The 72089-nt window shown below is 41.5% G+C and overlaps 1 protein-coding gene across 1 annotated transcript; it reads left to right on the forward strand.

The window, feature by feature from the left end:
* The first annotated feature begins 13609 nt into the window (after window positions 1-13609).
* On the forward strand, window positions 13610-53355 carry ERCC4 (ERCC excision repair 4, endonuclease catalytic subunit). Its single transcript, XM_065924352.1, has 11 exons — window positions 13610-13823; window positions 15422-15602; window positions 23894-24089; window positions 25174-25381; window positions 27824-28004; window positions 28991-29119; window positions 31580-31690; window positions 33743-34340; window positions 36127-36219; window positions 45037-45149; window positions 47207-53355. Exons 1-11 carry the CDS (start codon window positions 13617-13619, stop codon window positions 47938-47940), a joined length of 2751 nt encoding a protein of 916 aa, XP_065780424.1. The 5' UTR covers window positions 13610-13616; the 3' UTR covers window positions 47941-53355.
* Window positions 53356-72089: the final 18734 nt, after the last annotated feature.

The following is a 72089-nucleotide window of genomic DNA, read 5'->3' on the forward strand; positions in this document are numbered from 1 at the left end:
TTCATTGGAAGGACTGATGTTGAGCTGAAACTCCAAGACTTTGGCCACCTGATGCGAAGAGTTGACTCATTTGAAAAGACCCTGATGCTGGGAAAGATTGAAGGCGGGAGGAGAAGGGGACAACAGAGAATGAGATGGTTGGATGGCATCACCAACTCAATGGACATGAGTTTGAGTAAGCTCCGGGAGTTGGTGATGGACAGGGAGGCCTGGCGTGCTACTGTCCATGGGGTCACAAAGAGTTGGACACAACTGAGCGAATGAACTGAACTGAACTCACAAAAAAATATTATGGCTAATTTTTCTCTTCTTTCTTTTACTCCTTTGTATGTTCCCATTTTTAATTCTCTAAACACATATAATAATGTTAAAATGTGCTTCATAATTGATAAATGCATTTTCTGTCTGTCACAAGTCAGATTCTCCAGGAAGCAGACTTTGAAAAAGAGATTTTCATACAGGAAATTTATTGGGGAATTCTCAACACCTATAAGAAAGTAAAAAAAAGCAGGACTAGTCAAAAAGAAAAGTTGAATGTAGTCACAAGAAAGTGTTGTGATGTAGTCACAAGAAAGTAGTTGTGATGTAGTCACAAGAAAGTCCTGAGCTAATCCCATAAGAAGTTCTGGAGCTGGGTTGGCCGCGGGCAAGAGAACTTCAATCAAACCCCTGCATCAACCAGTCCTTAGGTGTAGCCACCACTGTAAAGAGTTGTGGAGTAATCTTGAGCAAAGCACCTCTTTTTAGCTGAAGGCAAGTCTTAGGAACCAGCCAAGAAACTGCAGCTGCCATTACCTCAGCAGATGAGAGCATGAATTTTCAGTCCTGGAAGGGCGTGATCTGGTCAGCACATTACAGTACCCACTACAGTCTACCCCTTGTCAGATTCATATGCTGCACACAATTTAATCTGTGAACAGCTCTTCCAGGATTCTACTGGGGCTCTTCCTGGGGCAAATCTCCAAATAATGAATGCGATTAACCATGGCCCCCATCACTAAAGCAAGTCCCAGTTCCAAAACTCCTTCTCTTTATGCCCCCTCTACAACTAGCCATTCTAGAATCCCCTCACTTATGGCTAGCACCTCTGAAGGTCAAGGTGGCTTATCTGGTGCAGCAATCTAGACCCTCTTCTCTGTGGAATCTGAGCACCTGGTCACCAGTGTTTCTCAGGCCAATCAAAAATACCATCAAAATTGGGCCAATGAGTCTCAAAAGACAGCCAAGGATTTCCTCCATGAGAAATAAATGTCTGTTGTTTACAAGCCATCCAATCTGAGGTGTCTTTTTACTTTTTTTCAGTGGCTGTGCTGGGTCTTCATTGCTACATGCTGGCTTTCTCTTGTTGCAGTGAGTGGGAGCTACTCGTCATCGGGGTGTGTGGGCTTCTCATTGTAGTGGCTTCGCTTATGAAGCACAGGCTCTAGGGTACCAGGGCCAAGTAGTTATGGTGCATGGGCTTAGTTGCCTCACAGCACGTGGGATCTTCCATGACCAGGGATTGGACCCGTGACCCCTGCACTGGTAGGTGGATTCTTAACCACTGGACCATCAGGGAAGTTTCATGTGTTATCTTTTTACAGCAGCCCAAACAGACCAATACCTCCAAAGTACTTGCCATTTCTTGCCCATTTGGTATGTCAATGATGCCATCAGTATAGTGGGCCAATAGGGATGTCCAGATGACTCAGGACCTTTGGGATTATATTTTGACAAAAGGAAAGGAAGTTAAGATAGGACTGGGGCAAAACAATAAATGTATACTGTTGTCCATCCTAAGTAAACACAAAGTCTTTCTGGTCAGGGTGAAAATCAGCACATTTCTTGGATCAAAGGTCACATGCCATGTACCTGAGGACATATTGATCTCCTCCATCAAAAGATACCATATCTGGCACAGCAACTATGTTCCAGTTACCTACTAGTGACAAACCACACAGTGCTGTAAACCAATAACAAGTGTTTCAGTTCAGTTCAGTTCAGTTGCTCAGTCGTGTCCAACTCCTTGCGACCGCATGGACTGCAGCACGCCAGGCCTCCCTGTCCATCACCAACTCCCGAAGTTTACTCAAACACATGTCCATGGAGTCAGTGATGCCATCCAACCATCTCATCCTCTGTCGTCCCCTTCTCCTCCCGCCTTCAATCTTTCCCAGCATCAGGGTCTTTTCAAATGAGTCAGCTCTTCACATGAGGTGGCCAAAATACTGGAGTTTCAGCTTCAGCATCAGTCCTTCCAATGAATATTCAGGACTGGGTTTGTTCTAATTCTGGAGGTCAGCTGGGCTCAGCTGGGTAATTCTCAATCAGGGTCTGTCCTGTGGTTGCAGTCAATTGGTGCCTGGGGTCAGGGTCATCACAAAGGCTTTCTCACTCATGTATCTGCTCTCTGGGCTAGGATGACTCAGGTAGCCAGGGGCTGAAACATCAAGGGCTGCTCAGGCAAATCTCAATCTCAATCTCTCTCTCCTTTTACATTTTTAATATTTATTAATTTATTTGGCTGGGCCAAGTCTTAGTTGCTACACACGGGAACATCATTGCAGCATGCGGGACCTTTACTTGAGGCATGCAAACTCTTAGCTGCAGCATGTGGGATCCCATTCTCTGACCAGGGATTGAACCCAGGTCCCCTGCATTGGAAGCACAGAATCTTAGCCACTGGACCATCCAGGAAGTACCCCCCCACTCACTTTTTATCTGTATTTCTCTCCCTCTTCTTCTCCCTCTCTCTCACCCATCTCTCCAAACAGTCTTTCAACATGGTGGCCTTGGAATAGCTAGACTGGTTACATGGCAACTGAAGGCTCCCAGAGAGAGTGCCCCAAAAGAAACCAACAAGGCCTTTACTATACTAACTTTGGAAGTCACGCACCAGCATCATTTCTGCCACATTTTAATCATTAATATAGGCACAGGGTCTTCCTTGGTGGCTCAGTGGTAAAGAGTCTGTCTGCCAATGCAAGAGACATAAGAGACCCAAATTTGATTTATGGGTCCGGAAGACCCCCTGGAAGACAGTGTGGCAACCCACTCCAGTATTCTTGCCTGGAGAATCCCATGGACAGAGGAATTGGTGGGGTCCATCGGGTCACAAAGAAATGCACATGACTGAAAACTTAGCATGCACACATGAGGGGGATGGCTACCCCTGTCATACTGTTTTTTATATACTATTCTGGCTGATGTGAGAGAGAAAGGCCATTTTAGACACTTCCTGTTGGCCTGCTCCCATTGTGACAGTTTTTACTCGACAAGCCAGGGATGTGGAGTTCTCCCAAACAGCTAGTATGTGCATTCCAATCATACTTGGTTATCCCTGGAACAGAGAAGTGACCTGGGGCGAGACAGCCCTCTTCAGCTGAGAGCAAGTCTTAGAGACTCAGATGAGAACTGTTGGCCTCCAGCATTTCCAACAGATGAGGAAATGAATATTTTTTTCAAATAGAGTGTGGCATACCACAGTATCTACTACATTGACTGTTCCTTATAGAGTGATGAAATTTGATAAGGTTAAAAAAAAACAAGGATTTATCTGGAAGTGGCACAGGAGAGAAAAAAGGAAAAAGGCCATTTACTCATTTTTCAAGAATGGGTAAAGAACTAACCTTTTGATTTATTAGTCTTAAAGAGGACTCTTCATGAATAAGCTATTCGCAATCTCATTTTTCCCAACAGAATGATACAAAAGCTATCATACTATTCCCTCCTTTCTCTTAAAGTCAAGACAAGCACCTTGTCTTGACTTCTAAACATCATTCTCACTCTAAATGTCAATGTTGTATATCATGACTCCCTGTGGAGGCAAAACTAGGCATGATTAGATCTATGTTAAATAACAATCAATTCTATTTTTGAAATGAGCCAGCTCTGAATTTCCTAAACCTATTTTATTGAGAAGGTACCCTGACCCAATGGCATTTCTCAGAAAAAACATAAGAAGCAAACTCCAAAGCAAGCATCTAAGAGGTCAAGAAAGGACCAGATCATGAAGAAATGACAAAATGGGATATTTCAAATGGCTATCACTTATTTACATTCATTTATTTAATAAATGAATGCTTTAAACCCCAAAATCTAGTGCCATGAATAATTGATTTCTTATTTTCTACTGAATTACATTTGCTTGTTAATGTTATTTAATTTTTAATACATTTAAACTATATGACTTAAAACAGTAAAAAGAATTAAAAGATAAACATTGAAAAAAAAAATCCCCTTCTCATCCTGAATTCCATCTGTTCAATTTCCTTTAACAGTTTCTTAGTTCCTTATATCTTGCCAGATTTTCTTTATGTATATTCGAGCATAAATCTACATTCACAAAAATGATCTTACACAAAAGGCAGCATATTTTATACACTGTTCTGCACCTTACTTTTTTCACTCAACAAAATCAATAATTTCTGATTAATAAGAACCCCAGGGTTTGCAGGGGGGGGTTTTACAGTAAAATGTTACTGGGGATTTTTGGATAATCATAGTATTGTTGCAGATATGCTAAAATGATAACTATGCATTACTTATAAATTACAGAATTAAGTCTGTCTACATGTTCCACCCCAATGACAAGGTACTACAATAAAATTACATGGCTTATTTCCATTTCATATTAAGCCAAAGGTCACTACAAGCAATATGGTCCAAAACTCAGACCCAAATGTAATGTTTTCTTCTACCACCCCTTCCCTCTTCTATGAGACTGCAGGTAGAACCACTTGGAGAAAATGCCGAAAGTCTTTTTAAATGACTTGGTCTCTTCTCATCTGAAACTATCACAACGCTGTTAATCAGCTATGTGGAGTGGAGTCACTCAGCCGTGCCCGACTCTTGGCGACCCCATGGACTGTAGCCTACTAGGCTCCTCCATCCATGGGATTTTCCAGGCAATAATACTGGAGTGGGCTACCATTTCCTTCTCCAGGGGATCTACCCGACCCAGGGATTGAACCGGGTCTCCCGCATTGTAGACAGACACTTTACCATCTGAGCCACCAGGGACCCAACATAAAATAAAAAAAATTTTTTTTAATTCTACATTTAAGACCTTTATGAATAAGGTCCCCGGGCATCACTACCCCAGAATTCCCTTCTACACAAGACTAACTCCAAATCAGGCAAAACAGATTACAACTGCAAGGTCATAAGTGCCTACTAACAAAGACAGGTAACTTAGAACTTGTCATTTGCAAGGTCAAAGCTCTTTGCCAGCATCAGCTCCAAGGCATGTACAGTCACACGGGCTCAGGAAGGCCTCATGTTTGGTTAAGTGCCCTGCCGTCAACACCTTGAAATTCTCAATTTTTTACAAAATGCCCTGAATTTTTATTTTGCACTGCCTGCTGCCTCCTCTCAGAAAGCATTCTAAGAGAGAAGGTGCAGTAAGGGGAAAAGAATGTCTCCAAAAATAAGTAAAAAACACATTCCATAAAGCTTACTGGATTTAAGTATTATTTTCCCCAGGGGAGAGCCTCCATGGGGTTCCCCATAAATCCTTACAAAAGGTTAATTGCTAATCCATAGGAACCACTATCATTTTCACAAAAGGCTACTTGTAGTTGCAAAGAGGGACAGGTAATTGGTTTTTGTGTTCAGCTTCATTCTTGCTTTTTTCCTTTTTTGTTAAAGATGAATGGCTTGTCAAAACAGCAAGAATATATTTATTTTAATTACAAGCCATCAAAAGTCCTTATTTCCAAGAGAAAAGATTAGTTTAATAATTAAATTCCCTTTGCTTCTGTGAGTAATAGTTAACCAAATGCTAAGTCTTCTTTTGGTGGACTTAACTATAGAGTATTAGCATATAGGTGACTTCATTTTCAGACAATTAATACTGGGCTTCCCAGGTGGCTCAGTTGGTAAAGAATCTGCCTGCCAATGGAGGATACACAAGAGACCTGGGTTCAAGCCCTGGGTCAGAAAGATCCCCTGGAGAAGGGAATGGCAACCCACTCCAGTATTCTTGACGGGGAAATCCCATGGACAGAGGAGCCTGATGGGCTACAGTCCATGGGATTGCAAAAGAGTGGGACATGACTTAGCAACTAAATAACAACAACAACAAATATACATGATACACACCAATGAATCTCCCATGGACCTCAGGTCATGGGCAGAACTCTACAGGTATTACAACTGTTTCCCCAGTTCTGTGTATACACTATTGCCCACGGACAGAATCAGTAATAGACTGCTCAAGGTTATACACTAAAGTTTTTCAAATGTTTCTATTAATAGATGCTGCTGGAATTAATAAGTCAACAATTGATATGAAAGCATTGCTGAAATCATGTGTGTGTGTGTGTGTGTGTGTGCTCACTCATGTCTGACTCTTTGCGGCCCCAAGGACTTTAGTGCACCAGGTTCCTCTGTCCATGGAATTTTCCAGGAAAGAACACTGGAATGGGTTGCCACTTCCTACACCTGGGGATCTTCCCAACCAAGGGATTGAATCCAAGTCTCCTATGTCTACTCCACTGGCAGGTAGATTCTTTACCACTAACACCATCTGGGAAGGTTCGCTAAATTCACAGCAGCTTTTTAAATGTATTGTCCCAACCAACAAACACAAAAAATCCTACAGCCTTTATGAAGGATAGGTCCAAGAGTATTCTGAATTCGTTAAAAGGATATTTGAGAGTGGAAACGAAGGGGACCATCTGAATCACATGTTCAAATCTGAATGACTCAGGATGGCATTCAAGGCCTTCAGCATCAGGCATTTAAGGAGGCAATAGTTTAATTTAAGGCGGCAATAAGAAAGAATTCAGGTTTAGAAGCAGATGGACTGTGCTCCATGTTCCACTCTTACCTGGGTAGCTGTGGACGAGTTAGTTATGTCTTCTCACCTGTAGGGCCTTACTCAGTAAAACTAATCCAATTGTCAGCTGATGGGTGGGGCTGTGCTCCCTCCTTTAGCTGTTTGGCCTGTGGTGACCCAGTCCTGAAGTCTATGGGCTTCTATTGCTGTTTTCAGCTGCTGAGTTGGTTGATTCTCCAAGCCCATGGACTGCAGCACGCCAGGGTTCCCTATTCTTCACCATCTCCTGGAGTTTGCTCAAACTCCTGTCAGTAATGCCATCCAACCATCTCATTCTCTGTCACCCCCTTTTCCTCCTGCCTTCAGCAACAGGGTCTTTTCCAATGAGTTGACTCTTCGCATCAGGTGGCCAAAATATTGGAGCTTCAGCATCAGTCCTTCCAATGAATATTCACGGTTGACTTCCTTTAGGACTAACTGGTTTGATCGCCTTGCTGACCAAGGGACTCTCAAGAGTCCTCTCCAAAGAGGGCTTACACGAGCCGCATCTCCCAGGACTGGTGCTGTCAGCGCTCCTGTCCCCATGGCAGGCCCCTACCGACCCATGCCGCGCAGGAGACCCTCACACACTCACAGGTAGGTCTGTCTCAGCCTCCTGGGGGGTCACTGCTCCTTTCCCCTGGGTCCTGATGCACACAAGATATTGTTTTGCTTGTGCCCTCTAAGAGTCTCTGCTTCCCCCAGTCCTGTGGAAGCTCTGTAATCAAATCCCACTGGCCTTCAGAGTCAGATTCCCTGGGGATTCCTAGTCCCCTGGCCAGATCCCCAGGCTGGGAAGCCTGATGTGGGGCCTAGAACCTTCAAAACAGTGCAAGAACTTCTTTGGTATTATTGTTCTCCAGTTTGTTAAATCACCCACCCAGCAGGTATAGGATATGATTTTATCATAACTGTTCCCCTCCTATCATTTCGTTGTGGCTTCTCCTTTTCCTTGGATGTGGGGCATCTTTTTTTGGTGGGTTCCAGTGTCTTCCTGTCAATGCTTGTTCAACAGGTAGTTGTAATTTTCATGCTCTGGCAGGAGAAAATGAGCGCATGTCCTTCTACTCAGCCATCTTAATCTCATCTCTTCTCACTTGGAAAATAAGGAGAATAACAGTTCCTACTTTGTTATCTCACCAGATATCACCCCAGACTCTTTGCAACCCTCTGGACTGTAGCCTGCCAGGCTCCTCTATCCATTAGATTTTGCCTTTTCCTCCTCTAGGAGATCTTCCCGACCCAGGGATTGAAACTACATCTCCCGCGTTTCCTGCATTAGCAGGCAGATTCATTACCAATGAGCCACCTGGGAAGCCCCTATGGGTTATTACAGGATACTGAAAATAGTTCCCTGTGCTATACAGCAGGTCCTTGTTGATTATCTGTTTTAGCTATAATAGTGTGTATCAGATAATCCCAAACTCCTTATTCCTCCCTCACCCCCTTTCCCCTTTGGTAACCATAGATTTGCTTTCCGTCTGTGAGTCTGTTCCTGTTTTGTAAATAAGTTCATCTATATCATATTTTAGATTCCACAAATAAGTGATATCATATGGTATTTGTCTTTCTCTGGCTTACTTAGTATGATAATCTCTAGGTACATCCATGTTGCTGCAAATGGCATTATTTCATTCTTTTTTATGTCAGCTCCATTTTAAAGATTAGGCCATTTAGGCGTAGAGAGGTTAAATAACCTGCACAGGTCACATAGCTGAGCTGGGTTTCAAGCCCAAGTCTTTATAAGTTACATCCAGAACCCTTAAACCTTACAAGCAAACTCTAAGGGGCCCAAAGGTGACCTGGTCCTAGGAAAGGAGTTAAAGTCAGAAAGCATTCTCTCTTTATCTTTTCTTCAGCCTCTAGATTTAAGGCAGTCTCCATACGGATGTGAAAAACTGAGGTTGTTGAGAGAAATTATGGTGGCCTACCTATGGCAAATCAGGGTTATCTAAGATGTACTGAGTTCTACCTGAAGTCAGGAGGAAAATGATGCTTAATCTCACTGCAGCCCAGCATCAAAAACCACAGGGCTGCTGCCTGACCTGTGTCTTCGTGGGCAAAACTGAAACTTGCAAAGTGATCTAGAGTGATCAGAACAATCTAAACATAAGGAAAGGTTTGGAGAATTATTGTGACAGTGACATGGTGAGAGGAAGAATCCTTTAAGTGAAAAACTTTTGCCCAGGGATGTGAGAGTTGGACTATAAAGAAAGCTGAGCCCTGAAGAATTGATGCTTTTGAACTGTGGTGTTGGAGAAGACTCTTGAGAGTCCCTTGGACTTCAAGGAGATCAAACCAGTCAATCCTAAAGGAAATCAGTCCTGAATATTCATTGGAAGGACTGATGCTGAAGCTGAAATTCCAATACTTTGGCCACTAATGGAAAGAACTGACTCACTAGAAAAGACCCTGATGTTGGGAAAGATTGAAGGCAGGAGAAGAAGGGGATGACAGAGGATTAAATGGTTGGATGGCATCACTGACTCGATGGACATGAGTTTAAGTAAGCTTTGGGAGTTGGTGATAGACAGAGAAGACTGGTGTGCTGCAGTCCATGGGGTCGCAAAGAGTCAGACACGAGCGAATGAACTGACTGAGGGACAAAACTACAATGTCTAGACACATCTGCTAGAATATATTAATACAAAAGTCTGCTTCCCTAGAAACCAACTTTTGACACTGTTGCCCAGAACACACATTAAATATAGAATTCACGATGCAATACTGTGCAGTACTGATAAAGTATTTATTTAGTACCTGGGAAGTGTTTTCTTTTGCTTTCATTATAAAAGCAATATAAGTTCATGGTAAGAAAGTCAAACAGAGTAGAAGGGAATAAACTGAAATGTAAAGGTCTCACCCTACACCAACCACCCGTTTCAACTCCCCAGAAGCTATTACTTTTGTTAAGGGCTTTTCTATGTAGTCATAAGGAAATAATGTCTGTTTACTGGTTCTTTAAACAAACGGGACCATTCTATACATTACTGTTTTGAAGTTACTTTTTGTATTATATAATAGCATGGATTTGGTATCTTGTCACATACAGCTTGGCAAATAGATGGGGAAACAGTGGAGACAGCGGCTGACTTTATTTTTCTGGGCTCCAAAATCACTGCAGATGGTGACTGCAGCCATGAAATTAAAAGACGCTTACTCCTTGGAAGGAAAGTTATGACCAACCTAGATAGCATATTAAAAAGCAGAGACATGACTTTGTCAACAAAGGTCCATCTAGTCAAGGCTATGGTTTTTCCAGTAGTCATGTATGGATGTGAGAGCTGGACTAAAATGAAAGCTGAGCGCCAAAGAATTGATGCTTTTGAACTGTGGTGTTGGAGAAGACTCTTGAGAGTCCCTTGGACTGCAAGGAGATCCAACCAGTCCATCCTAAAGGAGACCAGTCCTGGGTGTTCATTGGAAGGACTGATGTTGAAGCTGAAATTTCAAGACTTTGGCCACCTGATGCAAAGAGCTGACTCACTTGAAAAGACTCTGATGCTGGGAAAGATTGAGGGCAGGAGGAGAAGGGGACGACAGAGGATGAGATGGTTGGGTGGTATCACCGACTCAACGGACATATGTTTGGGTGGACTCTGGGAGTTGGTGATGGACAGGGAGGCCTGGCGTGCTGCGGTTCATGGGGTCGCAGAGTCAGACATGACTGAGCGACTTAACTGAACAGCTTATAAGTATGGTATGATATTTCACTTATTAGGGATTCAGGAAGAAGTTTTGACTAGTCTCCTAGCATTAGAAATTCAGGAGAAATGTCTGAGAAATAACGACAGTTCACAAAATTATATGATGAATAAACATCTTCATACATAAGTTCCCCCACAGAATATAAGTTTTATGGTAGCCAAGTTTTTAATCTGTTTTTTGTTCACTGACAAGTCATGGGTGCCCAATAAATATTTGTGGAGTAAATATATTTTCACATATATGGATCTATATAGATATTTTAAATTTCTCTATATATTGACCAATCATCCTCCAAAATTACTGCTTCATTATATACTCTTATTGGACTTCATCTGTAGAGCTCAGTTTAGTGGAAATACTGAATGCTTGTGTATTAGTTCCCAGTTGCTATAACAAATTACCACAAATATAGGGGCTTAGAACAACCCAAGTTCATTATATTCCAGTTCTGGGGATCAAAAGTGCAAAATCAGTTGGCAAGAATGTGTTCCTTCTGAAGGCCTCAGAGGAGAATTCATTCCCTTGCCTTTTTCAGCTACAAAAGGCAGCATTCTTTGGCTCGTGGCCCCTTCCACATCATTTCAACCTCTGTTTCCATTTTCATATCTCCTTCTCAGACTCTCACCCTCTGGTCTCTCTCCTTCCTTTATATAGACTCTCATAATTACAGTGGGCCCCCCATGACAATCCAAAATACACTCCCCATCTTGAAATCTCTAAATGAATAAAGTCTGCAAAGTCTCATTTGCCACATAAGGTAACATATTCACAGGTACCAAGGGATTAAAACATGGACATCTTTGTGGAGCCATTACTTTGCATATCACAGTTGGGAATCAGGTTTGAATATCAGAGTTGTTACTTCAACATGCATATCCTTCACACGTGTTGAGTCCCTACTTACCATGTCCAGAACTAAACACCCTGACTAGTTGACTGGTCTTGGCCAAGTTACAAAAGCTCCTTGAGACTCCTTTTTCTCACTTGCAAAAGTGGAGGGATTCACATGTGTCTCATAGAACAGGTGTATGGAGAATGTCAGCAGACATTGTTTTCCATTTAATCAACATTTAGGAAATACCATATACTGTTTAAATCTTGACAAAATGTACATAAAATACTAGACTAAGCAGTAAAAGGTAGAGAAACAGATCCTCTTGCTGTGTGATCAGTTGCACCCAACTCTTTTGCCACCCCACAGACTGTAGCCCACCAGGCTCCTCTGTCCACAGGATTCTTTCTCCAGGCAAGAATACTGGAGTGGGTTGCCATGCCCTCCTTCAGGGGATCTTCTGGACCCAGAGATTAAAACGCATCTCCTGCATTGGCAGGCAGATTGTTTACCACTGAGCCATCAGGGAAGCCCTGTAAACTGCTAATGCTGATATAAACTGGTACAGGCTTTCTAGAAGGTGATGTGGCACCATGGATGTAATGTAAAACCTTATATATGTTTGTTCTCTTTATCCTAGTAAGTACCCACTTCTAAGGTGCATCTTAGGGGCATGGTTGAATTTATGTCTGAAGATGCTCAATAAAATATTATTTACAATATCTCAGGGGGGAGTGGAAACAGACTCAATGTCCACTAACAAGGAATTAGGCAAATGAGTATGGTACATTTGCATTGCAGAAATTTCATCAGCCACATATATATAAGAGAATTTGGGGGGCTTCCCTGGTGCCTCAGTGGTGAAGAATCCGGCTGCCAACATAGGAGACACAGGTTCAATCCCTGGGCTGGGAAGATTCCCTGGAGGAGGGAATAGCAACCTACTGCAGTATTCTTGCCTGGGAAATCCAACGAACAGAGGAGCCTGGCAGGCTATAGTCCACGGGGTCACAAAAAAGGTGAACACAACTTAACAACTACAGAGCAACAGTATTTCTTACAACTGAATGTGACTGTACAACTACCTCAATAAAACTGTCAAGAAAAAGAATTTTGTAGAAGAATATTAAATACCACGTTCACAGATTTATCAAATGAGAGCAACAAACTCTCCATTTAAATCAGGGTTACTCATGATATCAGTAAAATAATTCTGTGTGGTGAGAATTTATATACCAAAAAAAAAAAAAAAAAAAAAAGACAAAAACTAAAAGCGTAGATTATGTTACAGTAGTAATTTCTGGTAACAGAATTACAAATGATTTTTATTTTTGCTTACTTATACAGTAATTTTCTAATAATGAAGGTTGGGGGAAAGGGGGCGTACACACAAAAGAATTCCTCTGACTAGATTACAGGCATTTCTACCTACAGAACAAATACCTAGATGTCCCCCTAGTGGAAGACTAGACCAGGCTGCCCCGGGTACACCTGGTTGCGACTTTTTACAGAGCTAAGAACCCACCTGCCAAAACAGGAGAGGTAAGAGAGGCGGGTTCGATCCCTGGGTGGGGAAGATCACCTGGAGGAGGGCACAGCAACCCACTCCAGTATTCTTACCTGGAGAATCCCATGGACAGAGGAGGCTGGCAAGCTATAGTCCATAGGGTCGCACAGAGTCGGACACGACTGAAGCGACTTAGCAGCAGCGGCAATTATAGTCAAGACCTTTCGAGAGAAACAAGAGCCTGAGATTAACAAACTATTCTGCTTATTCAAAAAAAACTTTTAAGAGGGGCCCGTTGCAAAAGAAAGGAGCAAACCTCACCCTGGGTAGCAGGTGCTACCAATTCTAAGCGCAATCCTTAGGCCGACAGTTAACTTTTTCAATGGACAGTGTCAAGGAGCTCAATTCCTTGGGTTTACATCTCCTCTCTCGCTTTGTGGTAGCTTGTGCTCTAGTGGGTCTAGGCCGGCTGACTCTCAGATCTAAATTACAGACAAGGTGAAACCTGAAGCCCGCAGCAGACACCTGTTGAGAGCGATAGCACCGCCCCGCGACTCCACGAATCTTCGATTCCTCTAGGTTCCTCTTCGGCTGCGTTCGGCCGGCTCTCGTCCTGTCGGGCTCGGCTCTCTTCGGCTACGGTCGGCGACTTTCGTCCCAGACTCGGCTCCCTTCGGCTACGCTCGGCTCTCTTCGGCCTGGTTCGCCCACTCTCGTCTCAGACTCGGCTCCCTTCGGCTACGTTCGGCCGCGGCCCCGGAAGGGCGCCCATGGAGCCGGGCTCGCCGGCTCGAGCGACGGCTATGGCGCCGCTCTTGGAATACGAGCGGCAGCTGGTGCTGGAACTGTTGGACGCCGACGGACTGGTAGTGTGCGCCCGCGGGCTCGGCGCGGACCGGCTCCTCTATCACTTCCTCCGGCTGCACTGCCACCCGGCGTGCCTTGTGCTGGTGCTCAACACGCAGCCGGCCGAAGAGGTGCGGCCGGCAGCAGGCGCGGGGGACGAGGGCACCCCGATAGGGCTTGGGGCGGGGGTCTCCTGAGCGGACGCAGGCCTCGCGCGGAGGCCAAGGGCGATGCGGGGCCCTGACGCGGGCGGGGGGGCGTGGAGTAAGGGTCCGTGAGGTAGATGCAGGCCCCTGGCGCGGGTGCGGAAACGCTGAGAAGGTGGGAGAGGTCCCGAGGTGGTCGCAGGATGCTGACGTAGGTGCCAGGACCCTGAGAGGGCGGCGGGGTCCCGAGGGAAGATGCGGGACCTCGACACAGGTGCGAGGATGCTGGGTGTTGGAGGGTCTCTGAGAGCAGTTAGGGGAGTTCATTTGAGGAGGATGGAGGTGGGGAGAAGGATCGGAGGTCTCTGGAGAGGGTGGGGAGATACTTGGAGGAGCATATGGGTGGGAATAACGAGGCAGTCCTCTAGTTGGATATTAAGGGACTTGCTGGAGCAAGAGCAGTGAGGTCCCTAAAAGGGAACAGTGAGGGGGATGGAGGAGTCACTGAGGGGAATGAGGACTTAGGAGACGCTGAGGCTGGGGAGAACTCAGCAGGGACGGGACGTACTGGGGGTTCACCCAGGCTCTAGGGACGCGGGGTACAGGGTCCGAAGGGAAGGGAGCTGGAAGCTGAGGTTATTGGGAAATGGTACCTGGGTTGGGGAGAGTGGAGGACACTGAGGAAAATAGGATACACCTGTGTTGTGGGATAGTGACAGGTGTCACAGCCTGGTTGACAAGTCTGATGAGTCCCTAGATATCTAGAGCAGGTGGCCTCAAGGAAAATGCCAGCTGAGAAGAGTGACCATAAACTCCTAAGAGCTGGGGACCAGACTGATTCATCTGGGTATCCCTAGTGCTCGACTGGGACTTAGCATGACAGGCACCCCCCTGGCACGCCCCTCTGGCACGAAACTGAAGATGTGAAGGACCAAGGGTCCCAGTGACATGATGAAATCCCCCCTAGGGGGGACCGGGACAGAACTAATAGTCTAAAACACCACCTGGGGAAAGGGTTCCCTTGTTATCCTCTCACACGGTGACTGCAAAGCCACCTCTGGCAGGCAGTATTTTCTAGGTAGCAGTCTTTAGCCTAGGGTTTTAAAGTCTTTTTGTTGTTAAACTGCTAATAACATCTCAAGTGCAATGAGTCTTTAGTGCAAACCCCAAAACAAAAACAAAACCCTAAGTAAATGTCGATTGATTGGTATTAAGTAGTAATTTAATTTGTATGTTCATGATAAAGTTCATAATCTCTGAGAAAGGCAGCATGTCATTTTAAGTACAAATGCTGCTGCTGTGCCATGCCGCGCCCAGTCGTGTCTGACTCTTTGCGACCCCATGGACTGTAGCCGCCAGGCTCCTCTGTCCCTGGGATTCTCCAGGCAAGAACGCTGGAGTGGGTTGCCATTTCCTTCTCCAGGGGACATTCCCTACCCAGGGATGGAACCCAGGTCTCCTGAGTTGCCGCAGGATTCTTTACCTCTGAGCCTTCAGGGAAGCTCTTTAAATACAAGCACTTGTAACCTGTTAAAAACTGCCCTGTATTAAATAGTCTGCTAATCCAGTTTAATTTGATTTAGGAGTATTTTATCAATCAGCTGAAGATAGAAGGAGTTGAACATCTCCCTCGGCGAGTAACAAATGAAATCACAAGTAGCAATCGCTATGAAGTATACACACAAGGCGGTGTGATATTTGCAACAAGCCGAATACTTGTGGTTGATTTCCTGACTGATAGAATACCTTCAGATTTAATTACCGGTGAGAATTTGAAGCCTTGTTGTTTATTTGCATATGTTTGTTTTTTTCCCATGTATGTCTGTTCCCTCTGCTAAACTCTAAACTAGAACCTTGTTAAAAGCAGCATTGGATTTTTTTTGCTCAGCATTTTGCTTCCAGGTGTTAACACAATACCTGACACATTTTGGATGCTCAGTAAATATTTATGGCCTGAATAAGAAACTAAATGTAAGATTGACATTTCTGTGTTTTTTAAGCTCATATTCAGTCAGTGCTTAGTAATTGACTGGCGGTTGCTTTTAGAAGCTAATCAGATTTGAATGTTTATAAATATTCTTTGTATATCCCCGAGAGTAGTTTGGTTTTCCTCTTTAAAGAGTATTTTTTTTTTTAAACTATGATTTGAAATTTTCATTAGCTTACAGTGTTACATTGGTTTTGGGTGTATAACACAGTTAATTCAGTATTTTATAGTTTATGCTCCATACAAATTTATTATGAAGATTGACTGTATTCCCTGAGCTGTACATTACATCTTTAACTTGTTTCTTTTATACTTAGTAGTTTGTACCTCTTGATCCGCTTTTTGTATTTTGCTTCTCCCCCACCCCTCTCCTTACTGCTACCACTAGTTTGTTGTCTCTTCCTGTTTTTTTACATTTGTTCATTTGTTTTATTTTTTAGACCCCACATAAAAGTAAAAACACAGTGTTTGTCTTTTTCTGTCTGACTTATTTCCCTTAGCATAATACCCTCCAGGTCCATACATGTTGTGGAAAATGGCAAAATTTCATCTTTTATTATGACTAAGCAATGTTCCATTGGATATATAGAGAGAGAGAGCTCATCTTCTTTATATCCATTCCTCTACCTGTGGACACTTCAGTTGAATCTTTTAGATAATGCTGCTGTGGACATTGCAGGGCATATATCTTCTTCAATTAATGTTTTTATTTTCTCCAAATACCCAGGAGTGGACTTGCTGGATCATGTCGTACTTTTCTTTTTAATTCTTTGAGGAACCTCCATAGATTTTCCATTGTGGCTGTACCAGTTTATGTTCCCAGCAAGAGTGCACAAGGGTTCCTTTTTTCTCACAACCTCAACAACACTTATAATTTATTGTCTTTTTCACAATAGACATTCTGAGAAGTGTGAAGTGATATCTCATTGTTTGTCTGTTGGCCATTGTTGAAAAAATGCCTATTCAGGTCCTCTGCCCATGTTTTAATAAAGTTTTTTTCTTTTTTTTTTATATTGAGTTGTATTTTTTATACATTTTGGATATTAATCTTTTATTGGAAATATTGTTTGCAAATATCTTCTCCCATTCAGTAGGTTGCCTTTTCATTTTGTTGGTTGGCTGCTTTCACTGTGCAAAAGCTTTTTAGTTTGGTGTAGGCTAATTTGATTATTTTTGCTTTTGTTTCCCTTTCCTAAAGAGACAGATTCAAAAATTATCGCTAAGACAGATGTCAGAGAGCATACTGCCTATGTCTTCTAGGAGTTTTATGGTTTCAGATCTTAAATTTAGGTCTCTAGTCCATTTTGAGTTTGTTTAATACAGTGTGAGAAAAATGTTCTAATTTCATTCTTTTACATGTAACTGCCTAGATTTCCCAGCACCACTTATTGAAGAGAGTCTTTTCCCTATTTTGTTATGGTTGTTCAGTCACTAAGTCATGTCCAACTCTGCAACACCATGAACTGCAACACACCAAGTTTTCCTGTCCTTCATTATCTCCCAGAGTTTATTCAAATTCATGTCCTTTGAGTTGGTGATGCCATCCAACCATCTGGTCCTCTGCCACCCTCTTCTCCTTTTGCCTTCAGTTTTCCCATCATAAGGGTATTTTCCAGTGCGTCGTCTCTTTGCATCAGGTGGCCAAAGTATTGGAGCTTCAGTTTCAGCATCAGTCCTTCCAATGAATATTCAGGATTGATTTTCTTTAGGATTGATTGGTTTGATCTGTTTGCAGTCCCAAGGGACTCTCAAGAGTCTCCTGTAGCACCACAATTCAAAAGCATCAGTTCTTCGGTACTCAGCCTTCTTTACGGGCCAACTTGCACATCCATGCGTGACTGCTGGAAGAACCATGGATCTGACTATATGGACCTTTTGTGAACAAAATGATGTTTTTGCTTTTTAATACACTATCTAGTTTTGTCATAGCTTTTCTTCCAAGGAGCAAGTGTCTTAATTTCATGACTGCAGTCATTGTCAGCAGTGATTTTGGAACCCAAGAAAAGAAAATCTGTCACTACTTCAACTTTTGCCTTTTCTATTTGCCATGAAGTGATGTAAATTAATTGACCATGAGCTTGAGTTTATTTCTGGGCTTTCTATTTTGTTCCACTGATATTTGTGTCTGGTTTTGGGCCAGAACCATACTATTTTGATTACTATAGCTTTGTAGGATAGTCTCAAGGAAGGTGATAGCTCCAGTGTTGTTCTTTTCTCTCAAGATTGGTTTTGCTGTTTGAAGTCTTGTGGTTTCAATCAAATTTTAGGATTATTTGTTCTAGTTCTTTAAAAAATGTCATAGGTATTTTTATTTGGATTGCGTTAAATCTGTAGATAGCTTCAAGTAGTATGGTCATTTTAACAATATTAATTCTTCCATTTCATGAACAAAATATATTTCCTTTTGTCTTCAGTTTCTTTCAACAGTGTCATAGTTTTCAGAATACAGATCTTTCACCTCCTTGGTTAAATTTATTCTTAGGTATTTTATTCTTTTTGATTAAGTTGTAAATGGGATTGTTGTATTGATTTCTCTTTTTGATACCTAATACTTAGTGTAAAGAAACACAACAGATTTCTGTATATTAATCTTGTAGCCTACAACTTAATTTGTGTATTCTCAAAGTTCTTTGATGGAGTTTTAGCATTTTCTATATATAATATGTCATCTGGAAATAGTGAGTTTTACTTGTTCATTTCCAATTGGATGCCTTTTATTTCTTGTCTGATTGCTGAGGGTAGGCCTTTTAATACTATGGTAAACAGAAGTGGGGAAAGTGGACATCCTTGTCATGTCCCTGATTTTAGAGGAAAAACTTTAAACTTTTCACCATTGAGTATAACATTAGCTGTGGATTTGTTATAAATGGCTTTTATTATGTTGAGGTATGTTCTCTCTATCCAACTTTGTTGAGAGTTTTTATCATGAATGGATGTTGCAAGTGCCTTTTTTGTATCTATAGAGACGATTAGGTGATTTTTATCCTTTGTTTTGTTAATGGTTCAGTATTCACAAGTCAAGTTTCAATATTGAACTATCCTTGCATCCCTGGAATAAATCACACTTGGTCATGATGTATGATCCTTTTTATTTATTGTTGAATTCAGTTTGTTGATATTTTGTTGGGGATTTTTGCATCTGTGTTCCTCGGGGATATTTTCTCTTTTTGTAGTGTCTTTGTCTGGTTTTGGTATCAGAATAATGCTGACCTTGTAGAATGAGTTTTGAGGTGTTCCATCCTCTGATTTTTTTGATAGTTTGAGAAACATAGGTATTTACTTTTCCTATAATGTTGGGTGGAATTCTTAGCCCTAGATTTTTCTTTGTTGGGATTTTTTTTATTAGTGATACAGTTTTGTTACTAGTTAGATATTTTATTTTTTCTGATTCAATCTTTGAAGATTGTATGTTTCTAGGAGTTTATCCATTTCTTCTAGGTTGTCCAATTTGTATGCATTTAACTCTCAGTATATTCTCTTATGACTGTTTATATTTCTGTGATATCAATTGTAAGTTTGCCTCTTTCCTTTCTAATTTTTTTTGGGCCCTTCCCCCTTTTTTTTTGTCTTGAGGAGTCTTGCTAAAGGATCAGTTTTGTCTTTTAAAAAAAAAACAACTTTTAGTCTTATTGATCTTTTCTATTGTTTGTTTGCTTTTTTTGGTCTCTATTTCCACTCAGATTTTTATTTTCTTCTTTCTGCTGACTTTGGGCTATGTTTGTTTTTTTCTAATACCTTTAAATGGAAAATTAGGTTGTTTACTTGAGCTGTTTCTTGCTTCTTGAGGTAGGCCTGTATCACTTTAAACTTCCCTCTTAGAACTGCTTTTACTGCATCCCATAGACTTTAGAAAGTTATGTTTCTGTTTTCTTTCATATCAAGGAATTTTTTAATTTCCTATTTGATATCTTTGTTGGTGCTGGAATTCATAATTGTCCTTCCTACTCTATCTAACACATTGTCCTGAGCCTCGAAGACCCTCAAGAAATATTTAATGCATAAATGTATGAATGAATGTTTTTTTAAGGGAAATGTCATATGTAATACTTTATAATTTTATTTGTTTTTGGCTGTGCTGGGTTTTCATTGCTGAGTGGCCTTTTCTCTAGTTGCTTTGAGCAGGGGCTCCCCTGTAGTTGTGGTGTGTGGGCTGATTCTCATTGTGGTGTCTCCTCTTGCAGAGCATGGGCTCTGGGGCACACAGGCTTCTGTAGCTGTGGCCCCCAGGCTCTAGAGCACGAGCTCAATAGTTGTGGTGCCTTGGCTTGGTTACTCCATGACATGTGGGATCTTCCCGGATCAGGGATTGAACTTGTGTCTCCTTCATTGGCAGGCAGGTTCTTCACCACTGAGCCACCAGGGAAGCCCCTGGTGAACCAATGTTTTATATGATTCATGGTGAACCAATTGATGGAAAGTTTTGCTGTACTTTTATATTTATCAGTTATAAGCCGTGGCAAGGCTGTACAGTTAGGGTCAGACTCACTTGACTTTGAAGGGTAACGCCACTGCTTACAAGCAAGTTACTTAATTTGCACAAGTCTAGGTTGTCTCATTGCTTATGTTGAGAACACAGTGCCTTGTGAAGTTATCATAAGGACTAAATGAGGTAAAATAAATATAATTGCTTAGTACAGTACATGGTATGTAATAAATAATAGATAATAGCAAAAAAAAAAAAAAAAGGCTTTGTATAGCCCAAAATCTTGATACATTGTAAAATATTTTACTGCTTGCTGGTTTCTTATAAATTAGGCTTTACTTAAGTTGATAAAATGGAAAAAAGTATTGAAATGACCACTAGATGTCAGTATTACTCTTGACTCCCAGTAACAGTTCACCCTAATTAGGCAGAGAGCAATCTGAATCGAAGGACTATGCAAAGTGTAGTTTATAGGTGGTTCCTAATTAAAATGCTATTCCCATTTCTGATTGATTCCCAGCCAATAATGAAGTTGGAGCTGTTAGTGCTCCTTGGCTGAATAGAATGTAAATGAGCCACAGAAATGAATCCCTTCAATGCTACAACCCATGGGATCATCATCTATCCCCTGCATTCTCCCAGCCCCTGTAGAAGCTTTCAGCACAACTGTTACAGACCAGTGTCCTAGGAGCATGTAACCCCCTGGGAAGTCCTGAATGCACCAGCCCTGACTTGTTCCTGTCATTAGCTTTTAGCGTCACCGCACCCACCCCAGGCATCCCTGCCAACATGACTTCTCAGTAGTGAAAGAACTGTGAAAATATCTCCCCAGATTATACTTTCAAACATATAGGGAAAGAGGATTCTTTCGTTGTTAAAGCATATTCTGACATCTCTAAATAGACCTCAAAACACACTTTCCTTGGGAAACTTAAAGGAAAAAAAAGTGACGTTAGATGTGCACACCCAGTGCTGTAATTCAGCTTTGTTGTCTTTCAGACTGTATGTCATTTTTAACATTCGTTGTTAGTGAAGGTTTCACTTGCCAGTTGCCCTTATGTGGCAGGAATGAGATCAGTGCTGAAGACAAAGATGATGAGATGGCAGAGGACTCTCCTGAGTTAGGCAGCCTCTGGGTTTGAGCTCACCGGCAGCAGGTGCCAGCTGTGTGACCTTGGGCAGGTTTCTCCATTTCTGTAGGACTCAGTTTTCTCCCCTTTCTCTTAGGATTATTGTGAGGGTGAACTGACATCAGGTATATGAAATTATTTGCATTATGCATGGCACATAGTAAGCACTCTCTGATTACTTCTTCTTATAATGATCTTGTGCCCAACCAGGAGGAGATAGGTGTAAAGAAGTAATTACAGTGCAGCAAAATGAGATGCAAAAATGTGGCCCTAGAATTGTACCCGGAAACCTAACTTAGTTGTACTTGTTTAAGGGAGAGGGGTGCATGGTCCTCAGATGATATGCCCTAGTAGGAGGAATATAGCTGTGTTATCATACACTCATGATTTGGAACCTTTGGCCTCCACTTACTTGTAGGGTGACCGTGGTCAAGTTGCTTCCCTTTCCTGGTCTCTATAGTAATACCTACCCCATGGAGTTATTGTGAGGATTAAATGAAAGAAAAATCTGTAAAAGTACCTAAGTCCAGTGCTTAGGGCTGGGACAGAATATACTTCTCTTCTCCCTCCTTCTTCTGGCTTCCAAAAGAATGACAACCTTTTGGAGTACACCATTTTCTTAACCTGAGATTCACCTTTTCTTTAGAAGTCTATTTTTATTATTTCTAACTTTCATGTCCTGTTTTGTCCAGGACCACAACTGTGGCCCAGAAGCATACTTGGAAAAACCCACCTGCTAGGTACTAAGTATTTTCTGAGTAGTAGATTAGCTGTGCACATATACTGGTGTTGGCTTCCCCTGGAAAAATGAAGTGGCAACCCACTCCAGTATTCTTACCTGGAAAATCCCAATCCATGCAGTCTCAGAAGAGTCAGACACGACTGGGCAACTAAACAACAACAACATTTACTGGTGTTATTGAAAATCCTCTGTCTACAAATTTCTACTTAGCACTGTTTGTTTTTACTGTCTTTGAAAAGCAGTTTGCTTGGCTAGAATAAATTTCAGCTCCATCTACCTCAATCTAAATTTTAAACACCAAAATAGTAGAATCTGAATTGAGTCTATTGAACAAGTCTATTGAATAAGTCATGGGTTAGTATTGTCATTTTCCAGATCCCAGGAGTGATGAGAATGGGAGCAAAAACATACCAGTGAGTTTACAGCAAATATATATGGTACCTGGCTTGGTTTAGGTCTAAAAGGCGAGAATTGTCATAGAGTAATTGACATCTGTGCACTCTTGTCATTTCTTGTCTCTCTCTAATTTCCCACTAATCCTACTGCACCACAGAGGCGTGTGTGTATGATATATGCACATGAGAAATCATCTGGTCCAGAACTCTCTTTTTCTAATTAAAGAAACGTGTATATCCTTGTTTTTGCAATTCAGAGATGTCATTGTCACATCCACCCCACAAAACAGATGTTTAAGCATTTTTTTTTAAGATTTTTATTTCAAATAGACTAATTTATCTTTCAGTAAAATATACTCTGATTCTGAAAGTTGAATTCTTACAATAAGTGAAGCAGATGCTGCCCAGACTTCTGAAAGGCAGCTGTTTTGCAAAGTTCACATCTGATTCACATATAAAAGAACAAATGGCCCACTTGACTTTGAGAAATTTTTCCTCCACCAGGTCGGACACACCCCACCTCAGGGCCTTTACTCTCACCCTTCCTTGGGCTGGAACTTTTTTGGCCCACCTGGTCACAAGGCTCACCCTTCTCATCTCCATCCAGCCTTTACTCACTTAAGACCTCAGTGAGGTACCCTATCTGAAATTGCAAATCCTAAAAAATACAACAAACTAGTGAATATGACCAAAAAAGAAGCAAACTTGGAGATACAAAGAACAAATTTGTGGACTGTCCAGTGCTAAAGACTCCGTGCTTCCACTGCAGGGGTCATGGTTTCCACCTCTGGTCAAAGAAGTTCCACACACCTCAAAGTGCAGTGGGGAAAAAAAAAAAAAGAACATATTATTGTTACCAAGGGGAGAGGGAAGGAAGGGGAAATATTGGGGTAAAGTATTAGTAAATACAACTATTAGGTATAAAATAAGCCACAAGGATATATTGTACAACATGGGCAATATAGCCAATATTCTATGATAGCTATAAATGGTGTATAACCTTTCAAAATTGTGAATCACTGTATTATATACCTGTAACTATAATATTGTATATCAACTACATTTTTTTTAAAGATTAAATAAGTAAGAAAATTGCAAACCACCACCTCTTATACATACTCCTTGTCGTCCTCTGATTCACTTTTTTCCCTCAGCACTTATCCCTTATAACAACTAAATATCTTACTTACTTATATTACTTATTGTAAATGCCACAGGACAGCATTTCGTGTTTTGTTTGTGGCTGTATCCTCAGCCTAGAATAGCTTGCCTATGCTCAAATAAGGCATTCAGGAAAACTGTGATGAATAACTGAAAGCAAGCATAAAAATGACATGTCTTTTGTGCACTCTAAATTATGATTTTTTTCCCCCCTCAGGCATCTTGGTATATAGAGCTCACAGAATAATCGAGTCTTGTCAAGAAGCATTCATCTTGCGCCTCTTTCGACAGAAAAACAAACGTGGTTTTATTAAAGCCTTCACAGACAATGCTGTTGCCTTTGACACCGGCTTTTGTCACGTGGAAAGAGTGATGAGAAATCTTTTCGTAAGGAAGCTGTATCTGTGGCCAAGGTAAACAGGATTATGTGACCAGTTTCTGCAAGAGAACCTGCTGTACTTTAATTTCACACTTTAATATAGTATTTACTGTCACTGCACTTGACACATGCTAGTCAGGTTTATAACAGTGCACCCAAGTATAGATAAATGGTCACCACATTTGTGATTCTTTTAAGAGGAAAGAGAGATTTGATAGTTATTTTTCTGGTAGCCCAAGGCCACCACTTTCTTGTTCATTTAATGAAATCCCTAGGAATCTGGAGGCTCATGTGTACAACAGAATTAGGTGAACTACAGATTTACTGGCTAAGATTCTAACTTGCACTTTGAAAACTACCCATCAGCAGTGGGGAAGAGGGTGGGGTAAATTTGGCAGGTGGGGTTGCCATACATTACTGTGTATAAAGTAGGTGACTAGTGAGGACCTACTGTATAGCACGGGAACAACTACTCAGCGCTCTTTAATGACCCTTGTGGGAAAAGAATCTAGAAAAGGCTGGGTATGTGTGTATGTTAAGGCTTCCCTGGTGGCTCAGATGGTAAGGAATCTCCCTACAGTGCAGAAGACCTGGGTTCAATCCCTGACCCTGCCTTATTTGAGTAATACTTCCATTTATATGGTTAAAAGTAATCCTGAAAACACTGTCGCCTGGCTTTCCGTTTTACTTCTTAATTACATTTTTGTTGTTCGGCCGCTCACTCGTGTCTGACTCTTTGTGACCCCATGGACTGCAGCACACCAGGCTTCCCTGTCCTTCACTATCTCCCAGAGTTTGCTCAAATCCACATCTATTGAGTCGAGGATGCCATCCAACTGTCTCATCCTCTGCCACTCCTTCCCCTTCTGCCTTTAATCTTTCCGAACATTAGTGTCTTTTCAAATGAGTTAGTTCTTCACATCAGGTGTCCAGAGTATTGGATTTTCAGCTTCAGCATTAGTCCTTCCAATGAATATTCAGGACTGACTTCCTTTAGAATTGACTGGTTTGATCTTCTTCAGTCCATTTACAAAAAGCTGTTAGAGTAGTAAACTGAGACTGGAAACACAGAGCTCTTACAACTCTAGAAAATATTTTAAAAATGTTTGTCTTTTTAGGTTCCATGTAGCAGTAAACTCGTTTTTAGAACTGCATAAACCCGAAGTCGTAGAAATTCATGTTTCTATGACACCTGCCATGCTTGCTATACAGACTGCTATTCTGGACATTTTAAATGCCTGTTTAAAGGAATTAAAATGCCATAACCCGTCACTTGAAGTTGAAGATTTATCTTTAGAAAATGCTATTGGAAAACCTTTTGACAAGGTACTCTATTTCTCTCTTTTTAAGCACTGTTTGTGATGTTGTAATTTTTAAGTATGCAAGTTATTTTAATATTTATAATGTTCTCAGTAGGAATTTGTTGTCATTTTAAAATTAGGTTGGAGGTGATTTAAAGTATATCTTCTTTGGTTTACCGGAAAGTAATTTGTAGTCAAATACATTGATTGACATCTAAGCATAATTCTGATTTTTGCAGTTATACAGTGACTGTCTCTTTTTTTTTTAAGTATATGTAAGAGAACATGTGTAAGAGAACTTTCCTAGTGGCTCAGACAGTAAAGTGTCTGCCTACAATGTGAGAAACCCGGGTTTGATCCCTGGGTTGGGAAGATCCTCTGGAGAAGGAAATGGCAACCCACTCCAGTACTATTGCCTGGAAAATCCCGTGGACGGAGGAGCCTGGTAGTCTACAATCCATGGGGTGGCAAAGAGTCGGACACGACTAAGCGACTAAACTTTCACTCCAAGAGAACAACGAATCACCTTTTGCTCTGAAATGACAGCATTTGAATATCTACAGGTAGAAGAGTATGCATAAGAAAACTTCATAATTTATGATCTCTTATTTGGAATAAAAATAATTTGGATGAGTTTTGATTACTGAGGAATGTGAAACTTGCCTGTCTTAAAATTACATTCTGAAGTGAGAAAATGGTAAGACTGTAGTCTAGGAATGTTTATTTCAACTAATTTTTTCATCATAGATTAATATTAATACAGGTACATAAATGTCTAAGATCAAATTGTATGTCTAGAAAAAACTTAAAAAATTCCAGGCAGCTTTTTTTTTTTTTCATATTTTTGTAGAACAAGTTCTTTTCTTTCAAACTCTGAATCAATCTCTTTGTCACTAAAAATAATGCATAGTGATTTTTAAAAGGGAAAAATTTAAGTCCTTATTTTTCTGATTCTTCCAGAAAGTCTTTTTACTATGAAATAATGATGCAGAAAAACCATTCCATGTGTTTTGTGCCTCTGTTTTTAAAATTTATTTTAATTTAGTGCCTAGTATGCCAAAAACACCTCTCACATTCTTCTAATGGTACATATATCTGTGTGGTGGCGGTTTAGTCACTAAGTTGTGTCCGACTCTTGTGACCCCATGGAGTGTAGTCTGCCAGGCTTCTCTGTCCATGGCATTTCCTAGACAAAAATACTGGAGTGGGTTCCCATTTCCTCTCCAGGGAATCTTCCAACCCAGGGATTAAACCCGGGTCTCCTGCACTGTAGGCAGATTCTTTACCACTGAGCTACCAGGGAAGCCCCTGTATATGTCCCTAGAAAAACAAAATATAGCCAGATATGCTTCGCACTAAATTTCTGTAAATCATCCCCTGGCCAGTAAAAGTCAAAGTATTGTTTTACGTATTCATCTCGTAACCAAAGCAAAATAAAGCATAATTCGCATTTGTTAGAAAATTTAAATTTTGTTAATGGTTTTAGAAAAGAGGCATGTAGGTGATTTTTTACAAAAGATGATATACAAAAGACTTATATGTCCCAGTTTATCTAGGACAGTCACAGTGTCTGCCTGTTGTCCTGGAGCGATTATTAATACTGTCATTTCATTTTCACAAGAGTTCCAGTTTGGACAGTAGATTATTTGGTCTTCTAAATATTACTTCTGTTCAGTATTAAATGTGTTAGATAAGATGCCATGTAGTGAAACTGCTTCTGCATCATGCTGCATTATCCCTTTTAGTTATAGAATCAGCTTGTGAAGGAGACATGCATATATATAGCTGTGGATATATAGATACCTACATAGTATATACATGAAACTGTTCTGTGTTTTAGACAGTTTTTTAGGATCTTAAAAAGTATTCAGATTTAGTTGGTTGTTAACAAATATTTTCTCATCCTTGAATCACACTTAAAGAAAATAATAAACACATCTTTTATAGCAGCAAACTACGGTCTGCTGATACTAATTTGATACCGTGTAGTTTCCCTAGTTTATGTCTTCTTCATCATCCAGCTGGCTCTGACATCTCTGTCCATACAGGAGTTGGCAGAAATTAAATGTATCTCCATTACTTGCTTTGATTCTGCATAAAAGTGAATAATTGAGTATCTGATGTTTATCAGGACCTTTGTCTCCTAATAATGTAAATGCAGGTAATTATAAATTGACTGTATCTGATCATAAAGATTGTAGTGATGACACTCTGCTTTACATTTGAAAAATTAAACATTCTAATTAGAATGTTCTGAGTCTTATGAACTTAAATTTTCTGTCCACTTCCTTGGGAAATAATGTCTTTTGTTTTTATTTTTTAAAACCATTGTGGTAAAGCTTACATAACAAAATTTACCATTTTAACCATTTTTAGGTATACAAGGGATAATGTTTGTTGCAAGTATCATTTGTATTAATAATAGCTATATTAAATATCTCTTAGCAGTATTTTATTCTTGTTTTAGACAATTCGCCATTACTTAGATCCTTTGTGGCACCAGCTTGGAGCCAAGACTAAATCCTTGGTTCAGGATTTGAAGATATTACGAACCCTACTGCAGTATCTCTCTCAGTATGATTGTATCACATTTCTTAATCTTCTGGAATCTCTCAGAGCAACAGAGAAGGCATTCGGTCAGAATTCAGGTGGGAGATAAAAATACTAACATTATTCTAGGAACTGATTTGAGTGAAGTACTAGATTTTATTGCGGAGTCAGGTGTGCGGAGTGCTATATTCAACTACATGATGTACTGAGATGTCAAATTATGTTTTATGTTCATAGCACAGGGATGTAGGTTTTACTGATAGCTAATGTTTCCACCTACTTAACTTCTGTTCTGTATATTAATAAATATTCATATCCATCCAGGCAGTTTTATTTCTAGAAAAGACCATATATCATAGGCAGTCCCCAGCTTAGAAATAGGTTGTATTCTGAAAGTTTAGTTGTTATGAACTTAAAATTCATTTCCCCAAAGAAACGGCAAGGGAATATGGAGTTTCATTAGCCAGAGAATGAGAAGAGATTTGTAGGGAAGCACACATATGCCGCTGTCCACCGACTGGATTTTCTACCAGTCACATTCTTGCCTCATTACTGTGACCTTCTTGCTGTGTGGCAAGACCAGTGATTTTTGAAGTGTGGCCCAGGGGCCCCTGGAGCCAAGATTTAATAAAGTTAATATTTCTTATTACTTCACCAGGGACTTTCTTGAGTCATAAACTACAGATGCACAGAGCTGAAGAATACATTGATTACTAGTGAACTTTGGGTCCACTGCCTTCATCTGTGCTTGGGCACCAGCAGCATAACCCACCGATGCTTTTGCAGCATCATTAGAAATGTCAACACAGTGGGGGAAATTCCGTAATAGTATTAGTATGAGAGTAGTTTTGAGGTCACAGACCATCCCCCTGAAAACATCTTGGGGACCCCCAGGGATCTGTAGGCCGCACTTTGAAAACCACCAGTCTAGCCAGACGGTGACAGAGACCATAACAAGGGAGGTGTGGTTGGGAGATGAACAAGCTGGTGACTGGTTGATATACAGGTCATGTGACCTTCAGAGATTCTCTGAAGTTAACCATAAATTAAAGGCTTTTTTTTTCCCCTTAACATTTTATGTTAGGTTGGCTCTTTCTTGACTCCAGCACCTCAATGTTTGTAAATGCTCGAGCAAGAGTTTATCATGTTCCGGAGGCAAAAATGAGTAAAAAAATCAAACTGCCTGAAAAACTGGAGATTAAAGAAGAACAAGGTATCTTGTATGATTAAGTCTTCAAACATGTCTTTTTTTTTTACATATTTGGTATAGAAATGCTTATCAAGTTACACTATAACTTTAAATCTCATTCGACTGTGTGAAAAGTATGTGACTCCATTTAATTACTTGTTAACATGTAACATATGTGATCTGTGTTAAAAAATATTTGGAATGGATTCACTGCCAGGGGATTCCAAATAACAAACATCAAGTATCAATCAAAAGTACTACTACATAAGAATGGTTGATTTTTTTTTTTTTTTAACTTCAGAATAATTACTATTTGGGCATTTAAGGTCTTAGTGGACTATTTTAACATCCCGTTTCAGTTCAGTTCACCTAGTTGTGTCTGACTCTTTGCGACCCCATGTACTGCAGCACTCCAGGCCTCCCTGTCCATCACCAACTCCTGGAGTTTACTCAGACTCATGTCCATTGAGTCAGTGATGCCATCTAACCATCTCATCCTCTGTCATCCTTTCCTACTACCTTCAATCTTTCCCAGCATCAAGGTCTTTTCAGATGAGTCAGTTCTTCACATCAGGTGGCCAGAGTATTGGAGCTTCAGCTTCAGCATCAGTCCTTCCAATGAATATTCAGGACTGATTTCCTTTAGGATGGATTGGTTGGATCTCCTTGCAGTCCAAGGGACTCTCAAGAGTCTTCTCCAGCACCACAGTTCAAAAGCATCAATTCTTTGGCGCTCAGCTTTCTTTATAGTCCAGCTCTCACATCCATACATGACCACTGGAAAAACCATAGCTTTGACTAGACGAACCTTCGTTGGCAAAATCATATCTCTGCTTTTTAATATGCTATCTAGATTGGTCATAACTTTTCTTCCAAGGAGCAGACGTCTTAATTTCATGGCTGCAGTCACCATCTGCAGTGATTTTGAAGCCCAAGAAAATATAGTCTGTTACTGTTTCCACTGTTTCCCCATCTGTTTGCCATGAAGTGATGGGACCAGATGCCATGATCTTAGTTTTCTGAATGTTGAGCTTTAAGCCAACTTTTTCACTCTCCTCTTTCACTTTCATCAAGTTCCTCTTGATGAAAGTTCCTCTTGATGAAAGTTCCTCTTCACTTTCTGCCATAGGGTGGTGTCATGTGCATATCTGAAATTATTGATATTTCTCCTGGCAATCTTGATTCCAGCTTGTGCTTCTTCCAGCCCAGGGTTTCTCATGATGTGCTCTGCATATAAGTTAAATAAACAGGGTGACAATATACAGCCTTGATGTACTCCTTTCCCTGTTTCGAACCAGTCCATTGTTCCATGTCTGGTTCTAACTGTTGCTTCCTGACCTGCATACAGATTTCTCAAGAGGCAGGTCAGGTGGTCTGATATTCCCATCTCTTTAAGATTTTCTTTTTAGCTTTTAGGAAACAGAGGTACTAGAATGAGGCAAATAATGGATTTTATTTCACACTCATCTATAACTATTATAGTAAATATATAGTGAATATTGTTGGCTTTTTAAGACATAAAAGTGAAAGTGAAAGTTGCTCAGTCATGTCCAACTCTTTGCCACCCCATGGACTGTACAGTCCATGGAATTCTCCAGGCCAGAATGCTGGAGTGGGTAGCCTTTCCCTTCTCCAGGGTAGCTTCTTCCCAACCCAGGGATTGAACCCAGGTCTCCCACTGTGCGGGCAGATTGTTTACCAGTTGAGCCACCAGGGAAGCCCAGGAATACTGGAGTGGGTAGCCTGTCCTTTCTCCAGCAGATCTTCCCAACCCAGTAATAGAACAATGGTCTCCTGCATTGCAGGTGAACTCTTTACCAGCTGAGCTGCCATGCTTATGTCCTGCCTGTTGCAAAGATCTATTTCAAAACTTAATTAAATACCTTAGTAATACATTTGAGTACTTACAGAAATAAAGGTTTTATTGTTGTCTGCTTATATCTCGTGTTCAGCATTAGGAGAATCATGGAGATTTTAGAAATAATAAAAACTGTTGTTCTGTACTGATTCCTTTATTTTGTGTAGCAGTTTATATATAACATCGTAGTTGACAACTGACATGTAATCACCTCTTATTAGTGACCATGCATATGACTTTCTCTCAAGGCGTTATGGAGCCTCTGTTAATCTGGGTTTGAAGTGTCTTCATTTAGACCATAAGGAGACCTTCACAAGAATCTGGATTCTCTCATAAGTCTACTTTCCTGGGCTGCATAGTGGGTGCTTGTTTTTTGTTTTTTACTACCTGCACTATAAGCACTTTGATGGGTGCTTGTTGATTGTTTTGATGTACCGTTTATATGTGCACATGTTCAACCAGACCTCCTAAGTTGACAGTCCTGCCCCTCCTCCCCCCATTATGAAGGAAGCTCAAAGGAATGGGCTTATAGAACGATGCCTGTGTTATTTGTTTTCAAAGCCTTTGGAATACTTTATGGATAAACATTATCACATAGAATGAGATTATCGTTTATTTCTATACAGAAACAAAAAAGGAACTGGTGCTAGAAAGCAACCCAAAGTGGGCAGCACTCACAGAAGTTTTGAAGGAAATTGAGGCAGAGAATAAGGAGAGTGAAGTCCTTGGTGGTCCAGGTAGGAAAAAAGGAGATGATGACATTGACCTTCAAAATCTGGCAAATGAGTCCTTTTGATTAGCTCTTTAAAAATAACTTAACACTATTATTTTGTCTATAGAATAAGAAGAATAAGTGCCACATCACCAAAATCTTAGTGACAACTTCCTTTCTGTTCATTGGATGGTTTTCTCCAAGTTCAGTCATTGTATATTCATGAAAGCAGGTTGTTTTACTGGTTGAGTTCTTGGGAAAACTTCTATTTAAAGATATAGCTAATCAACTATTATATATAGAATGGATAAACAGCAAGGTCCTACTATATAGCATAGGGAACTCAAATCAATATCCTGTGATAAACTGTAATGGAAAAGAATGTTAAGAAGAATGTATATATGTATATACCTGAGTCACTTTGCTGTACCGCAGAAATTAACACAATGTCATAAATCAACTAGACTTCAATGAAAAAAATAAAAGGTGCAGCTAATCTCCACATATATGTTCACTAGGCTTTAAAGCTTAAAGTCTGGAATCCCCAAGGAGAAAGCTAATGGGCTTATGTTTTAGGTTGTCAGCAAGTCTTTTCAAAGAAGCCTTAATTGGCCTGTGGAGTAACATTGGCCTAGCCCTAAAGAAATTCCAAGTTTTAGGGCTACTCTCTTTAAACATTAGCACCATAGACTGAACCTGAGCTAAGTTTTTAAAATAAAACCAGATAAAAAATAAAACTAAATTTTAAAGAATATCTGTTAGATTTTGACTCCTATAAAGCAATAAAGGCAAGCACAGAGTCCTTAAATGAGTATTATTCTATGATATTATCACAGAACATATGGTGCTGTGATTTATGACCCTAAGTCATACATACCCACTTAGACAAAGTGAAAAGTATAAAGAAAAAAGAAAAGGGGGAAAAATTATGTCTCGCAGCCACTGTTAACCCTGACATATTTCCTTCCTGGTTTTCTCCTGTGTATTTTCTGTTTCACATTGTTAAAGTTATAGTATAGATATAACACTATAAAGTTATAGTGTAGATTAATTCTGGATGTAGAATTAATGAGACAAATGACACTGACATTTTCAAAGTTCTCAAAACATATTACCACATTGATATGTAGGTTTTTTTCTTTTTTTAATCAGTTGTCATTTCTTTTGGAAGTATAAGACCTTGTCTCTTTTTCACTTAGCTAGCATTGACTGAAGATGCTGTATATATTTGTGTGTATCCGCATGTATCACATATGTATAACAGTTTTATTAATTTGATGGGAGAAAAATGCTTATCTAGTTTGAAATTTTGATGTTTAGGGAACTCAGTATTTTCTCAGATGCATTTCTTTCTTTGTGAATTGTGTTAGTTTCCTTTGCTGGTTTAAGGTGTGTTCTTAGTTTTTATCAGCTTTTTATACATTGAAGATATTAACATTTATCATAGTTGTATAAAGTTGTATTTTGTCTTTAGCTCTTTTTTTAAGATTAGAAATGGGTTTATTTAGAGAGATACACATTCTGTAGACAGAACACGGTCCATCTCAAAAGGCTTGAGAGCAGTCTTTCTTTATCTTTATAATGCACAGTTAATTCTCCAGTGTATTGAGTCAGTCTTTGTTTACAGATATCAATCTTCTCTGAGATTTCTTCATTGCTTTTAAGCCTGGAAAAGCATCCTCATATGGAGAGATGGAGAAGAGTCATCTTTTTTTTATGATTTATTATTTAACATTTGACTTTGTAATCCATTTGGAATTTATTTTAGTATTTCCAGATCCTCTGGAAAATTATTAATTAAAAAGAGCTCCCTTAAAGCCTCTGTTATACCACAGCTCTATTTTCATAAGTCTCTAAATATTTCTGGCTTCACCTTTACCCGAAAGATTTAAGTGATCCTGGCAGAGAGGTGAATGTCTTTGATGAGCATCTGAGACCCTTGTTAAACAAATTGTAAAGTATCTTTAGCGCCAAAGAGGTGAGATGGGTCTTCTTTGTGGGGGACAGGAGGAGGGGGCACACAGGGAGGAGGGCAGGAAGTGAGCTAATAGCTCCATAACACTGTTTTCAATTTTAGGACAAGTTCTCATTTGCGCAAGTGACGACAGGACGTGTTCCCAGCTGCGAGAGTACCTCACTGTCGGAGCAGAGGTCTTCTTGTTGAGGCTCTACAGAAAAACCTTTGAGAAGGACAGCAAAGCTGAAGATGTATGGATGAGATTAAGGAAGGAAGATGACTCGAAGAGAATCATGAAATCCAACAAGAGGCCCAAAGACCTCCGAGACAAAGACAGGCCCCCTGCCAAAGAGAAGGCCCTCAGAAAGAAGAAACCAAGGTTGACTTTAACTCAGATGATGGGAAGAACTGAAGAACTAGAGGGGGAGGCAGGTGTTGAGGAGGGCAGCCCAAGAGAGCTGACCAGCAGCCCGGAGAGCTGCACAGGAGACAGTAAGCACGAGGAGCCTGATGTGAACGTGTCCTCCGATGCCGCCTACGGGATTCTGAAAGACCCCCTCACCATCATCCACCCGCTCCTGGGCTGCAGTGATCCCTACGCTCTGACACGCGTGCTCCACGAGGTGGAGCCGAGATACGTGGTCTTGTATGATGCAGAGCTGACCTTCGTGCGTCAGCTTGAAATTTACAGGGCGTCTCGGCCCGGGAAGCCTCTCAGGCAAGTTGTAGGGAAGGTGAAGTCTCACCTTACAGGCTCAGCTTCACAGTTCTGTAGGGTTTAGTACAGACAGACCAGCTGCCCACGGGCTTTCTGATCTGTAACGCTGCCTTGTTGGGATGTTGGCTGAGTTTATGAAACGTCTGACGGTTCAGGTCCGTCTGGGAAGTGCTCCTGAGGAGGAGGTCGCATGTTGTAGTGGAACCGGGGATCTGGGGGAACACCTCCCTTGTTAACCTCTGCTACTGTTCGGTGCCATATTCTTTATGCATCGGTTGTAGTCTACAGGGTGCCGTCTCTGAATAAGCCTAGGAAATTTACAATATCCTAACTTCTCCCAAATGTTCATGTAATTATGACTCAGCAAAATCATGTCATAATTCAAAAATGTCTTTCTTTTAAATCTGAAGAAGTGACTCTAAGTTATAGCCACATAAAACTGAAGTATTTGGGGAATTATTGTACCAAGTTTTCTTGAGTTTCAAGAACTATCAGATGAGAAATCTACAGAAATATCAGATGAGAAAATGGTGCCTCCCAAAGAATATAGTGTTCTGGCTCTCCAATTAATCCGAGGGAAATAAACAGCAAAATTAATATCCTGAACTCAGCTTGAACCAAAATCAGAGCCAAAAGAAACCTTTCTAGCCAGTTTAACGAAGGCAACCCTTCCAAGTAGAGATGAATGGAGGAGTTGGGTCAGAAATAATGCAGGATGAAGAGATTAGACGAAGCTGGTAAAATAATTATAGGCTGATAAATTTTTCATACTTTACCATTGATCAATACTGTAGATAGCTTATGTGCACCCAAGTTCTCTGTTGCCTGATAGTAGAATACTGTGTGATGCTTAGAAACAAAATGTCAGAAATGGAAGGGGCTTTGGAGTTCAACCACTTAGTCCAACAATGAGAAACTGAGGCTCAGAGGTGGTGAATGACTTGCCCTTGGCCACTTGATATATTCGTGGCAGAGCTGGGGGTCTCTGGATTCATTGGCCAGTGGCCTTTTCCATGTTCATACTTTTAAAAAATGCAATCTAGGAAGATGAAGGTCAAAAGAAAAATCTAGGGTTAAAGAGGAAAAATATTTAAAAAAAGGAAAAATATCTCTGATGGAAGGTGAAGAAAAGGTGCTTCATTCAACTTCTTAGCAACAAACAAGATAGAAAGCTGGCCTTTTCTAAGAGAAAAGAATATGTCAAATTATTTCTTGAGGCGCTTGATATAATCCATATGTCCTCTGTGTCCATGTGTTTATATAAAATGTGCGATGGCTTGGGTCTGTTAAGACATGAATAAAAAGGAACTGAGAAATTACTTGTGAAGATAAAGGTCATATAGATTTCATTTGTTTACTTTTCACTAACATGAACTTTCCTAAGCTGGCTTTTATAACTGCTCTCCAACTTTTTAAATGATTGTTTGGCAGGGGTGCAAAGAAAAAATTGAAAAAAGAGAAGCCGCTAAGATTGTGTTTTCTGATTTGTTTATAGTTATGAGGAAAGAATTACTCTATCCCTCTTTGTTATATTTCAGTGTTTACCTAAACTCCATTCCTCCTTTCGGTGAAAGAAGAAAGGAAAAAAAAGCCCATGTGGTAACGAGACCTTTAACAGGTGGGGTTTAGGCTGCTTGATTTTAGCAAGTGTGTGATTAATGGAACCTTTTCTTCTCCATCAAATATTTATTATTTGAACACTCTGGGTTGCTGATTTCACGCTTTTCCTTCCAGGGATTAAAAATTATGTGTTTTCAGCCTAAAAGAGATCTGTCTTAACTTGCAGGGTTTACTTTCTTATATACGGAGGTTCAACGGAGGAACAGCGCTATCTCACTGCTTTGCGGAAAGAAAAGGAAGCTTTTGAAAAGCTCATAAGGTAAATACACAGGAGATCAGTATGAAGGAATCAAAGGCCTTTGAAGATCCAGAGGCTTCTCTGGATCTAGGTGGGGGAATATCTCCTAGCCCTTAGGGGCTAGGGAGAGTCACGTCAAGATACACCTGTGGTCTGATAACCCCCCAGGGTTTACATGGATCAGCACCCATTTCTTTTTTCCCTGCCTCTCCACCATCCCCATTTGCTTTTCAGGGGTTTGATGGACTATTAGATATGTGAAGAAAGGTGGGAGGGGGGATCAGGATGGGGAATACATGTTAATCCATGGCTGATTTATGTCAATATATGACAAAAACCACTACAATATTGTAAAGTAATTAGCCTCCAACTAATAAAAATAAATGGAAAAAAAATAAATAAAAGTATCTTCCTGAAACAGAAAAAAAAAAAAAAAAGATATGTGAAGAAAACTGCTTTTCTGTTTGTAAAGAAATAAAACCTAAAGCACCAGCAGTAGAACTCTCCCCCTCCCCCATGTCCAAGATTTCTCCCTTCCCTTGGAATCATGATTTTTTTCTTCCCTTGTGAAATCTCCATGTCTTGGGTGGGTGACTGCTTTAGTCTTTACCCAAAAATACTTTTATGACCTGATCAGTTCATATCAATAGAATCACTCTGAGAAAAACATTTTTATAAAAGTGTGACATTTGTCTGAGCAGATGTGTGTTTTTTGAGAATGAGTATCCTTTAATGTTCCAGATAGAAAAAGTTTTTGGTTTAACAGAAGGAAAATGTTCCTAAGTGAGATATTGATAGGCAAATTGCATGACTACCTCTTACCTGTAGGCATCTGAGAAAGCTGATAACATCTCCCAAGGAATGTTGTCAAGGAGATGGCAGCTTGGTGAGAGAAGATGAATCAGGTGGTCTCTCGGGGGCCCCAGGAGCCAGGGCAGGGGCTAGACAGGGAATCCTTGAGCTGAGATAGAGAAGAGGCTAGATGAGAGGATACTGTGGCCTAGCCTGGCTGGGACCAAGCCAGACTAGTCCTAAAAGCCTCAGACGCTGGCAGCGAGAGGGCATAAGTCACTTTTAGTGGCAGTTAGCCAGCCAGGACCTCGACACAATTTCAAAATGAACAGTCATTTCCCAGCACTGGCTATGGGCTTTCAGTATATGCTGAAAGTATGTAGATACCCCAGTGCATCCAGGAATGGTTTCCAGATACAGGAGCACTTCCTGAATCAGTGCCACTGAGCCCCTGTAAAGACACGGAGCACAGTATGTGGGCAGCACCCTGTGCTGTCCTTCCCTCCCCTTCCTCTCCTCTGTGATTGTGGCATGTCTTAGGCAAGGATTCTTACAGCTATCAATCAACAGTTATGGGACAGTCCTTTCAGCCTGTGAAAATATATTTTCTTTTAGTTTTTACTGAAGTGTGGTTGATTTGTAATTTGTGTTAATTTCCACCATACAGCAAAGCGATTCAGTTACACACATATAACTACACATATAACGCTCAGTCCTTCCCTCCCTCAGCCCCTCTCCACCTTGGGAAGTCTTTTCTTTATGTCTTGAGTCTGTTTCATTGTTGTTCCATTGCTAAGTTGTGTCTGACTCTTTGCAGCACCATGGACTGCAGCACACCAGGCTTCCCTGTCTTTCACCATCTCCTGGAGTTTGCTCAAACTCATGTCCATCGAGTCGGTGATGCCATCCAGCCATCTCAAACTCTGTTTCCCCCTTCTCCTCCTGCCCTCAATTTTTCCCAGCATCAGGGTCTTTTCCAGTGAGTCAGCTCTTTGCATCAGGTGGCCAAAGTATTGGAGCTTCAGCTTCAACATCAGTCCTTCCAGTGAATATGCAGGGTTGATTTCCTTTCGGATTAACTGGTTGGATCTTCCTGTGGTCCAGGGGACTCAAGAGTCTTCTCTAGCATCACACTTAAAAAGCATCAATTCTTTGGTGCTTAACTTGTTTTATGGTCTACTCTCACATCTGTACATGCCTACTGTTCCCCTTCTATTTGCCATGAAGTGATGGGACTGGATGCCATGATCTTTATTTTTTGAATATTTAGTCTTAAGCCAGCCTTTTTTCCTCTTCTCTTTCACCTTCATCAAGAGGCTCTTTAGTTCCTCTTCACTTTCTGCCATTAGGGTGGTATCTTCTGCATATCTGAGGTGGTTCATATATCTCCCAGCAGTCTTGATTCCAGCTTGTGATTCATCCAGCCTAGCATTTCGCATGATGTACTCTGCATAGAAGTTAAATAAGCATGTAAGTTGAGTAAACAACTCCTTTCCCAAGTTTGAACCTGTCCACTGTTCCATGTCCGGTTCTAACTATTGCTTCTTGACCTACATACAGGTTTCACAAGAGGCAGGTCAGGTGGTCTGGTATTCCCATCTCTTTTGGAATTTTCCAGTTTGTTGTGATCCACACAGTCAAAGGCTTTAACATAGTCAGTGAAGCAGATGTTTTTCTAGAATTCTCTTGCTTTTTCTGTGATCCAATGAATGTTGGCAATTTGATCTCTGGTTCTTCTGCCTTTTCTAAATCCAGCTTGTACATCTGGATTTTCTCAGTTCACATACTGTTGAAGCCTAGCTTGGAGGATTTTGAATATTACTTTGCTAGCATGTGAAATGAGCACAGTTGTATGGTAGTTTGACCATTCTTTGGCATTGCCCTTCTTTGCGATTGAATGAAAACTGACGTTTTCCTCTCTGGTGTTTTGTGGATGTGTATTTCTATTCATGTGTTCTGGAGGATAGTTTGTGGGCTTCCCTGGTGGCTCAGATGGTGAAGAATCTGCCTATAGTGCGGGAGACCTGGATTTGATCTCTGGGTTTGAAAGACTCCCTGGAGAAGGGAATGGCTACCCACTCCAGTATTCTTGCCTGGAGAATTCCATGGACAGAAAATCCTGGTGAGCTATAACCCATTGAGGATATTTTATATGTGTGTATACATGCTTTTTGAAAAAAATATTCCAGAAAGTGTTATAACCATGTGTTATACAGACTTCCTCTTCCTGTTCAGAACATTTAGCTTCTCTCTGTGTCTCTTAGACCTTCATCTCCCAAGACTCAGTCAACAGATATTTCTTGAGCATCTATTATGATCCAACTCCTCCTGTCCTCACATTAAAGTGCTAGACTTACAGTGGTGCAGAAAAAACAAGCTCAGTTCTGTCTTCTAGAGCTTATCCCCTAGTGTAAAAGACAAACATTGGATGGTTATGCACAGTCTAATAAACACCTGCAGGCTATAGCCTGCAAAGCTGAAAGAAAATGGTATCGAGAGTTTGTCAGAGGGGGCGGGGGGGGGGGGGGGGGCGGCGCAGGGGCAGCACCTCTTGAGGGGTGACCTTTAAGCTGACTTAGGCAGCATGTGTGTTGGTTGCTGAGTAGACAAAAGTGGGCCGAGGGTTGTGTTGTTCAAGAGTGTGTGTGAAAGCTCAGAGGTGCAGGAGGCCTGTTAATGATTCAGAACTTTACTCTGAAGGCCGTAAGACAGCACTGCAGAGTTCTAAGTAGGAGAGTGACGTAGTGTGTTTTCAGAGGCTCTCTCTGGCACCAAACTTGGAATGGATGGAGTAGGGAAGTAGTCAGGAAGCTATTGCAGTTGTCCGATAAGAACCAGTGGCAGCTAAGATTAGGTTGATGGAGAGAAGGGGAGAGATTTAAGCGATATTGAGGAAATGGAGTCCAAGAATTGGTGCCACTGGATGTGGGCCAGTAACCTCCTAATTGGCTCTTTCACTTTTTTTAAAATATCCTTTGCCTCAGGCTTCTCTGATTAAAGTGACTGTCTCTAGATTACAGTGAGCACATGGAACTAAGATATTCAGATGAGGTTGTCGGTATTTACGTTGAGGGTCCCTAAAGATCACCCTCAGGCTCAGTGAGTCACCAGAAGGACCCACAGAAGTCAGATAAGCTGGGATCCTCACCATTGTGGTTAATTACAGAGAAAGGACACAGAGTAAAATCAGCAGAGAGAAAGAACGCTCGGAGCCAAGTCCAGGAGAAATCCAGCATGAGCTTCCGAGTGTCCTCTTGCAGTGAGGTCCCACGGAAGTGCTTAATTCTGGCATCCGTGTGTGACAGCACACGCTCAGCATTATCCTCAGGGAAGCTTACCCGAGAGTTGGGGTCCAGCATTTTTACTGGGAGTCAGTCATACAGATGTAGTATTCAAGGGACAGACTCCGGCTCCCTGGAGATGAAACATGTATTCACCATAAATCACACTGGGGCCTGCTGTGTGACCCTCTTATCAGGCGGAGTAGTCCAAGAACTCAGATCTCAGCTCCCAGAAGCTGGCCAGGGGTTTCCAGAAAGACAAGCTGAGGAGACAGGCCTTTCTTGGGAATGTGCAGGGTTTGAGCATCCCAGGCCTGCTCTCTGAACCCTTTCCTGCCCGGAGGTGTACCCCACCCAGGGTGCCTGTAGCATCTGAATAGGTGAGTTGTATGCGCCAGGCCTCCTTCCCACATCTGCATCTTCTCCAGTTCATCAGAACGTAGCCTGGAAAAGAGTGCCATTACTGGACTGTAGCCAGGTGTTGGGGACCTGCATGCACTTCCCAGCTTATATGAGGGACTTGACACTCAAAGGGCTTAGTGACAAGGCTCAGATCAACCTGGCCTTGACTGGAAACATCCCTCAGCAGAACCCAGGATGTAGCCTTTCTCCTACATTTCAATTTCTACAGCAATTTCCGTACCAGATTTTATCTATATGGCCTGGCCTAATTTTCTAACTGTCTCAGCGGTGACTGTCTGCGTATTAAGTTAGGTCTTGCCATATCACACAGACAGTAACACTATTTAGAATCTTAAGATATTTACTTTCCCAGAAAACTTGGGGAATTTGAGAAGTGTTTGTTTTGAAAAGCAAAATATATGTGAGGTGCATGGCTGAAAGAGCATTTGCACTGAGCCTGGACTTAAGAGAAAAATGTAATGGGAGACTGAGGAAATGCACTTTTGCCAGGACCTCCACAAGTGATTTTGTAAGAACAAAAGCAATGCTGCTATTTAAAATAACCAGAGAGGAATGAATCAGGCAAGCTGGCAGTGAAAGGATTGTTTGGCTGGACTAGAGATCAGTAGATTACGAATGACAAGTAAAGAGAAAAAAGATTACATGTCTCAGTATTGATAATAAAATGCTCCCTGGGTCAAAAAATTAGTAATAACATTCTGAGTAAACATAGTTTTTGAGAGGTCACCACTTTTCAAAGGGAAGGGTTAGATTATTTGAAATTTTACAGTTAAAAAAATATGATCACAAAATGGGTTAGCATGAGGACTTGAATAAATGCCCATTTGAAGAGACTCCTAGTCCAGTACCTCCTCCCTGTTTTATCATGTTGTACAAGCTATTCAAATACCACTAGAGATGTTAGAGCAATATTAAGAAACCACAGTATTTCAGGTGGACATAGGAATCTGAATTGTTCAATTATTATTTTGTATCTGTCACATACAGTAATTTGATTATGCTACATGTTGTGAACAAGGGACTGAGTATTTTTAAGTATGACAAATTTCTGTTAAACTAATTTGAGTTACTAGTTAGGAAGACAATATTTTCTTCACAACACTGGTTTCATTTCAAGAGTATGGTTTTTTTTCTGAGATTTAATTTGCAGTTACATTTCATAGTAAACTAGTTGTTTAACAGTATTAACTGAAGCAGTTGCAGGATCACTTGAAAGAAATCTATTTTTTAGCATTCGAGTGTGTGTTTGGTCATGTCTGACTATTTGCAACCCTGTGGACTGTGGCCCGCCAGGCTCCTCTGTCCATGGAATTTTCCAAGCAAGAATACTGGAGTAGGTTGCTATTTCCTCTGCCAGTTTTGTTTTTTAGCGTAGTCATGAATAATTAGGGGATGAGGTTACTACATTATAGGGCTTCCCAGGTGGCTCAGTGGTAGAGAATCAGCCTGCCAGTGCAGGAGACACAAGAGACACAGATTCAATCCCTGGGTGGGGAAGATCCCCCGGAGGAGGATATGGCAACCCACTCCAGTATTCTTGCCTTCAAAATCGCATGGGCAGAGGAGCCTGGCGGGCTACAGTCCATGAGGGCCACAAAGAGTCAGACATGACTGAGTGACTGAGCACACAGCTATGACATTAATAAAAGCTAACATATGGTGCTTGTTATGTTCTGGGCACTACTCTGAGTGCCTTACATGTGTTAACGTGATCTTTATAACAGTCTGTTGAGGTTCAGTTCAGTCGCTCAGTCGTGTCCAATTCTTTGTGACCCAATGAACCACAGCACGCCAGGCCTCCCTGTCCATCACCAACTCCCAGAGTCCACCCAAACCCATGTCCATTGAGTCGGTGATGCCATCCAACCATCTCATCCTCTGTCGTCCCCTTCTCCTGCCCTCAATCTTTCCCAGCATCAGGGTCATTTCCATTGAGTCAGCTCTTCGCATGAGGTGGCCAAAGTCTTGGAGTTTCAGCTTCAACATCAGTCCTTCCAATGAACACCCAGGACTGATCTCCTTTAGGATGGACTGGTTGGATCTCCTTGCAGTCCAAGGGACTCTCAAGAGTCTTCTCCAACACCACAGTTCAAAAGCATCAATTCTTTGGCACTCAGCTTTCTTTATAGTCCTACCCTCACATCCATACATGACCACTGGAAAAGCCATAGCCTTGACTAGATGGACCTTTGTTGACAAAGTAATGTCTCTGCTTTTTAATATGCTGTCTACGTTGGTCATAACTTTTCCTTCCAAGGAGTAAGCGTCTTTTAATTTCATGGCTGCAGTCACCATCTGCAGTGATTTTGGAGCCCAGAAAAATAAAGTCAGCCACTATTTCCACTCTTTCCCCATCTATTTGCCATGAAGTGATGGGACAAGATGGCATGATCTTAGTTTTCTGAATGTTGAGCTTTAAGCCAACTTTTTCACTCTCCTCTTTCACTTTCATCAAGAGGCTCTTTAGTTCTTCTTCACTTTCTGCCATGAGGGTGGTGTCATCTGCACATCTGAGGTTATTGATATTTCTCCCGGCAATCTTGATTCCAGCTTGTGCTTCCTCCTAACCTGTTGAGGTTAGGTTTTAGTATTCTTCCCATTTTACAGACAGAATTGAGGGACAGAGCTTTTAAAAAACTCGCCTCAAGTCAACACAGCCAGTAAGTGGTGTCAGATCCACAACATGTGAATGCAGAGTCTGCATTCTAACCCCTGTGCTTGGCAGCCACACACAGATAACAGGCTGATTAGGAAAGGAAGCTGCCCCTGCCTGTGATGGCTTAGCCAGTAGGGTAAGTGGAGATATAGAGGGGGGGAAACCCCCCATGTTGATCCCAAATGTAAAAGAAATTTAAGAGTAGTAAGCTCTCTGGACCATTTGCCATGTGTCCCCAGCTGGAGTCTGGTAGGTGTGACGGGGTAGTACTGAGTGACTCTGGAGCTGTGATCACTGCAAAGAATTCTGCAGTAGCCACCCTTGACGACGCTGGTGTTGAGAATAATGGACCAGAACAGAACTGGAGTGATTGGCCTATGCAACCTGTTCATAAAGTGTTACACTAATAACAACTTTGCATTTGTATATTATTTCAAATAGTATAGAATTTATAAACTTGAGTTTCTGTTCACCCATGGTACCTCTTTTTGGTACCGTGCCCTAAGACATTGCGTATCCAGAGTGGCTGAGGAATTGCTCCATCTGATTTTATCGTCTTTCGTTGGAAAACCCTTGGGCATGAGCCCTTGTTGGAATCACTGGTTGCTAATGATTCCTCTTGTTTCGCCTTCCACAGACTCTCTTATTGCAGGCAGTCAGTTCCACGGTGGTTTTTCACGTTGCTGTATTTCTTCAACTCAGCTGCAAGCCCAGCCAGGGCAGAGACGCAGTCTTATACATCTTTTCTGTTGACCTGGCACAAAAGGACCCACAGACCCCGCTGTTTCCTGAACTGATTCTAACATCCTTTTACTGGTTTTGAAAAATCAGAGGATGGCAAGCCTGGCTTAGTCTTCCTGTGGCTATTGAGGGTCCTGTCATGATTCTGGTTCCTGATTGCAAATCTGAGTTAGGATTCTATAGGCTTGTCAGTCTACCAGCTTAAGGTGCTAAGCTTTCTTGAAGACAGAAATTATTGGGTAACCATATTTGTATCCAAATTACCTCACATAGTATGTGGAAGCCTGCCCTAAATGTTTTAAACAGCTAAGTTAGTGAATCAATACTGCCGTACTGCATAATCTGAGATGTCGATTTTTTTTTGTTTAAATCTCTGTTGGAAATTTGCTTTCTTATATTAATCATGATTTTCCTTTAAAACTGGAGAGTGTTTAATGGGGCCTCCCACCTAGAGTTTTTCAAATCAAAGTTAGTTTGGCCATTTATATTTTCATGTCTTTAATCATTGGTCTTTAATTATCTTATCTATGATTTCTCTGAAAATATTGGAATATGAATTATTTGAATTCTTTTCAGTGCTCAGTAACACATTTAGCACATTTGTATAAAAAAACCTCAGTAACCTCTTTGTGGCAGTCTTCATTTGCTTATTTCATGACTCAAAGTGTTTGGAGGACATACAGAATAGAAAATAAGTAAGTTTTTTTTTCTTTTTTAACTCCAGAAGATGAGCAGAAGTACCCAACCAAGAAACTCTGCTTCCATTCCCCATCGCTTGTCTGTGCATATTTGGCTCATACCCAAACATCCTTCTGATGTTTCCTGGGTTCTCTTTTAGCACTACAGTTGCATAGATATTTTCTATGTTATAATTTACCGAAGATTAAAATCAGGAATTTTGAAATTAATTCAGAAAGGTTGAAGATGTGTTCCTCCCACCCCCAGGGAAAAGGCTAGTATGGTCATCCCTGAAGAAAGAGAAGGCAGAGACGAAACGAACCTCGACCTTGTGAGAGGCTGTGTGTCTGCCAATGCTCCCACTGACACGCGAAAAGCCGGTGAGTCCCACTCTCTGCCAAGCTCTCCTGCTGCCCGTGCCGGAGGCTATGGGGCTCCAGAGTCTCTCTGCAGGAGTTTGGTTTTTCTCAACAAGCTCTTCAGCATGACTGTCTGCTCTCATATCTCAGTCTCAACTCTGCTGTTCACTAACCACATGTCTTTCTGAATCTCGGGCTCTTCACCCATAAGATAGGGGGTTGTGTTCTAGGCACCAGCATTGGAAATAAGTTACATTCCAGCATTAGTTGAGATTCAGAATATACTTTTGCCAAGAAGCTTTTGTGAATGGTGGTTGGGTTCTTACCTTAACCCAAAGAAGCCAGTGTCCTCATAGATAAGAGACAGGGTTCATTGTTCAGGGAGCGTTCCCACCCCTTCCAGTGTTTGTTGATTGCTTCTTGGCACTCTTCTAGACCACAGGTATGTGGTACTCTCACTGCCCTGCAGCATCCAGCCAGTGGCCTTCCACCGAGACATGCTGGATGCCCCTTGCACTGCAGTCCGAGGATGACCATGTCCCTCCCACTCTCCAGATCTCCATTTCAGCAGCTGCCTTCAGCCAGGTGGCGTGGGAAAAACTATGGCTGAGTCGCTTTCTCCTTTGGTGAGGTCAGCGCAGTTAAAGCAGTGCGTCTCAGAATTCACTGTCCTTCAGAATAGCCTCTGGTACTTGCTAAAACTGTAGATTCATGGATCCCACTCCATAGAAATTCTGATTTGATAGATCTGAAACGGGGTCAGCATCTGAAGGAAGTGGTTCTTGGCCCATACTTTGGGAAACACGGCCTCATCAGAGGATCTGTGTCTTTTGAAGAAGATTCTTAAACAGGTTGGGGACATTACCTGCAGGACAGCAGGAATACCCGACAATATGAAGGAAGGTAGAGCCTGTGGGTACCACATGAAAAGCTATTCACAGAAATCTGCCCTCTGAGTTCAGTCTTCTCAGCACTCGTATAGCTTCCCTTTGCTGCTGTAATAAATTGCCACAAACTTTAGTGTCTTGAAATGACATGCAGTCATTATCTAACAGTTATTATACAATCCAAAGTCCAAATGGGTTTCACTGAGTTAAAAAGAAGGTGTCTGCAAGGTTGCGCTCCCTTTGGAGGCTCTGGGGGAGAATCCCTTCCTCTTCCAGGTCATCCAGGGCTGCCTGCTCCCTCACTCGTGGCTCCTTCCTCCACCTCCACCAGCAGCTCTGCCTCTGAGCTTCCTGCTTCTCTCCTTTGCTTATAAGGGCCCTTGGACCTGTCTCCATAATCCAGAAGAATCTCCCAATCTTGAAACCTCTAATTTAACCACATTTCCAGAGTCCCCTTTGCTGTGTAAAGTAACATATTTGCAGCTTCCAGGGGTCAGGACAGAGACATCTTCGCTGGGGGGGCATTATTCTACCTACAGAAGTAGGTCCTTCAGCCAGCAGTGTTGACATCACCGGGGAGCTTGTTAGAAACGCAGCCTCTGGGACCCTCTTCCACACCTACAGAAATGCAGTAGGCGTTTTCACTCCATCCCAGACAATTCACATGCACATTAGTGGGAGAAGCTCTGTGCTCGTGTTTCTCCCAGCTTCTTCCATTTTTCTGTCTCTGGACTCATTGATACAAACACGAAACGCTTCAAAATTTTTCACAGCAGCTCACATGGCAGTTTATTGAGAGGACATTACTAAACATCTACTGCGTGCTAGGCTCTGCCGTAGGAATTGGGATGACGGTGATCAGCAAAGGGTGGTCAGTGCAGCAGTGAGGGAGCACAGAGGAGCCCCAGAGGGAAGATGATGGTGAGTGTCGGTGTTTGTGAATTCTGTGTAAGGAAGTATTTACCAAGAGACCCCAGTCTCCTAGTAGCTCTACTTAGTTTAAGGGAAGTTGCCTTCAACCGTAAATAAACCTTTTTGAAACTATGGGAAAATGTGGAATAAAGTAATACTGTGTAACCAGGCGTGGGAGACTAATAGCAGAAACACAGACATCTGACTTTAATTGTGATCTTCCATCTTTGAGAGTTACTCCTCAGCAATGTTTCTTAAAATGCTTCTCTTTCTTCCCAGGCGGCCAGGAGCAGAACGGTACCCAGCAGAGCATCGTCGTGGACATGCGGGAGTTTCGCAGTGAGCTGCCCTCTCTAATCCACCGCCGGGGCATTGACATCGAGCCAGTGACCCTGGAGGTCGGAGACTACATCCTGACTCCGGAAATGTGCGTGGAGCGTAAGAGCATCAGTGATCTGATTGGTTCCTTGAACAACGGCCGCCTTTACAGCCAGTGCATCTCCATGTCCCGCTACTACAAGCGGCCGGTGCTTCTCATCGAGTTCGACCCCACTAAGCCGTTCTCTCTCATGTCCCGCGGCGCCCTCTATCAGGAGATCTCTGGCAACGACGTCAGCTCCAAGCTCACCCTCCTCACGCTGCACTTCCCGCGGCTGCGGATCCTCTGGTGCCCCTCCCCGCACGCCACCGCCGAGCTGTTCGAAGAGCTGAAGCAGAACAAGCCTCAGCCGGACGCTACCACCGCCATGGCAGTGACCGCGGATTCCGAGACTCTCCCCGAGGCGGAGAAGTACAACCCTGGGCCCCAGGACTTCTTGTTAAAAATGCCAGGGATAAACGCCAAAAACTGCCGCTCCTTGATGAACCACGTGAAGAACATCGCTGAATTAGCAAGCCTGCCCTTCGACCAGCTGGCGAGCCTGCTGGGAAACACGGGCAGTGCGCGGCAGCTCTATGACTTCATTCACACCTCCTATGCAGAGGTCCTGTCCAGAGGGAGAGTGAGAAAGTGAGCCACGCTGCCTGTTTTCTTGTCCCCCGACTGCTTCTGAGCTGCTCTTTGCCGGCCCTCACAGATCTTTGTTATTAGCCCAGTAGCTCATTCTCTTGGGATTCCCAGGTGCCTCAATGGTAAAGAACCTGCCTGTCAGTGCAGGAGACGCAGGTTCGATCCCCGGGTTGGTAAGATCCCCTGGAGGAGGAAATGGCAACCCACTCCAGTTTCTTGCCGTGAAATCCCATGGACAGAGGAGCTTGGTGAGCTACAGTCCCTGGGGTCACAAAAGAGTCAGACAGGACTCAGCGACCAAACAGCAAAGCTCATTCTTTTCCAGTCTTTGAACGATTGTGCTGTTTCCTGGGTCAGGGGACCAGAGGCTTGTTTAGGCATCATTTTCACTCTGCACCATCCGCACCAGGTCTAGTACTTTCCTTCTTTACATGAAGTGTTGTCAGGATCAGAGAAGGTGTCTGCAGGTGTTTATAGAAGGCTGTTCATGAAAGGAACAGAAACTTTGGTTTCCTTCGGAGACTAATGAAATGCACAGTTGTGTTCTTACTCTGTCTGAGAGGGGCCTCTGGGACTCTGAGAAGGGAGCATCTCTGCCACTCCTCACCAGTGCTCCCCACGCTCTCCTCAGCTTCTCCTAACTGCCTGCCTCTGGGATAAGTTCATGGGGACTTGCTACTGCTAATCAAAGAAAGACAGCAATCTCTAAAACAGGCCAATTGGTTTTCTGATCACCTGAAGATAGATGGCGTGTACCAGAACCATACCTGGTTTGTTCAAAACCAGTATTTTTAAAACATAGAATGAATTACCTATTTATAGAACTGGATTGTCTAGAAGGAGCCCTAAAAATTCTGTTTCTACAGATATTTAACCTCCTGAGTCCAGCGATCTCTAAGCCCAAATGGCTAGTCCGGGAGTCTGTTAGATGCCTTCCTTCCCAGTGTCTCCTCACCTGCCCTGGGACCCTCCCAGCACAGGTCCTCTCCCAGGTCCCTGCCCCCCACTTTCCTGGACCGGACTGGCCTCCTGCGTCTCTTATGTGAGGACTGGATGCAAGGAGGGATGCACAGTTTTTAAGATTCGATTTTTCTTTCTTGATTTGAACTACAAGTGTTGCAAGGAAATGGAAGATCAATGCATAGAATATATAAAAATCCTAATGAAATAGATATATATTTTAAAAATCCATAAGGAAAGCAATCTCATTCCAAACCTTCTGATTGACTTTATTTAGCTTCTTACTGAAGTATAGATAGAGGACTTTCACAGCATCTTTGTGCAGTTTTTAAACTTTGATATTGAACCATTATTAACTTAGATATTATTCACATATTCAGTAATGAGTCGATCTTCTACCTCAAGAGCTGCTCTTCAAGAGCATAAGCTCCACTGGCCACGTCACATAGGGGCGTGTTTTGTCAGCATCAGCTGTGTTTGTCACAGTGTCTGAACTCAGAGTAGACGGGGGTCTATGTGACATGGTATGGTCTTCATCTTTAACACAGTCAAGTATCATCTCTAAACCAAATCTGTTGTCTTGACATCTTGGTTTCTTGGTATGTTGACATAAGTTAAAGTGTGTGGATTTTGAACTCTTTACGAGGGTATCACAAGAATGAATTAAGGGGTACCGAATTGTTATCATTAGACACTGTAGAGTGACTTGGAGAAAAGAGGACAAGAAACAGAGATTAGTTTGTGGTAGAATAAAGATTTGGGATACTAACTCTGTCCCAGGGTTAAAAATATACCCTTAAGAACAGAAAACAAAATGTCAGGCACATATGTTAATTTTCACTTTCCTCTGCATTTCTTTCTTTAAGCACTCAGTCATAGTCATGTCTTTTAAGTACATTAAAATAGATACCACCTCAGATAGTGATGGTTATTATCATTTTTCTTCATCCTAGCACTTCTGCTTGAGAAATGTAATTTCTATTTTTTTCTCCTAGTATAATTCCACCTGCCTTATATTCTATCATTACATAAAAGGAAAACCCTAACAGCACATTTTTTGAGAAGGGTTTCACTCCAAGTTTTCAAAAATAAGCTCTCTTAAAGCTACTACTTTAAAATAGTCCTCGTTACCTGCTACAACATAGAAGACAGTTGTATTTAGTTAGTTGTATTTAGAGAGCCAACATCCTCTGGCTCCCAAAGACTTACATGCTGTTGTACCTGCTAGGAGGAGGATATGGAATCCCACTCCATTGTTCTTGATTGGAGAATCCTGTGGACAGAGGATCCCAGCAGGCTACAGTCCGTAGGGTTGCACAGCATTGGACATGACTGAAGCGACTTAGCATGCACAATACTGGACATACCTATTGGACATCTTAAGATGGGGCACTGGCTCAGATGTGTTTGAATTATGAGTGATAGGTTCTAATGAGCTCTAAAATGGTCATTATAATTGAAAGGCTCTCATTGCTACGTCCTCTTCCAACTAAATAAATATATCTTAGTGTCTCCAGTTGTGAAAACCCTTCAATATAACCACCACGTATTTACTTTTCATCAACTTCTTTTACAAATTTTTATAGCCTAAGAATCTGGCAAAGAACTAGAGATGCATGCAGTTGCAAAAACTTTATCACTTTGTTTTCTAGCAGCATTTTATTAGCTTTGCCCTTTTTTTTCTTTCAAAATCACAAATATCCAATTATGAACTCATGCTTAGCTTTCTTAAAACCTTTTTTAAGAACTCGAGACCAGCATTATTCTAGTTTACAAGTTTTTTGCACAAAACTTTTTGAGTATATGAAATATTGTGAGAAATGGTTTTCAGTTTTGTTTAAATCACAGTGCCTCTCTTGATACTTTCTTAAAATTATATATAAGAAATCATTTTTAATAGTGGCCATAAATAATATCCTTTTGGCAATCAGTTGCTGTTTCTTTAATCTGAGGCTTAGTATGTCTATATGTCTGAATATGTTTGAGTACCTCCAGATTGTAGTTTCCCAGCTCATGAGGGGACTGAAAATAATTGTCTCATTTATCAACCCTCTGAGAGGCAGAGGGTTAAGACTAGATTTGGTTGTGTTGAGAAAACAGAGTATAGAGTTAATAAATGGCCTCCAGCAGGAAAACCTACACTGAAGTGAATCCAGAGAAGTGGGTAGGGGAGAAAGACAGGCATTATTAATCTTTGCTTTTGTTTTTCAAGCATAATTTGATTTTCTTCTGGCTCAGAAAACTTCTTTAGGGAAATTCCCTTCTCTTTTGTGTTCAGTTGAACCTAGGAATGTCCCCTTAAGAACCAACATTTTAGGAAAATTCTTTTCTCAGGCTTGAGCCTATTAAAATTTACCCAGACTTCGACATGAGTTGTCACTTTTCTTCATTATTTTGCTTTCTATTTTGGTTTATAGCTATTTCCTGTCTGATTCTGAGCTTCAGTACTTAATCTACCATCTTTATCCATAGGTTTTTGGTGGCCTACACCACTGTTGTTTTTTTAAAGTTATATAAGCCAAAATTTGGATGGGAGGGATACCTAACCATTTACATCAATTTGTGACAGAGTTGTTTGTGTATGTTTTAATAAAATGTGTGTATTTATTCAGTATTTTCCTCAACGTTCTGTGGGCAAAAACAACCAAGTGGAGCGAAAAGGAATACATTCCCAGTATATGATAGTTACCAATGTGTTGGTAGATTTAATTTAAAATTATAGAGAATATTTAATTAGTTTTTTATACAGAATAAGTGATTAAAGCTGAAATGTGCTTTGAACCACTGCTTTGGCATTTGACTTGCTTGGTGAGCCCACTTTCTAAGGTTCCAGTGTATTTTTCTTCTGGTTATTTTCCTTTGCTGCTTTTCATTTTGTAGCATGTGTCCTTAAGGAGGAGGGGGGAAAATGATTCTTCTGAAAATACTCATTGGTTGACTTGTAATGAATGTGTCGTAAGCACAATGCCTGGGACACCTCAACTCAACAAAGGTTAATTCTTGCCACCTGTGACTCATACATTTTTGTCCCTTTAACATCGAAGTTGAAAGAAGTAGATGATTATTTTAAAACAAGAATTTATTGTATCCTCTTAAATAAGTTATTTACTAATTTGCTCATTTGGATGATTTAATTATTTTGAGCTTCCATGGTGGCTCAGATGGTAAAGAATCCACCTGCCAATGCAGGAGACCCGGGTTTGATCCCTGGGTGGGAAAGTTCCCATGGAGAAGGGAATGGCTACTCACTCCAGTATTATTGCCTGGAAAAATTCCATGGACAGAGGAGCCTGGTGGGCTTCAGTCCATAGGGTTGCAAAGAGTTGGACATGACTGAGAGACTAACAGTTATTTTGCTTCTGCTTTAAAATGTAGGACCTAAACCCTCTTTAATGCACAGTGCCAATTTACTTCTCAAAATGTTTATGTCCCAAGACTTTGGTAGAATAATGAACCCTTGTAATGCGGAAGTGTTAAGTTGCTCAGTCACATCCAACTCTGCGACCCCATGCACTGTAACCCAACCCAGGGATCAAACCCTTAGTCAGTAGTAATATAACTCAAATTTATTAGCACTTGTGCTTTCTCTCTTTTAACTCATGGCAAAGCCATAAAGTTACAGATACTTAAATTTTTCTTTTACAGAGACGAAACTGAGGCACAGAGAGGTTAAGTAATTTTTCCCAAAGTCATCCAATAAATGGTGAAACCATGATTTCAACTCAAGCACTTTGACTCCAAAGTTCATAATGAAAAACTTGAGGGCAAAGGAGGGCCCAGTGGAGAGTTGGAAACTATGTTTTGTGTCTCCTTTCATGAATCTAATAACAAATATAGAGAAAGCAGATTGGTTTGTTTCCATGCCTCTCAGAGAAGAATGTGCTGAGCAAATATGCAAAACTTGGAAACAGGTCAAAGAGAACACGGAGTACTCTTCCCTGCAGACCTGGATGTTGTCTAGTGACCTCTGCTGCCCAGGGATTATCTGATTTTCTAGAGTTGTGAACCTTTTGCTGACTGCTTAGGAAAACTATTTTGCGTGCTTATAAAGAAGAGAGTTTAACTTGCAGAAAGCTGATAGCTCTGCAGATGAGTCTTGTTCAGTAACATCACAAAGGTTATTGTCTGGTGGGAAATTAACCAATTTTGCATTTATTAGTAAATTTATTTCTACATTCCTGTGACCAGCTACAAATCTCCAGGTCTTTCAGTTTTCTCCTAACTCAGTCAATATATAACTGGTTTCCTCATTAATGAGATTGAATTAAAGAAAAACTTTGACTTCTGTTATTTTTCTGTTTGTATGAGAGCCCATGAATTTAACCTTTTGAAAATTGTACTTTGCAAATGATGTTACCAACAGGTGCTCCCATATAATGATGAAACCATATTTCCAGCCTCATTCATCCTAAAATGAAACTTTGTAAACTAGAAAGTATAAATTAAACCTTCTAGTGGACCTCTGTTTCTCATTTTATGAAAGCTCAACTCAATCTTTAATTTGAGTTCCTTTTCTGTATTGTATCATCAGTGTTAAAGAGACTGATTCATGAATGAGGAAAAAAGATATATATGTATACACACACACACACACACACACAATATGGCTTCCCAGGTGGCTCAGTATTAAAGAATCCACATTCAATGCAGGAGATGCAGGTTCTGTCTCTGGGTGGGGAAGATCCCCTGGAGAAGGATATGGCAACCCACCCTAGTATTCTTGCCTGAGAAATCCCATGGACAGAGGAGCCTGGCGGCCTGAGGTCCATGGGATTGCAAAGAGACACAACTGAATTGACAGCACGAACACGTGCACACACATACATAATATATGTACACATATTTAAGAACTGTACTTTGGAGTTAGGCCATTGATATTAAAAACTATAAATTGATTAAATATTTAAGAACCACAGACACATTTTAAGATACTCGCTCAGTGGACCTTTGTTTTTCATTGTTTACAAACACTCAACTGAATCTTTAATCTGAGTTCCTTTCCTGTGTTGTATTATCAGTCTTAAAAAGGCTGATTAATGCATGAGGAAAAAAGGAATTTCAGACATTCCCAAGGATCCATTTGCATGAAGTTTTTTGTACATTGAAAAAACAGTGCTCCCTGAGGGCCTGAGAGACCAGTAAGCAAAACCAAGTTGTGATTTCAAACAGGGGAATTCCCTGGGATTTATGAAAACAGTAAATAAACTGGGTCTGATGAAATGGTGACGTGGATTATTTGAGAGGATATTCAAGGACACTTTTCCCATAATGATGAGCTCCAGAACTTTGGTGTCCGAGAGAATGCCTTTCACTGAGAGAGATTTGCTTCCCTGTGCAACTTTGTTTCTGGGAAGGGTGACACCCAACAAAAACTTCAGGAAGAAGAAAGCTCAGTAGACAAAGGGAAGCGTGACCAGGCAGGTTTGTCTTTGGCATAAGGCGTTTATTGCATAAGGCACAGGACTCTCTCTGGGCTCCGTGCAGTAACAGTCTGTGCCATCAAGGACATTCAGTCGTGCAGTAAAGAGAATTCGAACAAAGAACATGAGCCAAGTAGAATAATAAAAATGCCACCAGAGAGTGATAAGTGTTCCAGGGGCCAGGGAAAGATGTCATATCCGATGGTAGGGAGCAGAGGTGGCCTCAGGGAGAAGATAGAATTTGAGATGAGTCTTAAAGAACAGCTAGAATTTCATCAGACAGAGACACAGACAATGCACTCAAGTCCAAGTCCAGAGCACCAGCAAAGGAGCAGATGGTGTTTAAAGAAAGAGTCATGAACAGCAGAGTTGGAGCAAGACACGGGGGCCATATTAGGCAAGTCTCTCAAGTGCTAGGCTCAAGGAGTTTGTCCTTATTTTGGTAGAAAAACGTATGCTTGAGTAAGAGAAGGACGTGACTAGGAAGTCTGTTTTAAGGCTTCGGTCTGGTAATAAGTTTGAAATGCAAAGGAACTAGCATCAACTGAGCGTATAAAGTGCGCCAGACATTTTACACATGTTCAGCCGTGAGTCGTGAGTCGTGTCTGACTCTTTGTGACGCCATCGGCTGCAGCACACCAGGCTTCTCTGTCCTTCACATATGTTACCCCCATTAAGTCCTTATACCTCAAAGTACAGATTTATACCTGTTTTACAGGTAAAGAGACTGAGACTCAGGGATTATGGAAGTAAAGTCACAAAGAAAGTAAATGGCAGAGATGGGAGTCCAACTCCAAAGCCTACTTTCTTTGTACCATAATTTGCTGTCTTGAAGAAAAGCTGGATGTGAAATCACCATTTCAGAAGTTGTAGCAATTTCAGCAACAGTTCTGATGATGATGACCAGAACTCAGACAATAGCTTTGGAAATGGAAAGAAGAACACAAATGGAAGAAGCATCAATGGACAGTCAATGGAATGTGGCAAAGAAAATATCTACCTAGGAAGAGTCTAAATAACACCTAACCTTTAAGCCTTAGGAAATGATGACACTGTTAACAGAGCCTAGAGAAGGATCCAGTTGTGTGGGGAAGATTAAATTCAGTTTTGATAGGGTTGGTTTTGAAATAACCTATAGGCAAACAGTTTCAGCTGAAAATGTAGTAGGTATCTTCTTAGAAGTGAGAATTGAAGACATCGGATAAATGGTTAAAGCAAGTATAAAACAGATAGGACTTTAAAAGTTCCTAAATTTAGGAGGTGAGACAATAGAGCAGACAGACTATAAAAAGAAGATTCTGAATCATGCAGCAACCAGAATCAAAAGCAGGAGAGAATTTCAAGGGGATGACCCACAGGATGAGGAGTGGAGCAGAAGGAATGGTCATTGCCTGGGTTTGCAGCAGAGAACACTGGGCATCCCGGATGGTGCTTGCACGGAGCTCCGGACACACACCAGACTGAGAGGCCAAAGGAAGCCTGGACAATGAGGATGAAGAGAAGAGCGGGCAAGTCCCATGGCCAAGGCGATTTTGTCTGTTGGTGATCAGAAGGAGCAGAGCCAAGTGAGAGAAGGCAGATGCTGGAGAGAGGGCAGATAATTAATGGAATCCAAGCCCAGTGCTTGGGATCCTGGGGGTGGAGGAAAGAAAGAGTGGTTTTGCTTTTCTTCCTTTCACACCTACAGAAAACCTGTTTTCATACACATTTGGCTCTTCTTAAAAATCAGCATTTAGAGTACCATGTACCCCCATGTGGCAAGCCACAATAAGTAACATTGAGCCCTTTTCCAAAGTCTGTTGCAACGACAAATGCTGCTGCTTGGCACTGATGTTTGCTTGTGTTTTAAGCTGAAAGGGGGGACAGCCCAGAACTCCTCTGTTTGTAACCTGGCTGGATAGTTCTATTATTATTTAAAGCGTCCCTTTCAGCAATTTAGGAAACCAAAATATATGCTGGCTCATGCTGTCTGGAAACTGAAAGTCTGTTGAGCAGCTCTCAGGAGCCAATCCTGAGGCTTGGTAAGGATTTTTATTTTGGTCGTCCTGCGCGCCTACTGTAACTGGGGCGGCTGAGTTGCTATGGTGATTTGTTCTCCAAACAGAGCGCTTTGCCTCAATACCTTGAAACAGCAGATCAATCTAGTTTACGTTGGCTTGATCATGACACCAATTCTAGTTGAAAACTCTCCCCTGCTCCCCTCAGACTCGTGTGCAGGAATTTTAAATCGGGGCCAAGAGGGCATTAGCTAAAAGAATCACAACTCGCGCTTTGTAAACCTCGGCCCTCAGTATTCCTGCCACTGAAACTGTTGGCAGAGTTCTCCGAGGGGGAGGCGGGTTGCAGCTGGGGGAAGGTTCATCACTGAAGCAATTATGTGGCTAATCGCTCCAGTTTACACACCGGCTGCAAGTTGTGACTCACGCTCCACTCTGCCACTAATAGTTGGGGGTAGTGGGCAGGATGCACAGAAAACTCAGTTGCGTTTTCCCAGCTCTCTTATCAATCTGCAAGTCGCTAAGGTCTGGCCTTGAAGTGTGAGGATAAAGGCAGACCTCCGCTCCACGACGTGGCCCTCCCTGTCTCCACCAGTAGGGGGCCCCATTGAGTCACCGGACACTTTAAGGATGACTGCACTTGAATGGTGGTGTATCTGCCTCTAATTCTTGCCCAACCCTGACATGGGAGGGGAAAAAAAAAAAAAGGAGCTGCCTGATTTCCAGCATGACTCATTATAAACAAACGGAGGACAGATTGACTGCCTCTTATCAGAAACCGAGAATGCGCCCCAGGACTGAGGGTGAGTCATGCTGGAAGTCCCAAGTCTTTTGTTGGTCAGAGGGATTGTTTTTCCTGCGGAAGCAGTGGATTTGGGGCGGAGGCGGGAGTGGGGGTAGGGGTGTCGGGAAGGAGGTGAGGTTGCTGTTGATTTTTTCAACATTATCAGTGACCCCATGGTAAGCCCTGTACTCCTAGGTGAGCTCCAATTCCCTCAAAATCAAAAAGGCTTCCAAACTGAAAAACTGGCCATACACACATGGAAACTCATTTGGAGTTGATGGGAATGTCCAAACTCTTGCAGTGATGATGTCACGACATACACGTTGCCAGTTATCATTCAGGAAATACAGTTTAAGTATGTGCTGTTTGTTGTATGTAAATTATACCACAAGTATCTTTTAAGAAATAAACACAGTTAACAGTTTGGTGGAATTGAAAAAAAGAAAAACCTGGCCAACCCATTTTTATGGTGATTTATCCTGAAGCTCTTGGTATCCGCCCTCACTGTCTCATCCATACATATCTGTGGCTTTGTGAAAAGTTAAAGTGTTAGTCCTGTCCGGACTCTTGGTGACTCCATGGACTGTAGCCCACCAGGCTCCTCTGTCCATGAAAAATCTCCAGGCAAGAGTACTAGAGTGGGTTGCCATTCCGTTCTCCTGGGGCTCTTCCGACCCAGGGATCAAACCCAGGTCTCCAGCACTGCAGATTCTTTGCCATCTGAGCCGCCAGGGAAGCCCCTGTTACTTTGCATTTGGGTGCAAACACAGATGAAGTGTACACACCTAACTCTGGTTTGCTGATCCCACACTCCTAGAGTGTATTTGGTAGGTGAGCTTTTTTCTTTTCTTTCCTTTTTAACTGACACGTGACTGCAGGAATAGGTAAAGCACAGACGGGCAATGAACTTGGGGAGGGATAGATGCTGGGGAGCAGAGACAAAAAGGACCTTCCCGGTACCTGCCTCCACCCGCTCCCTAGCAGCCTTGAGACTGGAGACATCTGTTTATGCCCCGGGTGCCTTTCCATTTCAGCAAATACAAGTCAGGTCAAGCCAACAGCATAACTGCACCCAGTTGTGCTACAATGACGGGCGGGGCCGCACACGTGAAATGACTTAACACTTGGACCCCAGCAAACCCACAAGCAAGTTAATCTAGGGGAAAACGAACACATGTGTGCTTAGATGGCAAAAAAGAACCAAATGGCCTAGCAGGTGGGGCTGATCAAGAAAGAGCCACAGTGAAGGGAGGGGCAGTCCAGATGTTTTTAGATGGGATCGACCTCAATTGGGAAAATATGAATATGAGCTTCTGCGTGGGCTGGCCCAGGAGCTTCTTCTGAAAAGTATGTGATATTTTTCTCCTCTCAGATAACACGCCCGTGGTGGACAGGAAAAGTGACTTTTCCATCCTCCTCCTAGAGAGATTCTCTCGATAATTCCTGCTTCTGGCTGATAACCTTTTGGGTAAGGTTTTAATTATTTCTTTCATTGTTCCGTCTGTCTGCCGCTGTCTTTTGGTGACCAAATTCGACGGACAAAACAAAATGAGTTGGAAAATTTGACTGTCATCTGTACAAGAGGGTCATTAATGTAGGAGGGCTTTGTCTTAATCTCATCATCTCTCTGTCACTAAATGTGTGTGTGTGTGTGCACGCTATTTTCTGACTCCCTGGATTCTGAATATACTCTGAAGGTGTGTCCTTGTTGCAATGGCTGATCTCACATACAACAGCAGTGTGTCCTTAACATCCAAAGACAGTCCCAAACTTCATTCTTCTGACATATCTCCCCCATAAATATATTCATCCTTTTAAGATTGTTTCTTACTTTATAGACATGCCTTCAAAATACCATAGGTTTGGTTCCAGATCACCTCAATAAAGCAAGTATCGTAATAAAGCAAGTCACATGCATTTGGGGGTTTCCTAGTGCATATAAAGGTTATGTTTATACTGTACTGTGGTCTGTTAAGTGTGCAATAGTATAATGTCTAAAGAATGATATATGTACTTTAATTAAAGAATATTGCTGAAATATGCTCGCCATCACCTGAGCCTTCTATAAGTCATGGCAGGAACATCAAAGATCATGGATCATCGATCACCATAACAAATATTTTAATGAAAGATCTAGAAACATTGCCAGAATTACCAAAATGTGACACCGAGGCATGAAGTGAGCAAATGCTGTTGGAAAAATGCCAATAGACGTGATTGCCACAGACTTTCAATATGTAAAAAAAATTGCAGTATCTGTGAAGCACAGTAGAACAAGGTGTGTCTGTATAAACAGGATCGGTAGAAAGGATGACTCACTGAACAAGTGTTTACTCTTGAAATCCAGGGTCTTCAACAGCATCATTTGGAAAACAGTGCCACTGAACTCAACAAAGCAGTCAGGAAGCACCTCTACATGCCAGACAGTAAGCAGAATATGGCCCAGAAGCTGGAGTTACAGGTTGCTGGGTTTTTTAGGTGTTTTTTGTTTTTTTTTTTTTCAGATCTTAAAAGAACCTTAAAAGCAGAGCCAGCTTTTGTATTTGTAATAATGGAATGACAGTAAAGTATTACTTAGATTAAACACACACATACATATACACACACATACTCATTGCCTGGAAATGAGCAAACCTTCCAAGCACTGTGATATGCATTACCGAGTTCTGAGATGCCATGAGCATAGGTTACCGAGGCTGTAAAAGTAGACCTTGTGGCAAACTGCCCAGCAAGGCCTTATTTCACATTTAATGCCTTGTAGGAATAAGATAGCGTGAGACGAGTCTTTCCAGCTGACGTGAGAGCTTAGCTGTCTTGAAAAAAGCCAAGGAACCAATGTCCAGCTGCTGAGGGTCTTCGGGCTCTTCCCTGGTTTCACTGAGTGGTATCAGAGGGTGCTTTTGAAATGGAAGAGAACTTTCATAAAAACAAAGACAAGCCCCAGGTAGGTCTGTTTAGCTTCTTAGTGCAGTTTTAGATGATACCTTTGCATACAGTTTGTAGTAGGCGCTTCAAACCTTGGATGTATGCCTTCAGACTGAATCTTCAATCTGTTGTCAGACTCCAGCTGCCTGTTTCCTCTAGTTAATAATTGTGTTTCCTTTATCATGTTCTAACTTTCATTTAGCATAGGTTTTTCTTTCTTATTGGGTGCCTGATACACAGAAGTGCATAATCTATTAATAATCCTTGGTTCATGAAACACATCACCATTGGTCTGTGCATGACCTGCTTTAATTACTTTTTTTTCATAAATGCGCCATCATTTGATTTGATCTGATTTGATTTTTTTGGCCACACCATGTGGCATGTGGGATTTTAGTTCCCCGATCAGGGATCGAATCTGTGCCTTCTGCAGTGGGAGAGCAGGGTTTTTAAAAACAAAAATTTTTTTTTAACATAAAATGCTAGAACCTTGACAATAGATCTACCCCTACTCTATTTACCTGCTTCTCCCTCATCAGGACCCTCATCCTGATGTCTGTGTTCAGTATGCCCTTCTTTTTTATCTAGTCTCACTGTTTTATATATGTTATATGTATTCAGAAAAGTGTATGTCTATTTATGTGTATATATGTTCCTAATTTTATAGAAGACATCATGCTGTATGTAATTTTTAGGAACTAAGCTGTTAAGATGCACTTATTGTCGCATGTTGCAGTCTTTCATTTGTTTTGGCCCCTCTGTAACATTTTATTATATGAGCATCCCATAGTTTATCCAGCCACCCTCTCATTACCAGTCATTTGAGCTGGTCAAAGACTCTTGATACTGTAAACAGTCCTGTGATGAACTGTGTTGTAGCTGGTCTTATACATGTGCAAACATTTCTTTTGGGCACACACCTCAGAGTGGAATTGTTCAGTTGGATAGCATCCATGTGCTCGATTTCAGAGTACAAAGCCAAACTTTTCCCAAAATGTATGCACCAACTTAAACCTCCCTGGCCCATGTGTATGAGAAGTGAGAGGTCCAGTGCTAGGTGTTGTCAGGCTTTTTCATTTCTGCCAATAGATTGTGTGTGAAATAGTACCTCCTTGCGGTTCTGATTTGCATTTTTACCTTTGATGGTGGGCATCTCTTTGGATATGATTGGTCAAATATATCTCCTTTCTTCTGAAAAGTATCTGTGCATGTTTTCTGCCCATCATTCTATAATTGCTGGTGCTTTTCTTATTAGAAGGGTCCTTAATATATTCTCAATTCTAATTCTTTGTTTGCTGTCCTCTTCACTTTCTCGAAGGTATCTCTTGAAGAATTAATGTTCTTAACATAATAAAATAGATCACTGCTTTCTTTTGTAACTGATGCTTTTAAAAATTTTATTGGAGCATAGTTGATTTACAATGTTTACAATTTATCCCGCCCCCATCTGATGCTTTTAAGAAATCTTTTTCCAAGTTATCTGATAATATTTTCCTATTGCAATATCCAAGAGATATTTTATATAAAAATGTAAATATAAAATATTAAAAACCTGTATTTTATATAAAAAATGAAAAGTCTCTCCTGGCAGAGGAAACTAGGAAAGCAGAGGTGGGAAGGAGGAAGCAACAGGAGCCCAGGCACTGGTACACATCAACCTAAGGAGGGAGAGAGGGTGGGATACAGGGGCTGGCAGGACCAGGCCCTGGTGGGATTTATAGCCCAGGCAGTCTTTTATAATATTTAGCAGTTGTACTGTGTTCATCCCCTCCCTGTCAATTATAAGCAACACAAAATTTCATTGTATTTGAATGATAGAAAAGAATATAGAAAAGAAAGTAGCAACCAAGGACTTCCTTGGTGATTAAGAATCTGCCTTCCAGTGTTGGAGACGTGGGTTCAATCCCTTGTCAGGTAACTAGGATTCTACATGCTGCAGGGCAGCTAAGCCCACGTGCCTGAGCTTGTGTGCCCTGGAGCTCATGGCACCACTAGAGATATAAGCCCTCACACTGCAATGAAGATCCCATGAGCTGTGACTAAGACCCAGCACAGCCAAAAATAAATAAATAGATTTTAAAAAAAAAAAAAAAAGGAAAGAACCACCATAATCCCATCACTTGAGGTTTTTTTCCTGTACATATTCATATATTAATCTCCTGACACGCACATATCTTGTTCTCCGAAAGGCTGGAACCCCTTACCCCACCCGCTGTACCCTGATCCTAGCCATGGACACTCTCCAGGTGTGGCCATCCTTGACCCAGGAGTAGCCTCCACCAGGGCTGATCATTACTTTACAAAATCCGTGAACTTCTACTAAAGAAATGATATGTAGAATCTTGTGCAGTTATTAGAAAATACAATGTATATAGTGTTTAGTCTCTCAGTTATGTCTGACTCTTTGCAACCCCACGGACTGTAGCCTGCCAGGCTCATCTGTCCATGGAATTCTCCAGGCAAGAATACTGGAGTGGGTAGCCATTCCCTTTTCCAAAGCATCTTCACAATCCAGGGATCGAACCTAGGTCTCTGGCATTGCAGGCAGATTCTTTACTGTCTGAGCCACCAGGGAAGAGCCCAGAAAATATAATAAGAGTAGGCAAAAAACTGTACCTAATTTTATTTGCCAGAGATATCATTTCTGGCATTTTGACCTGTATCCTAAGTTGTTTCCTGTCTCTACTTACCTATATATTTCATTTAAAATGGAATCTCCCCATAGATGCAATTGTATACAGTTTTTCTATATGATGAATGTTCTTCCACATTATTTCAGTGGTACAGAGTATTTCCTTGTGTGGGTAGAATCTAAAATAGTCATCAAATGTGCATGAAAGGTGCTGACCAATCCGAGTTGCTCTCACACACTCATATCAGGCCTGGACTTTTTCAAAGCAGTTCTGTATTGTTGACCCTTCCATTTCCAATTTGTCCTCATTAGAAAGAATAGTGAGATGTATCTCTTCTACACTAAGCCTTTGTGCACATCCATGAAAATGTTCTCAGGATAAATTCTGACACATGGGAATTCCTCATCAAAGGGGTAAGAACGTGTTTTTACTTTTTGACATATCCAGCTGACTTGCTGTCCAAAAAGGTTTTATCAATTTATGTTAGCATCAGCAGGATATGAGAACCCAGCTTCCCACAGGCTCTCTAAGAATAGCATTGTTGTGACTTTTATTAACAGTATACTAAGTTCAGCGTCATGTCACTATTTTAATTTGTATTTCTTCAGTTACTATTGAGAGTAAATTTTTTCACCTGTTTTTCTTGGCCATTTGTTTTTCTCTCTCTCTCCCCATTCCACCCAGCACTTTGTGTGAATTGACTATTGGTGTCATCACCCCTTTTTTGACCCAATTTTCTTTCTCTTATATACTTGTAAGCATTATATTATTCATTTTAAATAAAGCAGTGTGTACATGTCCATTCCAAACTCCCGAACAATCCTTTCCTCCCATCCTTCCACCCAGTAACCATAAGTTTGTTCTCTAATCTGTGAGTCTGTTTCTGTTTTGTAAATAAGTTCATTTGTATCATATTGTAGATTTCACATATAAGTGATATTATATGGTATTTGTCTTTCTCTTTCTGTCTTCATTTAATATGATAATCTCTAGGTCCATCTATTTCTTTGAGTCCCTTTTTGGAGGGCGGGGCAAGAACACTTATGACCAACCTAGACAGCATATTAAAAAGCAGAGACATTACTTAGCCAACAAAGGTCTGCCTAGTCAAGGCTATGGTTTTTCCAGTGGTCATGTATGGATGTGAGAGTTGGACTATAAAGAAAGCTGAGCGCCGAAGAATTGATGCTTTTGGAGAAGGCTCTTGAGAGTCCCTTGGACTGCAACGAGATCCAACCAGTTCATCCTAAAGGAGATCAGTCCTGGGTGTTCGTTGGAAGGACTGATGCTGAAGCTGAAACTCCAATACTTTAGCCACCTCATGCAAAGAGTTGACTCATTGGAAAAGACCCTGATGCTGGGAGGGATTGGGGGCAGGAGGAGAGGGGACGACAGAGGATGAGATGGTTGGATGGCATCACCGACTCGATGGACATGGGTTTGAGTAAACTCCGCGAGTTGGTGATGGACAGGGAGGCCTGGCGTGCTGCGATTCATGGGGTCACAAAGAGTCGGACACAACTGAGCGACTGAACTGAACTGAACTGAGGTCCATCTATGTGGCTGCAAATGGCGTTATTTCATTCTTTTTATGGATAATATTCCATAGCATGTATATGTGCCACATCTTCTTTATCCACTCATCTGTCGACATCGTTTCCATGTCTTGACTGTTGTGAATATTTAGTGCTGCTAGGAACATGAGGTACATGTGTCTTTTCAAATTATAGTTTTGTCTGGGTATATGCCCAGGATTGGGGGTGCTGGATCACATGACAGCTCTACAAAAAAAAGTTTTCTTTACCTGCTGATGTGAAGTAGGACTTACTTATACTGTGTTTATGTGTACATTTGGGTATGTTTCTATGCTTTTAATCCTCTTTCTGTTGATTGTGCCTATAATCATATAAGTTTAATCATTTTATCATAAATTTTAATTATTTGTTGAACAGATGCTTCCCTATTATTAGACTCTTTTGACATTTTTATTGGCTAGCTGGCTATCCTCAAACATTTATTCTTCCAGATGAACATTTAAGACTCTCTCGGTCAAGTTTCCCCAAGAAAGTTATATTTAGATTTTCATTGGAGTTGTATTACATTTATGTTCTTTTGGTAATAATGGACATCCTTACAACAATTTTAGGGAAATGGTGTGCTTTACTTTTCTTGTTTTGAAATCATTTTTTATGTTCTTCAGTAGCATCTCATAGTTTGATTCATATAAATGCTGCACATTTCTTGCCAAGTGAGCTCAAAGGTACTTGTTATTATTGCAAATAGTAACTAAACTCTCTTTCCACCTCCAGCCCCTAGATGAGTTTTCTTTTTTTACTGCTCCAGGTCTTAGTTAAGGCACATGGGATCTTTGTTGCTGAGTGCAGGATCTTTAGTTGTGGCATGTAGAGTCTTTTTTTTTTTTTTTTTGCTGCAAGTGGGGCTCTTAGCTGTGGCATGTGGGATCTAGTTCCCTGACCAGGGGTCAAACCCAGGCCCCCTGAATTGGGCATGCAGAGTCTTAACTACTGGACCATCAGGGAAGTCCCTGCCATATAAACTTTTATTAATTTGGTAACTGGCCATCTTATTGAACTGTCATTCATTTTAAGGGTTTTTCATTGATTCTTTTGGCTATTGCAGGTAGCTCATCACTTCATTCCCCTAAAATGATAGTTTTGGTTCTTTTCAATATTTACACCCATTTTTTCTATTTTTTGCCTTCAGCAAGGATTCAGGAATTCAGATGTCCATGGGACTCAGGGAAGTAACATAAATGAACGAATTGGGTCCAGTGAGGCCTCTGGCAAATGGCAGAGCACAAGTCTTGTCTAAAGGGAGAAGTTCTTACCCAGCCTCAGCCATCCTCTGCCATTTGAGAAATAGGCCTCATGTTGATAGATGGTCAGACGTTTTCAAAGATATACCAAAGATCAGGTGTTTTTTAAAATGTGAAATCTATAAACCTTTTAAATGTTGAAAATGAAATCAAATGTTTTAAACAATGGGCAAGTCAAATATAGAATATCTGATGGTCAGGTTCAACCCAGGCTCAGAGTATGACACACTTCAGCTAGAACTTCCAGAATTTAAGAATATATTAAGTTGGAACACCAGGCATTCTTGCCTCATCCTACTTTAGTAAAAATGCATTCATCATTTGACCATTGTAGACTCCTAATTTATTATTTTTCACGTGAAGCCTCTGTCTCTCTCCAATTTAACAGGATTATTATAGGAAGAAAGAAATTTGAGTTCTGTTAGTTGATTCATTTTTCTTCTTTGATGGATGAATGTGATGAATCCATACATTTTCTAATATTGAGTCACCCTTGCATTTGTGATTTGTGGAACTAAGCTACATTTAGTCATATTATTCTTTTTTTTTTTTCATATTACTCTTTTATTATACAGTTGTATTCCACTTTCTGTCTTATTTAAGGGTTACAAAATAGGAAGGGAAAAGTTCTGTTCTGTTTTGTTTTTGCAGCAAAACTCACCTATTGGCTTTATCCACCTCCACCTCGGTCCCCAACTTGTTTTCTTGGGTAAATCATGTGCCACTAGTTAGCAGGAAGGGAGAGGTATTACTTCTAGGGTTTGGTTCCTGGTCAGGGAACGAAGATTCCACATGCCACCAAGCCCATGCACCACAACAAGAGAAGCCGGCTTGCCACAACAAGAGAAAGCCTGCACCCTGCAACAAAGACCCAGCAGAGCAAAAAAAAAAAAAAGAAAGTGTACCTATCAAAGTAGAAGTGTGATCGTTTTTAAGCACAGTTAGCTTAACTTACAGCTCTTAAACACTTTAGCATGCAGTATTTCTATATAATCCCTTTCTATTACCAGGTTAGGTTACCAGGGTTAGGTTGGTTTGTAAAATTATTTAAGACACTTATAAAGTTTTTTATGTTCTGGAAACAACTCGATCCTACAGAAATTCTCTCTTCCTTTAAAAAGTGTTAGAAAAAGTGAAAATGTTAGTTGCTCAGTTGTGTCCGACCCTTTGTGACCCCCACAGACAACAGCCTACCAGGCTCCTCTGCCCAGGGGATTCTGCCGCTCCCAACCCCATCCAAATCATCTGAGTTCACATCTCAGCAAAGTCGTGGAGAGTTCTTTATCAGCTTCTTCTTTATTCAACTTTTTGCCTCCTTGAATTTTTCGACCTGATCTTGAGTGGATTTTATTGTCTTATTTTGGTTAGTATTTTATTAGCATAAATTTAAATAAAGCATGCTTTTAACTTTAATCTTCTTTCATGCCTTTGTTTCTCATTCTTTCTGTATTTCTAGGGCTATTTACTAGTTTTGTTTTTTTTTCTTATGTAACCCTGCCAGAGGATTGTCTCTTTTATTGGTCTCTTAAAAGAGTTAGTTCTTTGATTTATCTTACCAATCCTATTGTTTTTCTTTTTTCCAATTTGCTTATGTCTGCTTTTATCTTTCATTCTTTCCTTCTACTGTCTTTAGATTTATTAGTTTTTATCTTAGTTGTTGTAGTTAATTGCTTTTTTTTTTCATTTTTATTTAATAGTAAAATCACTTAACCTTTATCTTTTCTCCAGTGAGTAGCCAGCGAGCTGGATGCACTGTGAGAATGTTATCGTGAGTAGTGAGGGCCCAGACATAGAAAAGATCAAAAACATATTTCTCTGTTAGGGACCTGACTGTGGATCCAAACCACCAGTTGTTCAAATGATGCTACTATATACATCATCTCTTTTCTACTTTTGCTTCCTGCTGAATCCTAACCAGAGGGCCACAGTGGTCTCTAGTTGCTAGAGTCTGTTTGTTGATATTGTTGTTGTTCAGTTGCTAAGTCATGTCCAATTCTTTGCAACCCCATGGCCTACAGGACACCAGGCTTCCCTGTCCCTGACTATCTCCTGGAGTTTGCTCAAATTCATGTCCACTGAGTCAGTGATGCTGTCCAACCATCTCTCTGTCATCCCCTTCTCCTCTTACCCTCAATCTTTCCCAGCATCAGGGTCTTTTCCAATGAGTTGGCTCTCTGCCTCAGATGACCAAAGTACTGGAGCTTCAGCATCAGTGCTTCCAATGGATGTCCAGGGTTGATTTCCTTTAGGATTGACTGGTTTGATCTCCTTGCTGCCAAAGGACTCTCAAGAGTCTTATCCAGTACCACAATTCAAAAGCATCAATTCTTCATTGCTCAGCCTTCTTTAGGGTCCAACTCTCACATCCATACATGACTACTGAATCATGTATGAACAATTCACATATGTGATTGAAAGAACCACAGTTTTGACTATATGGACCTTTGTCCACAAAGTGATGTCTCTGCTTTTTGATATGCTGTCTAGGTTAGTCGTAGCTTTTTTCCAAAGAGTAAGCATTTTTTAATTTCATGTCTGCAGTCACCATCTGCAGTGATTTTGGAGCCCAAGAAAATAAAGTCTGTCAGTTTCCATTATTTCCCCACATATTTGCCATGAAATGATGGGACTGGATGCCATGATCTTTGTTCTTTAAATGTTGAGTTTTAAGCCTGCTTTTTCATTCTCCTCTTTCATTTTCATCAAGAGGGTCTTTAGTTCTTCTTCACTTTCTGCTATAAGTGTGGTGTCATCTGCATATCTGAAGTTATTGATATTTCTCCTGGAAATCTTGATTCCAGCTCACGAGTCACCCAGCCTGGCATTTCACATGATGTACTCTGTAGATAACTTAAATAAGCAGGGTGACAATATATAGCCTTGACATATGACTGAACGTTTGTATCCCCTTAAAATCATAGTTTGCAACAACCTCCACTGTGATGGTATTAAGAGGTGGGGCCTTTGAGAGGTGATTTGTCATGAGGGTGGAGTCCTCATTAATGGATTAGTGCCCTTACAAAAGAGACCCCCACAGAGCTCCCTCACTCTTTCCATCACATTAGGATTTAGTGAAATGACAATCTGTGAACTAAGAAGTGTGTCCTCACAGACACAAAACCTGCCAGCACTTTTACTTGGGTTCCCAGCCTTCAGGATTGTGAACAATAAATTTTTGCTACTTACTAGCCACCCAGTCTGCCAACAAATATGCCAAAAAATTTGGAAAACTCAGGAGTGGCCACAAGACTGGTCAGTCTTCATTGAAATCCCAAAGAAAGGCAATGCCAAAGAATGTTCAATCTACTGCACAATTGCACTCATTTCAGATGCTAGCAAAGTAATGCTCAAAACTCTCCAAGCCAGGCTTCAACAGTATGTGAACCATGAGCTTCCAGATGTTCAAGCTGGATTTAGAAAAGGCAGAGGAACCAGAGATCAAATTGCCAACATCTTTTGGATCATAGAAAAGGCAAAAGAATTCCAGAAAAACATCTACTTATGCTTCAGTGACTAGCTAAAGCCTTTGTCAGTGTGGATCACAACAAACTGTGGAAAATGTTTCAAGAGATGGGAATACGAGACCACTTTACCTGCCTCATGAGAAACCTGTATGCAGATCAAGAGCAACAGTTAGAACCAGACATGGACCAGCAGACTGGTTCCAAATTGGGAAAGGAATACGTCAAGGCTGTATATTGTCACCTGCTTATTTAACTTCTATGCAGAGTACATCATGCGAAATGCTGGACTGGATAAAGCACAAGCTGGAATCAAGATTGCCAGGAGAAATATGAATAGCCTCATATATGCATATGATATCACCCTAATGGCAGAAAGTGAAGAAGAACTAAAGAATCTCTTGATGAAAGGGAAAGAGGAGAGTGAAAAAGTTGCCTTAAAACTCACCATTTAAAGAACAAAGATCATGGCATCCAGTCCCATCACTTCATGGCAAATAGATGGGGAAACAGTGACAGACTTTATTTTGGGGGGCTCCAAAATCACTACAGATGGTGACTGCAGCCATGAAATTCAAAGATGCTTGCTCCTTGGAAGAAAAGTTACAACCAACCTAGACAGCATATTAAAAAGCAGAGACATTACCTTGCCAACAAAGGTCTATATAGTCAAAGCTATGGTTTTTCCAGTTGTCATGTATGGATGTGACAGTTGGACCATAAAGAAGGCTGAGCACTGAAGGATTGATGCTTTTGAACTGTGGTCCTGGAGAAGACTCTTGAGAGTCCCTTGGACAGCAAGGAGGTCAAATCAGGGAATCCTAAAGGAGATCAATCCTGAATATTCATTGGAAGGACTGATGCTGAAGCTAAAGCTGAAGCTCCAATACTTTGGCCACCTGATGCAAAGAGCTGACTCATTAGGAAAGACCCTGATGCTGGGAAACATTGAAGGCAGGCGGAGAAGGGGATGAGAGAGGATGAGCTGGTTGGATGGCATCACTGATTCAATGGACATAAGTTTGAGCAAGCTCTGGGAGATGGTGAAGGACAGGGAAGCCTGGTGTGCTGCAGTCCATTGTGTTGCAAACAGTCAGACACAACTGAGCAACTGAACAACAAGAAGCCACCCAGTCTGTAATATTCTGTTATAGCCGCCTGAACAGACTACTGAAGGGCTGGACTCTGTCTTTCCATCATTCATACTGTAAGTGTAACCCTTCAAACTTTAACCCACTAGAATTCAAGGCCTCTCTGAATCAGTTTTGTCTCATTCAGGGGGCCCTAAAGCCTAAGTGGCAGTTGTTTGGAATTGCATCAGCCAATCTGTGAATGCTACAGCAGGGCTTGACAGACAACTGCCTGTGACAGGGAGCTTTCCTACCCTTCCCCATTTTCAACCTTAACCTTGAAGCATTCTCTGCTCAACTCCTGACTCTACAAGGCTCACACAAGGACTCACTGAAGAGCATTAAGATAAAGATAAAAGGGAGCCGACATTGAAAGCTGATTGAAAATATCATATCATCATTGACAGTATAGGTTTGAGGATAGAGATACAGTGGGAAGTGAAATATTTTTACAGGCACACCAAGTTAAGTCTGCCTGTAATATCTTGAAAAGGCTCAGGTTCAAGGCACCCTGGAATGTCAGCAGAGAAAAACAATGGACTATGGTTAGGATACCTGACCTTGACCCCTGGTATCCAAGTGGAGCTTGGTACGTGTGTGCGTGCTAAGTCATTCTGCTCTTTGTGATGTTTTGGACTGTAGCCCATCAGGCTCCTCTGTCCATGGAATTTTCCAGGCAAGAATGCTGGAGTGGGGTGCTATTTCCTCCTCCAGGAAATCTTCCTGACCCAAGGATTGAACCTGTGTCTCTTATGTCTCCTGCATTGACAGGTGGGTTCTTTATCACTAGCACCACCTGGGAAGCCCAGAAACTTGGTAGAGGACAATGTAAATATCCACTGATCTGTTACAGGTGGTGATCAAGGTAGAGGACATACAAAACTGGGGGATGTGAGAATTGGGGTCCCTGAAGGAAAGTGAAAGGCACTCAGTAGTGTCCGACTCTTTGTGACCCCATGGACTTTGTGACCACACGGACAGACAACTATACAGTCCATGGAGCTCTCCAGGCCAGAATACTGGAGTGGGTAGCTTTTCCCTTCTCTAGGGGATCTTCCTAACACAGGGATCAAACCCAGGTCTCCCACACTGCAGATGGATTCTTTTCCAGCTGAGCCACTGGGGAAGCCCAAGAATACTGGAATGGGTAGCCTATCCCTTCTCCAGTGGATCTTCCCAACCCAGGAATTGAACCAGGGTTTCCTGCATTGCAGGTGGATTCTTTACCAACTGAGCTGTGAGGGAAGCTGGTCCCTGCCAAACCCCAATTGCCAGACCACTGAATACAGATCTTCACTCGTAATCAATTCATTGCAGAGCCTCAGTCCTAGCATTTCACCCCTAAAATGAGGAATAATAACAGACATTTACTGAGCCTTCCCCATGTGCCAGATATTTTGCTTAGTTGTTTCTTAACAGCTTTCTTGGGGTAGAATTTACATAGCACAGGATTATTTAAATCTTTCGTTTATTTGTTTCTGGCTGCACTGGGTCTTTGTTGCTGCACGTGGGCTTTCTCTGGCTTCAGTGAGCCGGGGCTACTCTCTAGCTGCGGCGAGCAGGCTCCTCACTGCGGTGGCTTCTCTCTGTGGAGCAGGTTGCAGTAGTTGCAGCGTGAGGGCTCAGCAGTTGCTTCATGCAGCCTCAGTAATTGTGGCTCTCAGGCTTCGCTGCTCCACAACATGTGGAATCCTCCCAGACCAGGAATCGAACCTGTGTCCCCTGCATTGGCAGGTGGATTCGTATCCACCGTACCTCCTGGGAAGTCCCATGCCATAATATTGACCCACTGTAAGTGTACAATTAAATGATTTTCAGAAAATACAGAAAACTGTGCAATCATTATCACAATCCAGTTTTAGGCTATCCCATCCCTTGCCAACGCTCTCTCAAACCTGTGTACAGTCAGTGCCCACTCCCACACTCGGGCCCAGGCAACCACAGGACTTCCTTTCTCTACAAATTTCTCTTTTCTGCACATTTTATGGAAATTGAATCATACAATAC

Source organism: Muntiacus reevesi, chromosome 2 (genome assembly GCF_963930625.1).
Source record: "Muntiacus reevesi chromosome 2, mMunRee1.1, whole genome shotgun sequence".
In the NCBI taxonomy this organism is placed as follows: Eukaryota; Metazoa; Chordata; class Mammalia; order Artiodactyla; family Cervidae; genus Muntiacus; species Muntiacus reevesi.

Bases quoted from the DNA above. Each gene is read 5' to 3' on its own strand.
- ERCC4 (XM_065924352.1), top strand. From the start codon at position 13,617: ATGGAGCCGGGCTCGCCGGCTCGAGCGACGGCTATGGCGCCGCTCTTG. The intron at 15,603-23,893 runs GTGAGAATTTGA...TTCCCCCCTCAG, and splicing joins ACCTTCAGATTTAATTACCG to GCATCTTGGTATATAGAGCT. The intron at 24,090-25,173 runs GTAAACAGGATT...TTGTCTTTTTAG, and splicing joins AAGCTGTATCTGTGGCCAAG to GTTCCATGTAGCAGTAAACT.